This window comes from Astatotilapia calliptera, chromosome 11, assembly GCF_900246225.1.
Source record: "Astatotilapia calliptera chromosome 11, fAstCal1.2, whole genome shotgun sequence".
Classification (NCBI taxonomy): Eukaryota; Metazoa; Chordata; class Actinopteri; order Cichliformes; family Cichlidae; genus Astatotilapia; species Astatotilapia calliptera.
The window spans coordinates 20,532,628-20,584,589 of NC_039312.1; the positions used below are offsets into that span (position 1 = coordinate 20,532,628).

Sequence of the window (51,962 nt, forward strand, 5' to 3'; positions counted from 1 at the left end):
CATCTTTCTGCAGAACATTCTCAAGCGATCAAAGGACAAGTAGTAAAACAATCAGATCCAAAATGATGTTTAATACACAATATTTAGTTCTTTTGTGTTGAAGCAACCTATGTGCATCTGTATGCTTACAGCTCAGTGAACAAGCTGGTTTACAGTGCATAATAACAAACCAGCAACTACAGACGTCACAAAGAGAAGCAACACTGCCTAAGAGTGACACATAGCAGTGTTACAAAAGAACAACAACTTAAAAAAACAAAACAACAGTTGCTGAAATCTGTATGAATCTCCTTTAAGTCTTGGATTAATTTTTAGTTATAGGAAATAAAAAATTATAGTACTTGTGATCTAGTAGTACTTTAAATGATTATTTCTACAACTACTTGTAAGAAGGAAATTTTGTCTGCTTTTCCCACTAAAGTTTCTGTAGAGCTGGTTACTAGTTATTTCTCCGATTACTGTTTCATATACCGGACAAACGTCTAGTTTAAGCATGATCGCGCGTTAATCCAAATCCATGGTTTTTTTTTGAAAACAAAATACTTAAAACAAATTAAAACGAGTGCTAAGATAGTATTGCTTATATGATAAGGTAGAGGTAATTATGATCTGCCAACACTTGAAACACCGTACTGTAGCGTTTTCTACCATATTTTCTTAAACAAAGCAAAAACAATTTTTATATTTACTTTCGTTTCTATAAAGTTATCAGTTTACTACGAGTAGGGCCGGGCTGTTGTTTTCGTGAGCAGCTGGAGAGCGCGTCTCCAGTGGGGCGGGGACTTCACTGGTGACACCACGACGGGGCGGAGCTTCTGCAATACAAAATAGAGTTGCGCTTCTGTGATACAGTCAAGACCTACAACAGCGTGTAGTGAGAAGCGTTACTTTGCACTACTTACTACACACAGCGCGTAAAATCCTCAGTTGGTTTCCGTGCGCGCATTAACATCTTCCATAAGTGAAGTCCTTTAAACGTCAGTTACCGCTTTAAAGGTGTTCATTGTTCCTTTCGGAGAAGAGAAGCTATGGATGTGGTGTGTCTGCTGTGTTTGGTGCTGACCATCGGTTCTTGGTTTGCCTCCGCGGAAAGACACAGCGTCTACTGGAACAGCTCGAACGCAAAGTAAGTGCTGATCTGTGCTTTGGTGTAGTGTTATAGGGGATGTTCAGTGCAGCATGGGAAGCCAAGTGAGTGGTGTACTGGGTCAATCATACTGTCTGGTGTTTCCCAGTTTGTCCAGAGGGGAATGACGGTAACATCCTACTTTCTTAAGTTTGACACATGTAAAGTCTTATCCTACATACTCGCATCCGCGGACTTGCCATGCTTTCTTCATATGTCAATTAAAGATCTCTGTGGCTTTAGAGTGCTACAGCACCCAGCAGCAGATGGATGTAAAAGCAGAAGACTGTGAGCAAGTGCCTGGACAGATTCGTCACTATATTTAACCGCAACGCATAGACACAGACATACTCTAATAGTAAAAAATAGACCGACGAGTATGAACTTGGCCAGTGCTGTCTGCAGGGTTTGCACCTGTGTGCACTGTGCGTGTCATGGAAAGATGACTCTATTAAGCAATAAAAACGAGTTAATTCCCTAATATATTTACAAAGATACGGCATCAGGCAATTTAAAGAGGTTTTTCATTGGAGAGGAGAGATGGTGAGTCACACAGAGAGGGGCGCATATTGCTGATTAGTTTGTTTTGAGGTCAGAAATGTAATGGTATCCGACCACTCAGCGGGATCGATCGGGCCTGACATATCGCAGCGCGATTTATTGAGCTTTTAGCGTGGAGCGGGTGATCCCGACGTTTGAAAGACGGTATTATTTTAAAACCGAGCTGAAACAGAAGGACGCTCTGCGAGGTTCTGCTGCCGAGATAGGTCGATTAAAATCCACCACAGAGAAGAAACAAGGGCAAAAGCCATTATGGCTTTTTAGTCAGATTAGCTTACATTTCTAATTGCCCTTTAACATTGTTAATAGACGCGGGGCTAAAAAGAGCCCTGCAGCATGGAAAACAATTGTCCCGATAATTGGATAAGAAGTCTAATGGAAAAGTCCTGTCGTCACGAGGACTGTTAGTGTCATAAGTTAGTCCGTGTGTGAGTCAACAGACCAGGTTTGACCCACCTGAGTTATACACCTGAGTCACTACAAACCAGGGAGGGAGTCATGTTCAGGTGGGACAGGAGGTAAAGGTAACTTCACAGAAGGAAACTTGTAACCAGAGTCTTCCAGTCAGTTCCACATAAAGGACAGAAACTGGATCTCGGAGGCTTACTTCAAATAAGAAAGGCTGGAGGGGGAAAGGAGGCAGAGAGAGAGAGAGAGCAAGAGAGATTAGGGTGGTCTAATACAAAGTCAGATCTTATGTCTGCTGTTTTTAATCCAACTCTGCACTATTTTTGCTCCAGAAAGGGAGTTGCATAACTAGAAGAAAAATCACAATATAACACTAATCCCAAATGTGCCACATGGCTAAACATAGACTCTGACAAAGACAGACAAACGGGCAGAGATAAGCTTCATAGAACAGTTAATGGATCAGAGACACTTGTGGATATATTCTGCTTCTACTCTGGCACACTTTCGCTTGCTTATTGTCTGTCTCTAAAACACATTTTCACAGGGAGTGGAACTAAACCCCCATTCCACTTATTTTTATTTTTCTCATATTTTACAGTCTGATTTCTATTAGCCCCTCAGTCCATCATCCCCTCGGCTCTACATCACCATCCCCCAATTCACTCTCACTCCTCCTCCTTCTTCTCTTCGCTCTTCCATCGTCTCGCAGTCCTGTGATTTCCTGCCCGACTAAAAGCCCACCTGCCTACTACTGTCCCCAGTGATCTATCAGTCACCTGTTCAGAGGATTAAGTAGACCCATCAGCGACCTTTGGTGGAAGTGGGCCGTGGATAATTGATGCTAATTGATTCTTGGTAGGATTGTGAGCAGCAGTGATCTGTCTTAGGTGGAGGACAGTGACCAGATGGCAGTAGCCTGCCCACTCATATAGAGATATGAAGAAACCGGTAACACCTTAGGTGTGCGTGTTTGCCTCTTAATACAATCTGTATGTGTACTCATGTGTAAGCGTGACTTAATGATTATTGCTTAATCCTTCACTTCAAGTCTTTTTAGGGACTTGATTCAGTGTTTTTGTTTGTGTATCGTTTTCTTACACGACAGGTGGCGAGGCATGTTTTTCACAGTCTGGTCTGGTCTTGTTTTTACGCTACTTGTCTCTACCTGTGTCAGCTTTATTAGTGTGTGTGTGTGTGTGTGTGTGTGTGTGTGTGTGTGTGTGTGTGAGAGAGAGAGAAAGAGGGAGAGATTTAACTTCCTGGCTTTTAACAGGAAGCAATTATGTTTTTGTTGTGAACTGACAGTTCACGGATTGTTTCTGGGTCTTCGGAGTTCACGTGTCTCGGCGTCAGAGCAAAACAGGGAGTGACCGGTTACCATAAGCACCCTCACCGAGACGTGATAAATGTGTGACTCGCACTTCCACACACTGGGGGGCATAAGGGGGACGACTTCGCTGTTAATATTAGCCACAGCCAGCATTCCACCCCGCTGTTACTATACTCAACTCTGTCAGCTGTGCATGAGTGTGTGTCTGTGTGTTTCTCTGCCTTGTACCTGTGTGTTCCTCTTCTCCATCTTTCCACTCCTACTCCTCTCTTTTAACAGTTGGGTCTTCTCCCAGACTGGCCGCTAGCCTCAAGCCCTCCTTTTCTCTCTACTTACTGATTCAAGCACATTCGAGATCGCCTCATTTTTAAATCCAAATATGGATGATAGCGACACACTACTCCGCTGCATCCTTTTAATCTTTCATATCTGAGTTGTTTGGCTGCCTTCATCCATCTCCAGTGGCATGGGTTTGTGTCCCATGCCTCTGCTATCTGTGCAAATATCTTTATCAGGAGTTTGGTGTAATGTTATATTCTGTTTATCTCAGCCTGTGTCTGGCTCAGCCTGCCTTCACTGTTATTGATGCAGCCAGGCCTGCCTGTACATGTACACGTTGCCTGCAGTTTTAGGTGAACGGGGTCAATGTACTCCCACCTCCTTTTAAATCCCAACTATTACACACTTCGCCCCCCTCCTCTCATCACCCTTCTCCCTCTCTTTCGCTCTCTGTCGTGTCTGGTTGTTGGGCTGTAATCTCACCAGAATGGGAACACACACATACGCACACACACTAACATCGAGTACAGACAGCTTGTAATCTGACCATCTGACCCAGAACACCCGACACAAAACCATCATCCTGGAATATTCATTCTATGTATATGCCCCTGGGATCCTGTGATGTAACGCTTCTCTGTTTTTCTGTTTTTGTGTGTGTGTGTGTGTGTGTGTGTGTGTGTGTGTGTGTGTGTGTGTGTGTGTGTGTGTGTGTGTGTGTGGATTAGTGGGTAATTGTTAGAATGTATGTAAATTACTTAAAACCTTTATTTGTCACATTGCATCATTCCCACAATAATCTCCCAGATGGGATCCATCAGAACAATCAATTTCCAGCAATATCTCAGTTTAGCTTTACATGATTCTTGCCCCATCGTTATCAGGAGGCTTTGTGCCTATTCCCTGCTGATATAACTGTCCTCTTACCTAATGTGCTTATAAATGTTCTCGCATATCTTCACACATGATAGCACCGAAGCACCTGGGGTGATTTAGTTACCATAGTTTACAACAACAGTATATATTGTTTCTTAGGTTTGTTTTCGGGCTTTTTTTTTGCATCACGTCTGCAGACTCATCTGTTTTACTCTCTGCTCTTCCTCTCTGCTCCTTATCTGTAGTCCAGATTTCCTTCCCCCCTCCCCTTTCTCTACCAGTCCCCCCTCATCCTCACAGACCTTCCTCTGTTTTTGCCCCAGTAGTTTTCCATCAGAGGAGAACGAAGCACCTATCAGCTCCCGTTCTGCTAACATTAGAGAGGCCTGTTTTCGCCCGGTGTTATCGTCCTAAGCATGGGCAAGCACGCGTATGTGTACACTGCTCATTCATAGAATTTCAGACATACCGTGACCAGTGCTGCCCACTTGAAGCTCACTAGCGCCCCCCCTAAGGCTGACTCACCAGCAGATATACTTCAGCTCATGTTCTTGCAGATGGTTTATTTTGCATCAGTTAAAACTTATTTCATTTTTTTTTTTAATTAAAAAAAGTTAAATATTTGATGTAAATTCTTAGAAGTTAGTGAACTTGTGCCCTCTCTCCCTCAGCTAAACGGGCCAACAGATTAACTCTACATGACCTCCAGCATATTAAACCAAGCATGATACCATTTGGCCTCTTTCTATTCATCACAGACAGAATAGGAGGCTACCAAAAAGGAGGGGACCGGTGAAAAGAGAAAAAGGAGGCGGGAAAGAGGCCTGGGCGCAGGGTGAGAGAAGGGTGAAAGGGATTTGTGTTGAGAAATTAGCCTGGATGAAGAGCTCTGGTATATTATGTCAGCATTAAGAGACAGGACAAATAGAAGATGGAGGGTGGGGGTGGGGGCTAAATTTGCAAGAATAAAAGAGAGGCAGACGGAGGGAGGAGAGGCCGGACAGTGATGGATGAAGGGAGGGAAGAAGTTTAGAAGTGAATAAGTGAGAAAGGCCATTGTTGACAGTTTTAAAGGCTCTCATCCTGCAAAAGGATTGCTTCATATATGAACACACATTTCTTGAAACTGCTTAAAATGTAATCATTTTATCGACATCAGGTTGTATTTGCACATAGTGGGGAAAGAAATCCCCCGTGGTTATTGTTTTTATTGTAATACAATGAGATATAGAAAGAAGGGAGTAGATTACACAGGAAGCTGCAGTAATATAGGAAGACTTTTCATTTTATATTAGATTGGCTCTAATGGAGCTGCCCACTAGTGAGCAGCTAAACCCATTAGAACCACTGACAGCTCCTCACGCCCGTGTGAAAGGAGGTGTGAATCTGTCATACCACAGCAAATTAATCGGGTATTAAGTGTACACCTCAAAGTAAAAGTGTGTAAGAGTGGGGCTGGAAATTTGATGAGCGCGCCTTGTGAGAACACTGTAAACTATCCGAACTGCAGCCCCCACCCCCCCTCGCCCCCTCTGCTGTGACATTCCTGTGTGTGTGTGTGTACACTTACTACTGATTACCTGAGGAGCAAATGGAAGAAGAGGGGGGAGTGGTGCGTGTGTTTGATGTTTCAGACGTGCAGACTCTCTTCGTGACTCTGTTTTTGTGTGTGTGAAACATATATCTTCGGTGCTGACTCGGATGCTAGTGCGGGTGAGAAGTGGCGACCCTGAACTGTAACCTTTTGACCTGGCTGCCAGTTTGCGACTTTCCCCAGACGGACAGTGAAAGACAGACTCCTTGTGTCAGTAGTTTGAGCGAGCCCAGAGCGAGCTCAGGGGGACAAATGGTGGGAAGGGCTGTAGAAGGGAGACAGGAAGGGGGGGGGGAGCCAACAGCAGAGCAAAGACAATTGCAAAACTTCAAAGCTTTAGTGACTAGAAGTGTTGCAAAAGTCACCTGCAGTAAGGAGCAGTAATAACTATTCTGTTTTGTACCTTCACGACACATGCACCGCAATCAGAGTAACTTTGTATTGAGGAATGACCTGCAGAAAAGGAAGACTAGAGCCACCTTCAACCTTTGCTGTTTACCCATACCTCAGTCTCATGCAGGAAAACGCACACACACACAAACACACACACGCACAAGAGGCTCCAACAGACCTTGATAAACAGATGTGCTCATAAGCCCGGGGCATGAGACGCCCTGGATAAGGGGTCTTCAGAGAATCCCTCTCCCTTGAAAACACAGACACACAAAGCAATAGGCGGGAAGAAGAAGATGCAATGTGGAAAGTAGGTTTGCGACAGCTCACACACCTGGCTCTCCGTCTCATAGAGGACATAGTTATCACATTAACGCGACTCTCACTCTCCCGAGAACTGCCAGTCAGAGGCTAGTGTAGACGCGGGGAGATGCTAGAGTGCAGAGCTTTGATGAATGAAGACGTAAAGAGGGTGGTGGAGTTGAAGACGGAGCGAATTCAGTGGGCACGAATAGGTGGAGATTTAAAGAAAAAAAAAAGAAGCATTAATTGAAATTAAAATAATACAGAAGTGTGAGAAGGTTTTATTAAACCACCAAAATCAGCCACTGGGACACACATTAGACACGTAAACAGCAGCCAGGGTAGTGAAAGCTCCATAGGGGTTAAGGTAGAAGGGGTTGAAGGGGCCGTGTAGCCTTCAGGCATTCTGTCTTTGGGGAGGGAAAGGGTATAATTACATCCCATTCATTCCTCCTCCCCTCCTTTTCAGGAGAACACATTGGCCCCAGACCCCTAACAGCTTTTAATTAGCCAGACCAATGGTGGCGAGGAGGAGGGGAAGTGAGGAGGTGAAGAGAAGAATAAAAGGAGAGTTTTCTTAAAAGCATGAGCCGTGAATGAAATTAGCAACAAAATCTATCTGTTTTGTTGGCTTTTGACAAGCCCGTTTTCACATGGAGGTCGGCCAGACCGCTAACAAGGACACACTGTGGGGAAAAAGGTGTATCCTATACAATTTAAAACTACTCGTTACTTCAGAGGGAACCACTAGAGACCTCCAAATGTCTTGTTTTACCCAACCCTGTTATTACTGGTTTGACTGAAGAAAACAGTAGAGAGGAGCAACATGAGAGGCACGGCTTATTTGGCTAATTAGGCTGCTACAGATGTGTCTTTTCATTTCAGTAAAGCACTTGCCCTTGTAGACCCAAGACACACACACAGTCGCAGATAAACACACAAACAAAGGCGTACACACCTGCACAGAAGTGTACACACTTACAAAGGGCCTTTTCAGAGAGAAAGCTCAGGGTAGTGATCAGCTTATTAGCCCTGGAAAACAAGTATAGAGCTGTGCTCAGCTAACAAAGCGTGTTTTGACAGGTAGGTCAGCACTAACCCATACACACACGCACACAATGCACACAAACAGTTACGCACACACAGAGGCAGGAAGAAGGGGTTAGAGGCCCTCATTTTGGAGCCAGGGTGTCTGTGACTTGGTCAGGGGTGTCCTGACGGGAGCCACAACAACGGGAGGGGAAGAAGGGGGAGGGTCTCAGAGGCACCGCGTCTCGCTTTGATGACAGGACACGCACATAAACAGGGGTTGTTTTGTTGTCACTCTCACTCCGCGCAACATGTGAGACGCAAGCGTCCACAAGCAGTTGCTCATAAGAACAGATTGAATTTGCGGATTAGAGCTTTTATCCCTGAGGATGTCATGGAAGTAATGTGCAAATATCAGTCTTTCTTCACCTCCTGGTTGATGGCGAGATTTGTGCACAGGCCAGCTGCACTTCGCACGCATGATGAAACTGAAAGGTTGGAGTTCATTAAAATCTCTTTCCCCTTTGCGCCGATAAATCTGGTCCTAATGGATTAGTAGCTTATTTTTTAACAAATAGTAAGAGTTTTACTACAGTGAAGCTTTTTTTTTTTTTTTTTTTTCCCTATATCCTCGCTGAACATCGTCACCACTTAATGTGCAGTGAGACTTTACAGGAAATATACTTATTTTTCTACCGCCTCTCCATACTTCATTAGGACTCCCGGGGCGAAACAAGCATAGGAAGTGAGCACAAAAAGGAGCCGGGGAGGCTTAAAAGAAGCCACAAAACTAAATGAAGGGTAAAGATGAAAAGGGAAAGAAAAAGAGTGAGATAGTCTGGCTCCCCACCTAGTCTCTCTGTGTCTTTGAGGAAATCAGAGAAAAAGAAGATAGAGATAGAGGCGGCAAATTAGCCAGAAAAGTCACGGCAGGAGCTCCGCCACAGATGGACAAACATTCAGGTGAAGAAATTAATGAGACAGAAACCAGAGAAGAGCTTAAAAACACTTGACAGAAAGACTCAGTGAGCTGTACCGAGAGGAAAGTGGACCGAAAGAGAAAGTGGGAAGAAAAAACTCCCCAAAAGATTGTTGGAGCTGAGCTGTCATGTGTAATTTAGTTTCAAGCAAGTGCATCTCACCCAAAGGGAAGAGAGAGAAAGAGAAGGTGTGCGAGTGTGTGGGATGGTGGGATGGGCTGTGTACGATTCTGGGTGTGTTTTCTCGCCCCAAAACAAATTGAACAAGTCCAGCCTGATCAGCCTCTTTCTAATTCTGTTGCTCAGACAGGTTTGCACAAGCACACAGAAAAACACATCCTCACACGGCATCACCCAGCTTTACCTGTCTGTTTATTTGTGTTATTCATGTCTCTAAGACTCTTTTCAGTTGCCGCACGTGTCTGTGTTTAACTAGTCCTCATCAATATCCAGAACACATCCAGCGTATTATCTGCTCTGCTGGGTGTGTGTCGAAAACAACAGATGAGATCCGCCTCTGTTACTCATTTTGGAAAACTGGGTGAGGACATTTGTCAGTAACCTCGTGTCTCTTTCTGTCTCCCCTGTAGCTTTCAGTGGAATGAGTATACGGTGGAAGTGCGCATCAATGACTATCTGGACATCATCTGCCCTCACTACACCCACGACGAGGTGCCGTCGCATGCAGCTGAGCGTTACGTGCTGTACATGGTGGAGAGAGAGGACTACGAGGTGTGCAAGCCTCACTCCTTCGATCAGCTCCGCTGGGAGTGCTCGCGGCCCTTCGCTCCTCATGCTCCCGAAAAATTCTCGGAGAAGTTTCAACGCTTCACCCCCTTCACCCTGGGAAAGGAGTTCCGTCAGGGAGAGAGCTATTATTATATCTGTAAGTATCTTTAATGATATTTCTGCTCAGTCTTCTGTGGTTAGAGGAAGGTTCCTTGTGTTAAACTTTTCCCTCTGTCTCACTTTGTCAGCAAAGCCAATGCATCACCATGGGAAAGACTGTCTGCGGCTGAGAGTGGATGTAGTTGGACATAAAGGCTCTGGAAAGAATCACTATGACAAATCCAAAGCACGTGAAACAGAAAAAATCTTGGAAGGAGAAAAAGTGAATTTCCTTGCTACAGGAGGAGTTCACAACCCCTCTAACCGTCTCCCAGCAGGTGAGCATTCTTTAAAAAATAGATTCCAGACATAGAAAATAATCACAGCGGTGCTGTGACTAAGACCAGCTCAGCTGGGTGTGTTTACCATCCCTGAGTGATGAAATCCTGTCCTAACGGTCCTTCCCATCTCTTCTCTCAGATGACCCTGCTGCGATGGAGCCAAATGTCCAGAGGAGTGTCGGCAACTCTGCAGCACAGCTGATCTCTCGTTCACTTCTTTTTGCCCTGATCCCAGTCTTATTAGCCCTGATGCTACACTAAAGGCAGTGAAAGCTCCACAACAGAGACATTACTAACCCGATGCTGGTCACCGGGACGTGAACGATCAGAGATTCTTTTTATACAGACTTTTTTTATACGAGCATGGACAGTGTGTGTTGTTCAGCGTGCGCTTGATGTGGTTTTTGTGTGTGTGAATGTGGAGCGTGGATCGCTCCAAAATAAAAAAGAGGACCTCAGAGACTTTTTTTTTTTTACTTTATTTTGAGGATTGAAATTCTCACTTATGACCATTTAAGCTGAACATTTTTGTTTTTTCATTATGAACGAAGTCGCAAACAGAACGATCCAAATGCTTTGTTATAAATCGACGGCAGCAAGATTACATTATCCTCACTGTCACGTGTCAACACATTTTCATAGCACTGGTACAGCTGTGCGTTTCATTAGTGAACTCTCTTTTTCTTCCTCTACATGTAGAGAAACTATTGATATTGTGTATTGTTGTCGGCAGCTGCCACAATATGTAGGATAATGTAGGATATTTGCCATGTTGTGTTGCACTCAACTCCTCGTTATAATGCTCCACATTTCTAAAGTTATCTGACATGTTATCAGTGGTAACGCAACCTGAGAAAACAGATGCTCTAACGGTGCAGCAGTGGTTCTCGCCCCGATTTCTGGCTTTTAGTGATGTCTATTGGTGCTCATGCTGATGAAATCTTTTCATGTAACCACAATTAAAAATGTATTCCAAGAACCTAAAGATATGCATATACTAAAAAAAAAAAGATGCAGTGATATTTATGTTTTTGTTAAGTCCTCATCTGTCAATTACACGGTTTCATGTGATGTTGTGAGCCAATGTTGAGAGCCACTGAACAAAACAAAGACAAACTCAGCATCTTCAGCACTTATTCACTCATTTCTATTGTTTCGACTGTATCATGGTACACTGGCTGATGTTTGCAGATGTTGCCCCACTCGCACTTCCTGAAACCTCAAACTGAAGGTATCTCCCAGAATACATTTTTTTTGTCTTTTTTTTTTTTTGCTTGTGTCATTTTGTAAATGTTTATATGTACATTTGTACATACAGAAAACTATATGAAACTGTTTTAAGATGTGAAAAATCTTTAGTGAAATAAAAATGTGATGTAATCCAAAAAGAAGAAAAAGATCTGTCTGTTTTTTATCATAACTTATTTTGGATCTTGATAACCCGCTGAGATCATCGAGATTTGGATGGATGACACAATATTTTGGCAGAGCCATCTATCCTCTGTCCGTCTCCACATTTCCACCCCCATGTCTTTCCCAGCCTCTCGTCTCTGCCCTCTCCTGCTTTCATCTCCTCTGATACAACATACCCGGGCTTAGATTTCAGACTCAAAACCAAACATGGACTAAGAGGGGGACAAAAAAAACACCCAAGAACCCAGAGAGAGGGAGGCCCACAAGCGAACTGACAGCTGGGTGTGAAAGTGTCACTCTCACCTCCTTGCTCATACTCTTTCACTCTTTTTTTGCCCTGTTTTTGCCCTTTCTTTTTCTTCTCTGAACATCGCCTTTTGAGGAAAAGCTGAACATCCGTCCACACAGCTGTATGTTGGAATGAGGAGAAAACAAACCTCAGAGCTGACTGAAAACTGTCAAAACTCACCGTTCCTTGTAAAACCGCACAACATACACACTCAAAATCAGAACATTAGAACTGAGCTGTTTGCTTTTCCGTGATAACGTCATAGCTTAAATTCAATGCAGATGATCACAGAGTCTCAGGTATCTTGTGCAATGCTGCACCCACAAATGTGTACAGTAGGATAAAGCAGGACATCATTCAACTGTGCCTGATGGGATGGATTAAATATGGTAGTCTCCACCGCTTTGATGTCTCGGTTCAACATTATGTCAGGCATTATGTGAAAAAGTAAATGTATGCTTTATAATACAAAAAATGTTCCTTTAGCTGTGCAAATACCATAAACCAAAAGTGAGCTTTCAGATTAGTTCGAGGACAAGCTTTTAAAAACATGGCATAAAACTGTAGAAACATCATTTTAAGGTTTTATTCCAGTGCAGTAAATCTGAGTATCGCAGTAAAGTCAATGAAAATTCTACTAAAATACAATACTTGAAGTTTAAAATTGTGATTTACTACATATGACAAGAAGTTTTTGAAATATAAATCATTTGGGCACTTAATTACATTTACATGTACAACTACTCATTAACACATTTAGGCAAGGTGACATGCTAAAGTTCAAACTGAGCATCAGGTCTGAGTATTTCACAAACTGCTGATCTACTGGGATTTTCCCACATAAGGTTCACAGACAAAGGTCCAAAAATTAAAAAAAAAAAAAAAACCCATTGAACAGCAGCACAAGAGGTCAGAGAAGAATGGACAGACAGGAAGGCAACAGTAACACAAATAATCACTTGTTACACCCAATATGCAGAAGAGCATCTCTAATTGCACAACACATCAAGTCTTGAAGCAGATGGGCTACAGCAGCAGAAGACCGCACAGGGTGCCACTCCTGTCAGCTAAGAACAGGAAACTGAGGCTAAACTTTGCACATTCTCACCAGAATAGGATGACAAAAGACTGGAAAAATATTGCCGGGGCCGATGTGTCTCAATTTCTGCTACAACATTTGGGTAGTAGAGTCAGAATGTGGCATAAACAAGACGAAAGCATGGATTAATCCCACCTCGTATCACTGATTCAGGGTGCTGGTGGAGGTGTAATGATGTGAGGGGTATTTCTTGGCATATTTTGGGCTCCCTAGAGCTTTCCAGAGTATCACTGCTGATCACATCCATTCCTTTGGGACCACAGTGTGCCCATCTTCTGATGGCTGCTTCCGGCAGAACAATGCACCATGTTAGAAAGCTGAAATGATCTAACACTGGTTTCTTGACCATGACAGTGAGCTCACTGCATTCAAATGGCCTCCACAGTTAAGCCAATAAACGACCTCTGGGATGTGGTGGAACAGGGCATTCACATCATGGATGTGTTGCCAACAAATATGGAGCATTGTGGGATGCTATCATGCCAAAGTGGAGCAAATTTCCAGGATCTTGTTGAATCTATGCCATGAAGAATTTTGCAGCTCTGAATAGAAAAGAGGCAATTTTTTACCAAAGTGACCAGTGAGTGTATTTTACCATCTTTCTTGTCCAAAACTTTAGCTCTTATTTTATGCTTTATCTAATACAAAAGGTCATTAACTTTCACTTAATAAAGGCAGACACGTAAACAGCTTCACTGGCACAACACTCGAAGGAGTCTGAACAGCTCCGATAAAAAACACTGTCACAAAAAGAAAAGGGATTGCAATTTAATAACAAAAAGATCAACCATAAATCAGAAAAAGAAAATTCTTCTAAATCAATATAGCAATGACCTTCAAGTGAAGAAAAATGTGTGAAAAGACTAAATGTCAAACAGATGCAAAGCTAAAACTAAAAGCTAAAGACTAAAGAAGAAGGGTGAAAATTATACACCAGAGACTGCTGAGAAAGGTCAAGTTTTGAAATGTCTAGAGTGACAAAGCAGCTCGGCTCTGACAGCTGTACACAGGAGGGAGCAGTCAGGTGACGATGGGGGAGTGGGCGAGGTGGGGTGGTTGGGCAAGAAGGGTCAAAGAAAAGTTAATGAGCAAACTTTAGATGATTCGTATTAAATTTACCCCGAGAGACGAACAATAAGTGAAAGTTTTAATGCACAACTTTTAAATATGAATCTTAATTCTTGGATGTAATATCCATGAAATGACACCCAGCACGCTGACTAGTTGAAAAATGATGCATATGAGATAAAATTAATCAAATAACACTGGTGCACCCCAGTGGAGTGCATAATTAATTTTTCAGTTTAAACAGTGAAATCATCTCATTTTGAAAGTATAAAATCCAGCATATTTGCCTGGATCCACACACTGACTGTTCTGTGTGATATCAAGCTACAAGCATGTGATATGGGATTGGAACAATGATGTAATGATGAGACGCTTTTTTTCTCCTCCTTCTTCTTATCATAGGCTAATAATTGGGTTTTCTTTTTTGACTGTGCTACTGGAATACAGGGTGAAAAACAAATGTGTGATTCACAGAAAGGAGAAACTGGAAAGAAAGACTGATGCATTATGTGAAGCAGTGGAAAAGCTTGCCTTATTTTCCTATTCTGTGCATCAGCCTAGTGTTATACTTCCACAAGGTGAGATATAACAAAAAATGAAAACATCAAATTGCTCCCAGTGTGATCTTTTCATTTGGAGAACCCGTATCTTCAGCGTCCCTTTAATAACTACTGTACGAATGCTTGATGATTTTTCTGGGATGTTGAAAGCTTGTAAAAGTGGGTGCACGATTTGTACTGTTCCAGTTATAATGTTCTGTTCATGGTGTGAAACCTGACATCTAATACAGCTTTTTAAAGAGTCTTGTCATGGTTTCCAGACCCAAAGAGGACAAACATCTAAGATTTCCTAATCTTGAGTTTAATACTGTCTGATAATAATCTTAGTGTCTGTAATAGGCTCAAATATCTTGGACATCTTATTACAGATCAAATGACGGGTATTGATATTGCACAAGAAAAACCTCCACTTATCAAATTTAAGACTTTAATAAACCACAATTATCAGCTGTCGAGACAATTTTCACATTTTAAAGACTTTTTATTTATTTCTTTTTTTGTGCTTATTTTACTTGATCTTTGTTTTTACTTTGTGACTTTGCGGGTCAACATGCTGGAAGCAGCCATCAGAAGATGGGTTCACTGTAGTCATGAAGGGATGGAGATGCTCAGCAATAATACTCACGTAGCTGCGGTGCTTAAACAAAGCTCAGATGTTAGTAAGGGTGTTCTGGCAAAGAAATGTCTCCACACCATTACACCAGCAGCAGCAGCATGAACCAATGATATAAGGCTGGCAGGATCCATGCTTGCAAGCTGTTGACGCCAGATTCTGACCCTATCCTCTGGAAATTGCAGCAGAAATCAAAACTCATCAGAGCAGACAACATTTTCCAATCGTCTGTTGCCCAATTTTGGTGAACCCATGTGAACTGTACTCTCTGTTGTCTGTTCTTAGGTGTGGCACCTGGTGTAGACTTCTGCTGCTGAAGCTTATACGCTTGAAAGTTTGACGTTTGTGTATTTAGAGATTTAGACCTGCTTTTCTGCTCTCCTATCAGCTTCTCCGTAAACCCTACTGATGGTTGTGTGGTCAAATTCTAGCAGATCAGACAAGTCACCTACAAAAGTTTTATGTTCAAAAACTTGAACATCACACTTAAATCATCCGCCCCTCCCATTCTGATGCTCACTTTGAACTTCCGCAGGTCTTGGCCGTGTCTACATGCATACATGCATTCATCCAAAGCCAATTACAGACCCACAGAAGACATCCATCCCATCCATTCGCTTCCGCTTGTCCTTTTCAGGGTCGCGGGGGGCGCTGGAGCCTATCCCAGCTGTCATAGGGCGAGAGGCGGGGTACACCCTGGACAGGTCGCCAGTCTGTCGCAGGGCTAACACACAGGGACAGACAATCATTCGCACTCACATTCATTCGCACATTCACACCTAGTGACAATTTGGATTATCCAATTAACCTATCCCCACAAGCTGCATGTCTTTGGACGGTGGGAGGAAGCCGGAGTACCCGGAGAGAACCCACGCAAACACGGGGAGAACATGCAAACTCCACACAGAAAGACCCCGGCCTGATGGTGGAATTGAACTCAGGACCTTCTTGCTGTGCGGCAACAGTGCTAACCACCGTGCTGCCCCCACAGAAGACATATAAAGTTAAATGCGTGTGTAAAATCGGAGCCTTCCGGGTCGGGAAATACTGAATGTTTTCATGCTCGCTGACTGCTGAAAAGCTTTGAATAAACTGTACGAGTGCCATGAGCTTTCCCACATCCGTGTCCCTCTGGCAGTCACTCGTAAAATTCTTGCAACGTAATCACGTCCAGCGCTACGTTCCTTATCGTTTCAGCACCCTATTGGACCAGCCCTTTGAGCCTATAGCCAATCAGAGGACAGGAACCAGGAGGGCACTGATTGCAAATACGGAAATACAGTGAGAGCATCCGCGTCGTTATATTTACCTTTCATCTCAGGCAGTTTAAGAGTTTGTGATTAAAAGGAGACTGTGCACAAAGCACGTATTTTTCCCCCGCTCTATGGATTTGTTGTCGCTTCTGTCATGGGCCTGCATCGTGTTCACAGTCGGGATGTTCTCGACTGGACTGTAAGTTTAAATGATCGTTAATTGCATGCATCTATGTTTTATCTTACTTCCTGCTCTAACTTTGTAAGGATGGGAGAAAGTACGAAGAAAGCAAGATCCCACTGAGACAGGATGGAGATTTTCTGAACTGCTTGCACTTGGTAGCATCACAACAACTTTATAGTGAAGGAATGCGAGAAAGTACTAACACTGAACATGGAGTTATTGGTTTAAATTGCTATTAGCATCTCCAGCCTATTCTTTTGTTTTTTATTCTTTCTCTGTGTGTGTGTATGTGCATGCGTGTGTGTGTGTGTTTCTAGGACCGACCTGAAAAAGATGCGAGAATCCAAAAGTACAGACAATATCCAGTTTCTCCCTTTCCTCACCACGTGCCTCAAGTGAGTTTCTCTTTCCGCTTTTGCATAATTCACTGTGATGCATCATCACTAATGTTCCTGTTGTTTCTATAGTAACCTTGGTTGGATGTATTATGGGATTCTGAAGAGAGATCAGACGATTATCCTGGTCAACATCATTGGTGCTCTTCTCCAGATACTTTACATCATCATGTACTTCCGCTACACGAAGCAGAGGGTCAGCATAGTCAGACCTGTCATAAAGCGCTCTCCTTACTTGCAGCTGGATCTTTAATTTATCTGTCTCTGTATTTGTTGGTTTCAGAGGTTAGTGTCCTCCCAGACCCTTGCAGCAGGGATTGTACTGATCTGCGGTTGGCTCTACTTCACCATGTTTCTTACTGATGGAGACATTCGTCTCAGCCAGCTGGGACTCACCTGCAGCGTGGTCACCGTCAGCATGTACCTGTCACCGCTCACCGACCTGGTACAATTCACACCACAGACAAACACAACATACAGGCAGCGTGTAGAACGTCGCCTGTGTTTGTTTTCTCTCACTGAACTGAATAATATTTCAGAACATGATCTGGAAATCAGTTACATTTGGATGATAGTACCTAAAAACTCACCTTAATGAGTTTTATATTGTAAAGGTAAAACTTTTAGTAGTAGAGAGAAAATCCTACTAACAACAGCAAGGGTGTGGAGGAAGAACTGTCTTTTTAACAGGAAGACATCACACAGCAAGCGAGTCGATTTGCACAATACTGCGAATCGCTTCCTATGTTGATGCAGCTTAAGGGCTCCAGCCCTAATTATAATCTTTATCAAAAAGTGAAGTTTATTTTTATTTTTAGCACATTTAAAAACAACAAAAGTGCTTTACGAATAAAGTAATCAAATTGGATAAAACCGAGTTAATGACACAGTTAAAAAAAGGAAACCCGAATTTAAAAGAAACACATTTAAAAGTACTCAGAACTCATTTTGATTTAAAAGCCAAACAATTTCTTTTTTAAAAAAGGAAAGTTTAATCTTAAAGGTAAAGAGGGTGTCTGTCTCCTCAACCCAAACTGTGAGCTGATTCCACAGAAGAGCATCTTAAAAGCTGAGGAATCTGTCTCCCATTCTACTTTTAAATGCTCCAGGAACCCGGCTGGTTTAGCTCAGTGCATTGAGGCAAGGCGAGGCAAGTTTATTTGTATAGCACAATTCAACAACAAGGTGATCCAAAGTGCTTTACAGAGACATTAGAAACAAAAACAAATAAAAAGCATGATTTAAAATTGATTAAAACAAGCAAACAAACAAACTAACTAATTAACAAACAAACAAACAAACAAAACAGTATATAAAATCAAAAGAGATAAAATCAGAACAGTAGATAAAATCATTAGTTAAAATGTAAGTTTTGAAATTTAAGCTTAAGTGTGGATTTGGTGTTTTATTCAAATGCAGCTGAGAACAGGTAGAGCAGGCAACCCATACGGCTGAGAGCGGTCAGCCTGGGTTCAAGTCCGACCCGCGGCCGCATGTCTCTCCTCTTCTCGCTGTCCTTTCTTCACTGCACTGAAGAAGGCCAAAAAAAGTATTTAAAAAATGCCCCAGGAACCACAAGTAAGCTAGCAGTCTGTGAGGAAGATATGATGAGGCTTGATCATTTAGATGGCATTTTAATTAAACTTTGGATTCAACACGGAGCCGCTGAAAAACATATAACATTTTTCATTTTACTCATAGCAATATTGCAAAGACTAAAGAAAGCAATGTTATTTGTTTAACGTACATGGTATTTGTTTAATGTGCACGGTTGAAGGCAATGTCCTGGTAAGAAATGACTCTAAGATTCCTCACAGTGTTACTACAGGCCAAAGTAAAGCCATCCAGAGCTTAGTGTGAAACCTCAGCATTTTTCAAATGAAGTAGAATCAGAAAAATATTTATAAAAACTAGTGTGCATATGGGGATAATTAATAGCATACCAAACGGATACTATTTTTGTTCAGTTAATGAAGTCAGTTTGCAGTTTGCTGCTTCATTTCCAGTAAATGGTGATGGGCTTAGCTGGTAAATGTTTTTTGGTTTTGTTTTCACTTTTGTTTTGTTTTGGTTTTCCATCCTTTCCAGTTTAGCCTGTCCTATATGTTACTACATAATTCTCATATCCATTAATTAAATTTTTCAGGACATAATAAAAACACTAGATTGGGGGGAAATTAATTTTTGCTAAAAGCCATATGAGAAACTGGGACTGCTGTATAGGGCTGCACCAATAAGCTTATAAAGATATACAATTAGTATTGAGTTCAAATTTTGGACCCCTCAAAAACAGTCCCAGTTTCTGTTGGGAAAATTAATTCCCTTCCTCTGCACTATATAAAGTCAGCCACTGGGGGCAAAAGTCATTTTGTAAAGTAATTGTTTTTAATCTCCCCACAAACTCTGAGGTCCTCGAGGAGCCCAGAAATGGGACTGGCTATGAGTCTTAAAAGATTTACATATGCCGATCTTACACATGCACGGCACCTGTGAGCTTTCTTAGAACTTACCCAAAGGAGATTCTTGTGATAATGCAAAACCCAGCAGAGTCTGATCAGGTGTTAAACAGTATTTAATCTGCCAGGATCAAAGTCCACGTAACATCTGTTTTCACTGATATGAGAGTCAGTGTCATGTGCTCTGCCTTCTGCACACTCTACCCAGGCAGTACCCTAAATCAAACTGAATATTTACAACAGTGAAGAAGTGTCTCTGTGGTGTCATTATTAACACATTTGGCTAACACGTGAAAGAGCTAAGCCATCAAAGCCTCAGTGGGGGCATCAGTAAGACTTGTATTATGATACAGCATAGCAGATTACGATGAACACCTATCTAAAAACTGATGCCGTGTCTCCTGATGATACACCCAAGGGGCAGCATTTAAAGGCTAAAGAAGGTTAGTCCCAGGATCGAGCCATGTGGTGTGCCACAGCTATTATAATAATTCTCGTTCAGAGCAACAACAATATCTCTATCCAAACTACTGAAGAACATTTGCACATAAGTCCAGACGTTCCTGTGCTACATGAGAACATCTCAACAATTGGGTGTTACACTAAAAACAGTCATTTGACAGGTGGTTGGATTCAAAAGGACTTTCCTTCAACCAGAGGCATCAGAAAAGTAGATCTTTAATAGCATATATTGTGTGCGCTTTACTGCACACCTCCCCCCTCAACTAAAAGTTAGTAGATGAAAAGTGTCGTAATCAACGAAGTGTTTGATTGGTCGGTCGACCTCCACAGTGAACTCAGAATGATGACACTCGCTCGCACATGGACAGTGTCAGTTTCATGTCTTGTGCCTGCAGTTAATAGATTAGAAATGTCAGGCAGGAAATCTAAAGGGTTGAGAGGGTAAAGAACAGCCCCACGAAGCAAATACTCCTCTACTATGTGCCAACCTCAAACAGCATAGTATACTATTTGAAACTTGAAACTCCACTAGTAGCGGACTCCTTGGTGGTTGTTGCTGCTCATTCAGAATCATTATTGCTTTTTCCATTAACAGGCAGCCCACACAGTGCTTGCCCTTGTACAATTCATATATTATAGGCTTGTTAGTGTGGTCATATTTTTCTGTAATGTAGCACAGCATTAATAGTGTTACATTGTTTCTTATTCTTTGAACTCAAATTATTTGTGAGTCACTTCAAACATTTATTTAAAAGATTCTATTGAACCTAACCTTGCAGCAGCGAGTTAAATAATTAGTTGAACTAATGGCTGCTACTAGGAAGATTTTTGTTTGGGTAAACCTTTTTGCAATATAGACTTACTGGACAATTTATTAGGTACCCCTTGCTACTTTTCCCTTTAGAACTGCCTTAATTCTTCATGGTATAGATTCAACAGGGTGCTGGAAATACTCCTCTGAGATCTTTCTCCATATTGACATGTTAGCATCACACAGTTGCTGCAGATTTGTTGGTTTCACATCTGTGATGTACTATTGGTTTGAGATCTGGTGACTGTGAGTACAGTGAACTCATTGTCATCTTTAAGAAAGCAATTTGAGATGATTTAAACTTTGTGGCATGGGGTGTTATACTGCTGGAAGCAGCCATGGGCACACTGTGATCATAAAGGTGGTCAGCAACAATACTCAGGCAGGCTGTGGCGATTAAATCCTTAATTGATTCCAAGGTGGCCAGAGGGTACAAGAAAGTCCCCTACACTGTTATACCCCCACCAGCTTGAACCTTTGACATAAGGTTCGACATGTTTTACATTTAAAGATATTCTTCTGCGTGCCTTGGTTGTAATGGGTGTTTCCTTCTTATCAGCCCAAATCAGTCTGTCCATTCTCCTGACATCAACAAGGCACTCAGAGAAAATATCCAGTCAGCAGGAATTTTCTTTCTCATACCATTCAAGCCTTAGAGATGGTTGTTTGGGAAAATCCAAGAAGATCAGCAGAGTCTGAAATATTCAGACCACCCTGTCTGGCACCAACAACCATGCCATATTCAAAGTCACTTAAATCACCTTTCTTCCCCACTGTGATGCTCAGTTTGAACTTCAGCAGTCATGTTGATAATGTCTGCGTGGGTAAATACACCAAGTTGCTACGATATGATTGGTTGGTTAGATGTTTGCGTTAATAAGCATTTATATAGATGTATCTAATATAGTGGCAGGTGATTGTGTACATGCATTACAGTTCATAGTACCCTCACTGTATTCATGATAACACTGATTGTGTTTAGTATCTACAATAGGAACCTCATATCTTCTCATTTCCTGAACGTGTTCCTCGTTGAACCCACTGCACCGGCAGCAGCTGCTCACTTTAATTCATCTGCTCACATCATCTCAGTCTGCATGTTCAGCTATGCAGTGAAGGGATAAATCCCCTGTTCTCACTCTTTCCTTTTGTCACTGTATTTGATCTTCTGGTTCCGTCTTCTATCCTGTTCGTCTCCTTCCCTCCATCTGCCTCACAGCACCGAATGACCCCCAGTCAGCTTCCTGCCTTTCTTTCCCTCATCTGTCTTCCTGTTATTCCCAGTTTCTGTCTTGTGTGTTCCCTGGCCCTTTGGTTCCATTATGTTTTCTGCTATATATGCATATATAAAATGATGTAGGCACTGCACAAATTACTTAAAATCCAAAGCTGCCTGCTTAAAGATCATTTTTGTTTTTTTAAATTACAGGTTGGGAATGTGGTGACATTTCTAAGCCAAAATTGAATTAAAAAAAAAACTCCAACAAGCAGCCAGATAATGTATACTTTAAACTAACCCAGAGGACAACTAAATATGTTGTCAAAGTAAAACAAAGCTATAAATGTAAATTTACTGCCTAAGCTCTTAATTTAAAACACTCATAGGTTTCCTTTGCCCTGAGTTATCAACACTTTAGTTAAGTTCTCTTTCGGGTTTCGGTACCTTCAAATAAAATGGAGTACAGTGTGTCATCTGACCACTTTAGAAGTACCCAGTGTTTATATCACTTCCAAATGGCCCCTTTTAAAAGCAGCATGAAGAGTCTGCCAGTCATAAAGTGGCGCAAGACACAATAGTTAAAATGTGGGCAAAGCAGTGCACACTTACTCCTTCCGGCATTGGAAGTGTGTGACAATGTAGCTGTGGGAACGTCTATAGAGAGCACTTCTGAAGAGGCATGCTGGTGTGTTGATATTTGAATAGAGTAATTCTCTCTCTCAGGGGTCATCACTGAAGGCACCTTTCATGTAGCAGTTGGTAATTCGATCCCTTGTAAATATTAAAAACTGTAATAATCCAGCTTTGAAGTGTATGTTAATGGCATCCCTCCTCCTCTCTGCCTTTGCAGGTAGAGATCGTGCGTAGTGGTAACGTGCAGTGCTTGTCCTTCCCTCTGACTGTAGCCACCTTCTTCACTTCAACCTCCTGGGTCTTCTACGGCCTTCAGCTGAGCGACTACTATATTGTGGTAAGACATCATGAATACGCACTTGGATACCTGTAAGCTCAGCTGTCAGTGTTGTGTGAGGATTGAAGCGATAACATGTTTTTTTTTTTTCTTCTTCTTCCTTGTTTTGCTTGTTTTCCAGGTTCCAAACACACCGGGTATTTTCACTAGCCTCATCAGATTTTATCTATTTTGGAAATTTGCGTCAGTCAATCAAGGTTCGCCTTCCTACAAACCCGTGCACATATGATGTTGACAGTTGAAAAATTCATCTTCACGGATGGACGGTTGGCAACAAAGCTTTAGAGTTACATGTTGGAACAAACTCAGCGAGTGACTCGACGTGTAAAGTGTTTTGTTTACTTTTTGGGGGGGAAGAATAATGTGGACTTTTACTCAGCTGAGAGTAAATTTCACGATGTCTTTAATATGATTCAACTGTTACTGTTCTGCGGATAGTTGTTAGACATGTTACTACGTGTCTCTCTCTGTGTCTCTCTCTGTGTCTCTAAGTGCCTTCTTTTAGGTAATGTTTGCCATTAAAGATTTATGTGAATTTTTAGAGGTTAAAAACGTATATATTGTACAGTGGTTAGCACTGTTGCCTCACAGCAGAGAGGTGCTGGTTTGGATGCACTGGCAAGCTGGGGCCTTTCTTGTGGAGTTGATCTTTGGGTGCTCTGGCCTGTTTCCTTCCACAGTCCAGAGATGCACTCATTTGTTTAACTGGGGATTCTAAATTGGCGATAGGTGTGAATGTTTAGTGGGATTTATACCTCTGATTTAAATCTACTCCATAACGTCATAATCACAAATTCTTCTTAAACCCTGCACCCTAACCAATGTGCACCTCCCTAGAAATGTAATGTAAAATGTGATGCCAATTATTGAACCAACTGGAAGAGAATGGATAAGCTCAAAACTAAAAGTTTACTGCCAACTAGTGTCTTGGAGGTGAAATTGCAGACTTCTGCGAGCACACTACACAGAAGTACGAATGCTAACAGCAGCGTTAGCCAATTGCTTAGGCTATGCTGTTTTATGTTTTAGACTCTGAAGTATAAATTAAGCTTTTTCCCTGCGATAGACTGGCGACCTCTTCAGGGTGTACCTCATCTCTCACATATGACAGTCTCCAGCTTCCCTGAAAGCCTGAATGGATATATAACAGCACATGCAGTTTGTTACAGTTATATTTAAAAAAAGGAAAAATATTGTAAAGGAAGAAATTTATGTCCATTTTCTGCTGGACAAACAATGTGTTTTATCATTAAATAATGAAAGGTGCCATATCAATAAATTTTTTTTACCGTAACTGTCACTGTCTGCTGTTTTTTCTCCTTGCTGAGGCTGTACTTGACCCTTTGAAGTAGAGGAATTTGTGCTTTAGTTTGGAGGTTTTGTTTTGGGTTCAGTAACGAGCTTTCATGCATGTGACGAGGTAAGTGTGTATGATTGGAGTGGCAGTGCAGGAGAGACAAAAGCCTGTTTGATGGTGCAGCAGTGCGAATGAGCTTGTTTGTGTGAGCCTGTTGATTTAGTGAGGGCAGCGGTGGGAAAGGCTATGGCAGAGATTCTCATCCTCAGTGTGTGTGTATGTGTGTGTGTGTGTGCATGAATGCTACTTGGACCGCTCTTCCTGAGCTCAAAGAGCTTGCCCCTGACAGAGAACACACATGCACAACAACAAGACAGTATTGTGTTGGAAGCTGAGTGTTATGTAGAGGCAAAGAGAAGACTGGAGGTGGGAGATAAATGAGATATACTTGAAAGAAACGTGGGGGAAATATAAGCAGCAGGTGAAAAAGCAACAAGAAAGGATGTATAAATGAGATGGAGGTAGTAAAGCGTGGGAAAAGAATAAAGGAATTTCACGGATAAATTTAGGTTTGGCTTCTAATAGGTTGTAATTATGTAGCACAGTTCTTTAAGTATTGTTTGCTAGTATTTCATGGAGAGACACAATAAGGACATGTGCATAGAGTGTCTTTACCCCTCCATCAGAGCTCTGATTTCCTTTTTTTAAGTCCAGTTTTGACCTTTATGAATCAATTTGGTCTTTGTATCGTATTGTCTGTCGGATCTCTATCTAGGAATTCAGTTTTTCTTGTTTTCGTTTCCCTAATGCAATCGATACACAACTAAAGATAACAGCACACATTCTCAGACAGTCTCTCCAAAACATTCATGGTGCTGTTATTGATTGTACATGCAAAAGGTGGCAGAATTAGTTTTGTAGAGAATAAGAAAACAGGTTGAAGGTGAAGTTAATAACCTCCCTATTTTCTCACATCTGTACATTTGGCTAAATGCTCAGTAATGTGACTGTTGCAGAAATGACCTGATACATAACGCCCCCTCACTGCTGTGGGACCACTCGCTAAGAAGCTCTTAAATAAATGCTTTATCACGATAAGTAATTTAACCTGTGGTCAGGAACAATTACGTAAATAAAGTAAATACAATTTTATTCAAGATAAAAATAATATTCCAGTGCTTTACAATGAAATGCTAAAACAAAGACAGAAAAAAAGTCTCCTTTCATCCTCAGCCTTGTATTTTGCACAGCCAGCAGGTCCTGATCACATGACCTCAGGGATCTGCTTTGAATGCATTGATGTAAAAGTTCACTGATGTAAACTGATGCTTGTCCATGCTTAGCTCTAGAAGTCAAAAGTGAATCTGGAACCAGGATCTCACAACAGTGTGATTCGAGTGTTCATTACTTTAGGCACAAATCTCTTTAGGAGACAAAAACATTTGACTTATTTGTTTTTATTTATATTAAAATAGCATAATAATCTATGCAAGATTTGTAACTTAGAAACATCTTAGGCCTTTAAAGAAACACATAACGTTCACGTAAACGAGAACGAACATCTTGTAGATTTGGTGGAACTATGCTTTTTTTTTTTTTCATTTCATTGCAGTCCACTAAACTTTAAAAAAGTCTTCTTCAATATGTAGCAATTCCATGAATGTCAATACATGTTAAAATATACAACTTTACAGTATTAAAAAAGTCCTTGTTAGATTTTCTCTCACTTTATAACAGCTCTGAGGTGGTGTAACCACATCAAGTGTGCTAGGCCCCACTATCACTAACTATATTTCTTCATCCTGTCTGTGCTGTTCTTGCCTTTAACAGTCTAAAAACAGTTTGAGCGTCAGTTATGCTGAGTAGAATTTTACATTAGCTGTACATTAAACCCGTAATGTTTTAATGACCAAGCTTAGTGGCATTTGTAGCAGCAGCCTAAACGCCAATAATGAGCCCCTAAAATATGAATGTGAATTAATAAATATACATCTACTGGTTGACGACACGTTGACTCTGTCTGTCTTCTGTGTAGGCAATCAAACAACGAACACTTAAAGCTCAACAAATCTTAAAGTCACTCAAATTCATCTTATGCTGTGAAACCTTTCAGATCTACAGTGGTTTCCAGTCCTGTCCAAGGTGGACAAAGAAAACCTTCAACATGCAGAAGGTATATAAAACAGTTTGTGTGTCCAAAACATGCCAAAGGATAAACCAAGTTCATCCACTGGCAATCTTGAGTGTATGATGATGTATAATTGATCTGTTTAAAGCAATCCATTCGTTGCCATCCCTAAAGTCAAGCTGTTAGAGCTTTTTACTTGTGTGGTAAATTATAAAAACATTATTTTAAAGGAAACCTGTGACAGGATACTGCAGACGAATGACTCAGAGTATAACAATAAGTCGGAGTTTTGTGAGTAGAAATTAGTCATGAAGGTTGAAAGGGAAAAAGGAGTATCTTGAGAAACAGTAAATGATGAGTCGTGGAGAAGACAAGGCAATACTGGAAGCTGGAATCATGCTTCTGTATAAAACAGATAGACATCAATAAGATGAAGAAAACAATGGTTGGAGTCAGACTGGCCAGACACACCCCTAATTAGAAACCGTGGCTGTGTTGTGAAGGGACAACGTGTTAAGTGCGAGGCAGGAAATCAAAACACAGACCTCACGCTGATGAGTACACGTCTTTGGTCGGCAGCCAAGTAGTAAAATGAGCTCTATCTTGTGTACATGAGCGCGTTTGTGTGTGTGGTGTAGTAGCGTTGATGAGGAGGGGGTGAGGAGCTGAACAATGAGTACGACTCACAAACAGGATCCCTCTGTTTCCTGTCACAGAGACTGTCTCCTTAAACAACACACACAAGCTGACTCTTGTACTTTTGCCCATGTCCTTTTAAACATAGGCGTATACGCATTGTATATACAGCAACTACAGCATGTTGTGTCTTACACAGACACTCCCACAGCCTCTCCTTCGCAAACACCATGTGTGCATTCAGATGTCTATTTTTGTCGTTACGGGCAAATTTTGATCCGTGGGTTTTGTTTCCCCCGTAATTACACACAACAAAGTCTTTGCTAACATGCAGTCAGCAACCAAACAGTGTGCACACTCAGCATATAAACACACACACACACACAAGGCATACACACAGCACACTGGGAGGTAGTCAGCAGCTTGTGCACTTTCTGCCATCAGTAAAAGCACACCTGTCCCAGCTGCTGTTTTGAAGGGAAGAAGAGGGAAAAAGGAATGTGCTTCTCTCAGTTTTCCTGTGAGCCCCTCACCCTTCCCAACCATCTCTGTTATCCTCCTCCCTTTACTTGTTTATCCAATTATTCTCATGGTCAGCTGCTGTTCTTCCTTTTCTTCTCAATGCTGGCATCTTTTTTTTCTGTCCTCATCTTCATTGTGTGTTTTCCTCTGTCTTTTGCCTCATTGTTTTTCTTACTCACATCTTTGCATTCTTTTGCAGTTTCCCTCCTGCTTTGCATTACACGCCTCGAAATTGTCTCCGTGGCCCCGTGCTCAGATCATCTGCAGTGAAAGTCAGTTCCATGAATCTGACAGTCAAAGATTTATATAGGTTATATAAGCAGAGCAGAAAGGATAAGACTACAAAGAAAAAAAGATGCTGTTGCATTTTCATGCAACAGATCTCATTGACTGGCAGAAGACAACTATAAAATTCACCCGGTTACCAATTATACTGAAACTGTCAGTTACAGTGTTTTTATTGGCGTGCGTGTATATGCCTGCTTTTCCCTTTCTGTACACTTGTTGGTATAGGTATTTATGATGAGCCATGTGCAGCAAGTGGTTTTCTGTTCCTAATTTTACCAGCGTCTCCACCTTGACTTTATAATCAGCGTTTTCTCCTCAGAGCCTGGAGGCTGCACAGCTGAAGAACCTAAAATGCCCACATTGTAGGTTGCACACAGAGACCACCTTCCTCCTTCTCTCTCTTTATCTCACACACACACACACACACACACACACACACACACACACACACACACACACACACACACACACACACACACACACACACACACACACACACACACACACACACACACACACATGCACACACAGACTAACATGCCAAATGTGACTCCTAAGCTCTTTCACTGTTTCCAGCAGCTGCTGAAAGACATTTGCTCTGTACCTTGAAGATTAACAGGGAGAACCTCCGGTGTGTCTTAAGGGTTTGAGTGTAGTTCGGCGTGTTCTGTCTCCCAGATTGTTTTTCTTCCTCCTTCTTCCTCCTCCTCCTCCTCCTCTCCCTCTTGCTTCTGTCGCCCTTCAAAATTTGAGCCGGGAGTGAAGTGATATGTGACAGCTAGTCATTAAGCTGTCAGAGGAGAGCCCATGGACCAAAACCCTGTCAGCATGGATGAACATACACATTTCACCTTTGAAATAAATCATTTGTCAGGTATCCTCTTGTTTTACTGCCAGAACATATCTGAGACTCCCCAGCTGTGCTTGACAGCAGTGGACCCAACAACAGAGGCATTAGATGTCTTAGGCACAACATTTAATTTAAGTCGTTCCTTTGGTGGTTTTATAACTTATTTACGTGTTTTTATTTCTTTGTAAAACATGACTCATACTGTACACCGGATATGAAGAAACAGGTGAGATTTTCTGAAGAAAAACAAGCCGAGCAGGTGGTATAGAACATTTAATGACTTTTTAAAGAGGTAATGTTTTTTCCGGTCTAAAAATGACACACAGACGTAACTACTTGGAGAACCCGTGGGGCACTGGTCCTGTCTGAGCATGCCATCCCATTCTGGCATCCATCCAGAGTGCAGATGGATCACAGATTTGTGTGTCTGCGTGTGGTTTTGGTTCTGTTTTTGAATGGCAGCTGGAAAGTGGAATTGAATTTGATTACGTGCATGTGGAATTCTGTGCAGGGACACGCAAATGTGTCAAATCTACTGTGCCAGTTGTAATGTTGCCATATTTGGTTAAATTTTTCTGTTTTTTGAGGGGAAAAAAAGTTTCAACCAGTTGGAGCTTGCTGAGGTCCTCTGAGGGAGCTGAGGAAGAGTGTATATCTGCGTGGTTGCACGTACGATGTACGCGTCCACTGCGATGCGCAGAGATGCTGAAAAACGGGAGACACAGCTGTTCAGGGGATTTGGAGCCTGTGCTTTCATTAGCAAACATTTTTGTAGCTTCTTGCACTGTATGCACATTTGAAAGTTTTTCTGCATTTCATTGCATATGAAACTTATTCTGCATGGCAGCATTTTTAACAGTATTCCCAGTAAAACTGTAAACAGAAAATCTCAGGTTTGCATACCAGTTTAAGATTATTCCCTGTTATGAAACAACTATATTTACTTAGCTGATACTTTGTTTCATTATTTTTTTAGTTTGTGATATATCAAATATGTAAAGAAATCAAAATGCCTTTTAACCTGCAAGTGGCCAAGTCTGATCACTTTAAGGTGACCCCTGTCATACACATGTGTTGAGATATTTTTAAATCTAAGAATGTTTCCTACCATAAATTTACTTCTCGGAAAACTCTCCACAGGGCTTTGTTTTTTTAAAATTTAGCAGGAACTGTAAAGGTGTGGCAAAGACAGCGGAAAGTTGTGTGGCTTCATTTATGACCCGGAAATATCTGAATTGTTTTTATTTTTATTGTGAACACTGTAGGCTTGGATTTCTTTGTAATTTACTGGTATTTTTTCCATAATTAGGCACTGATTTTGACGGTTATATTTTCAGATATTTCAGTGTTTAGACTGTTGTAGATTTACACGGAACATATTTGTCTATATTTTGTTCTGATCAGGATCACGAGATGGGCAAGTTAGGATGAAACCCTGCACAATTATAATGACAAAAAATATCATGGAGTCACTAGTTCATCTATATTTTTAATGTCAAAATGACACTACTTCACTGTAATATATAATTCACTCAAGCCTGCTGTGAGTTTCATCACATTTTGTCTATTATTGTCTATAGTTTTGCTGACACCAAATCTAAATACATATATATACAAAACACTTTTTGTCATTACAAAAATATGGAAACCTGTGATTAATTACATTGAAACATTTTAAAATGTCCTTTATAGATAAAGGAAACAGTCTAGCATAGTAATGTATACTTTATTGATCCCCGTGGTGGAATTGCTCTCTCTGCATTTGACCCATTCACTCAGGCAGCCACTAAGCAGGCGCACCGGGGAGCAGTGTGTAGGGATGGTACCTTGCTCAGGGGTACCTCAGAGTAGCCATTCGGTGGATTCGAAACCGACCTTCCGATCATGGGGTGACCACTCTACCTACTGAGCTATCCCTGCCCCTAGTATGATACACAAACAGGAATTTAATAAGAATTTTAGTCACTAACAATAGCTGGGCTAAGATGAGGGTTAGAATTCCTTGTTATCACTTAAGATTTCTTCTAAAAAGAAATCCAAGTTTTTAAGGTATAGGTGCATACTGCAGATGATTCATGATTACGTACTGATTCCACTGAAGTCACAAATCACAACAAATTTCTGTTGAGACACAGTTACGTGTTTACGTGCAGATACAGAGTTTTGTGATGCTGGGTTTTCTCTGGTAAACACGTTTACGCTAAACTCAGCCGTAGCTAAGAAATGGTGAAGCCACAGGACAAACAGAGGCCTGCGGTGAGAAAAAACACCAGGAAACAAAAAGCAAGAACGTGTCTGTATAACGCTTCACTGGAAAACAGTGTGCTGTCAATGTGGATTTTTAGATTTGGGCCCTGTGGGAGGTTTTCTTTCTTTTTCTGTTGTGCCCAAAAAGAAGAAAAAGAAAGACGAGATAGATACGAGCAAGATTAATATTCTTCCAGGTCTAACACCATGAACACCACAAAGATTGGTTCAGATGAACCAAACAGAAGCTGAATGCTCCCATTACCTAACATTATCTGACATGTCATCACAGATTTGTGACCAGACATCTTGGCGTTGACACAGTGTGCACCTGTTGTGAACTTTTTTTTTTCCAAACAAAAAAGAGGACAATTGGACAATGCAATGTTGCCCCCTAATGCTGAATATTCCATACTGCAAGCTCCTGAAGTGGAAGAGCTTCAGCTCTGGTTTGATTGCAACAGCTCCCTGCTGATGTCAAAGGACAACGACAAATTCAGAGAAATTTTGAGATTGCGTAAGATGTATCTAAGTCATCTACCTTTCTGGAAAATATCTTTCTTTGATGACTACGCTGTTAAACAACAACCCACTCACCTTGTCCCGTCTAGTGTTAACATGCTATAATGCAAATGTTGAAATCTTTCTGCTGCTTTAAGTGTCAGATTTCCAAAGGTGTGTCTTGGCTGATTATATTTAAACCCTGTGGCACAAAACATCCACTTTATTCATTTAAGCAGCTCTGGCACACTTGCCCTTACACGCAATGGGGCATCACACGCTGAGAGGCGTTTTTTCCATGACATGCAAACAAATAGGGTTTGTTTTGGTAAGCCCTCTGAGACTACTGTTCTGCTGTCTGCAGTCAGTCAAAGTCTTTATTGTGTGCAGCAATTTAACCACTAGTTGTGTTTATGTTAATGTTGGGTATTGTATGAAAACATGTCAGTTGATGATGAAATGCTTTAATTTAAGGGAGTTCATTTTGGGGGGATTCAAATTTAAAAGACAAAATGTTAAGAAGCACTAAAGAAATTGTCATGCATATCTACTTGTGATTTCTTCAGTACAGAGAAACCTTTGTGTTCACATGTTGTGGTGCTCAAGGGCAGGGAAAAGAGATAATTTACTGATACATATACATATGTAATACTGTGAAAAACTCTTGAGCCACCCTTGATTTCTTCATATTTTGTTGAAGAAATCAAGGGTGGTTTGGGGCAATAGCTCCTCAGGCTGTAGAAAAGTCTTTTAAAGATTTTCTTTGGACATTGGCTGCTTTTCCACTTATTTGCAGTCCAGCCTGTGTACCTGAACAATGTCAGATGATTTATTCTGTTTGTTTGTTTGATCATAAGTTATAGAACTTATGTCTACACACAGCAGACAATATAGAAAGTACCGATTTTAAATTAAGTCTTTGCTACGTAGCTAGTTGCAAAAACACTTCAGTTGTTCCCATTTCTTTAGCTGAATTTCTTTTAAGAAAAGAAAAAGGCAAAGACTCAGTTTTGGCAGGCATAAAATAGTATCTTTGTACCAACAGGGTTAAGTGCGAAGAGATGTTAGCTGAAAACCGTAAATATTTTGTATGCAGTGTGTTTTTTGGACAATTTGGATAAGTATAAGTAAGAAGTGGAAGGCCTAAAAACCATCTAGGTTAGATGAAAAGCATCTGAAAGTCATGTCCTGGGAGATGTATCTGGTCCTTTACTATTTATTGAAGTCTCATCAGAAATGGTTTCAGTGGAAGGGTGGCTGTTAAGAAGCAATTTACAAGGACGGGAAGGAAAGGCTGAGGTGTGCTATATTACACACGAACTGAAACAGGTCTGATGGAGTCATGAATCCAAATATGAAATCTTTGGTTCCAGTTGATGTCAGTATGCACGGATGAGGTCAGGGGAGCGGTGTATACGGTACTCGGTAAAACAAAGTGGAGGCTGTGTCATGGTTTTGGCTTCATTTCAGCCAGTGGCTGTTAGAATTACACAACGTCTGTTTTTACTGTATTCTTTCCATGTACATTTGCAGATGTTTCAATAGACTGTTGCACCCATTTCCCATTTTCCAAGAAAAATAAAAATAAACGAGGGATACCTGAAGACTTTTTCACAGTACTATATTTATTGTTTTCTCTTGACTTGATAGAAACATTCCGCCAGCAAGGCAAAGTCTAAATCAGGAGGACTCTGATTTCTGAGATGCTACAGTCTCGAGTCATTCAAGTGCTGTGCTGGAACATATGTACGGGGTATAGACGAGTTATTCAAGACAGGACAGGACAGGATACACACACATACATACCACAGAAAGGGTGAAAGTTACAGCCAGAGCTCCCACACCCACACATACCCACAAAAAAAATCATATCAAAATACAGTCAGAGCCTGTCATTTTGAAAATACTACAGTGTAAACTCTTTGCATTTAAATGATACATAACAGGAAATAAGTAACTTAGCTAATATTGTAGGTTTCAAAAGGTACAGGGAGGAAAAGTGAACTATAAAGTGTACTTCAGTTTGTCTCCTCAGTAATCCACTTCATTTACCTGATCATTAACACTTATGTGTAAATCACTCAAACACCATAAACACAAGACACAAACAAGCCATGAACATTTCCAACTTTTCAAAATGTGACACATTGAAATGTATTCACATGGTTATGTCAACCAGCATAACGAGAACAGTATTCCTTCAGAAGGTTTCTTTGATTTGTGTTATAATCACACACACAAAAAAATGTAGGCAACTGTGAGCATGTTTACGCAGCCAAAAAGCCACACGATTCTTTTGAAATGCAAAACAGTGACTATATAAAACCAAAACTGAAGCTTTTTATTCAACTACGGAAGAAAATTCACATTCTCTAATTTTGTTTTATATTCACATTGCTGGCGCTACGTAAAAATTTAAGATAAAAAAAATTAGGCATACAGTACATCTGAGTTATTTTCACAAGGTGACAGTCAGTTATCTGCATATACGCAAGTTATGAATCTTAGTTACACCTGCATGCAGCTTATGCTATCCAATTATTCTGGGAAAAAATTAGCCAAAAGTAAAGGGAGAGCAGATTTTTTTTTTTGCGTTGCACACAGATTATTGAGGAGACCCTGTGAACAAAATTCTGCATAGTCTAAAACCACTTTGGCTACAGTGTCCTTAGTTGTAGCATTCCAAAGTAATTTTTTAATAAGAAAAAAAAAGAGCCAAAAGAGAAATGTGATCAATTCAGGCCAAGTGCAACTGTAAAAGAACATCAGATATTTATATTGATCACACTGAAGGGAAAACTAGAACTGTATTTAGCAGTCACAGTTCAGCCAGAGAGCATTTTCTGCCTGGGATCATTTCACAGACTCATCTCTGAGCTGTTTATTTACTTAGATTCGTTGCTCTTGTTTGGATGGTTACTCTCCGAGGTGGTGGCTCCTCAATGCTCCGGTTGGCCACGAGGTCCTGCAGCTGCAGGGCTCCGCCGCCGATGAAGCAAAATGCCGGACACACCGGAGCGGAGCAATCCACGTGTCCCTCCCATAGGATACGCAAAGAGTGGGCATCGTAGAAGGTGACTCGTCCTTTGTCGCAATCCAGACACACTCCTAGCCGAGGTGGCAAAGGAGCAGTGTGAGGGTGAGACATGCTACTGTGGCTGCTACTGTGGGAGTGCATTGCTCCATGGCTCTGGCTGTCACCCTGGCTCTGAGTTTGACTGTGTCCTTGAGGAAGCAGGATTTTGCCCATGCCCATAGTGAGGAAGCAGAATGGAGGGGAGTCCTGGCCATCTTCAGCCCCACTGTCATGGCCGCTGTCTGGGTCGCAGCTGGGAGGAAGAGGAGGTAAGAGCAAAACTTAGAGTAGACCTGATTCAGTTTCTTCTACTTAAAATGCTGTTTCCAGCAGTGGCCAACAGTAGTAATGTTATTCATGTGTTTACAAGCTATTATGTTGCCCCCAAGTGGTTAGAAATATATTTAATTTACTGGCATGGCTCCTATCCATCTGAATAAGAGGCATGTTACTGAATGGCAAATGAACTGGCTCTTATTTAGTGCTTTTAAAGTTACTTGAGTACATGTCTCATTCGCCATTTCATAAAAACAGTCATTTCCATGTCTAAGTTATTTCAGTATGTTGCCCAAGGATACTGTAGCATGCACACTGAGCAGCCAGAGACTGAACCAACAAGTTTCTGATAATAGAAACTAATAGATGGCCGGCTCTACTACCTCAGCCACAACCAGCAAGCAGCTCAAAATATAGGTGACAGGACACTCCTATTTCTATCATGGATCTTAATGTCATGGTAATTTGAGGCTTTTAATGATTTTTCCAGCATTGAATAACTATACATACATGTACATACATGTTTAATGACTTCACATAACAAGAGTTGTGTGCATAAGTTTGAATGGGGAAGACCCAAACTGTCAAACTCAGATGAGAGGATATTGGTTAGCATGTTTGGGAACAACTCAGGAACCACAGAGGCTCGAGTCTGGTATGAACTGGAAACTGCTGGAACAGCAGCATCACTGTCCACGGCAAAAAAATAGTTTTACATCACCATGGAGGGTGCCAACTGAGAAAGACACCCCTGCTCCATAATCAACACCTTTAAACTCAATAGAAATTTGCAGCTGGCCACATTGACAAGCCTCCTGAGGAAAACTGTCAAGCATGGTGGCAGCATCATGCTCTGGGGCTTTTTTGCTAGCAGTGGTACTGGAATAATGCACAAAGTTAATGAGATAATGACGGACAGGGACTACCTCCAAATTCTTCAACTTCACCTCAAATCAACAGCTTTATGGTTTAAATTTGGACACAGCTTTGTGCTCCAACAGCAAAGTAATCCCAAACATACATCTAAACTGGTTGTGGAATTCAAAAAGCAGGCTAATATTAAGCTTTTAGAACGGCCTTCCCAAAGCCCTGACCTCAACACTATGCTTAAAAGCTGGGTACATGCCAGGAAACCAATCAGTTTAAATAAACTCAAACACAACCCTGACAAGGACAAGCAGAAGACGATGTATGTATGGATAGTTGAAAAGGGTAAGGTTTAGTTACCGAGGGCTGGCCATGTCCTGAGGGAGATGGAACCACTCTTGTAGCTTAGCCTCCTGCCCAACTCCTATCTGCAAATGAGAGGAGCAAAAAGAAAGAAGCTTTGGTCACATCCATTGTGAGTCTGCATGTAAAAGATTTTTTAAAAAGCTTCCTTCACAACATGATCGACAACACTTTCTCTTACCTTTACCAGGTAGGAACTAGGCTCTACAGAGCATGCCCAGTAGTGTTTGCCTTGAGTGACAGCCAAGTCTGCCACCAGTAAGTCAGAGGTCAAGTGGCAAGATGTTAGTGTGCGATCGGCAGCCTGCAGAAGGGAGAGGCCTGGCACACTGCGGGCGTAGGTTTGGCCTTTACCCAGTGCCAACCGGTCTGCATGCAAGCCCCAGCGAGAGTCTAGAGAAAAACTCAAGACTGGTAGGAAGGATAAAGAAGGAGAGAGATGACAAGAAAGGAAAGGAATCAGAAAGAAGGAAAGGTTAGATCCTGCAGCTCAGGCATAGAAAATGAAAAAGGGGCTAAGAGGAGCATGAGACAAACACATAAAGAACAAATGAAAAGAAAACTTTGTTTTCAAGATGAATAGTAAGAAACGGCTTTACAACAAAAACATGAAAAACAATAAAGGTAAAGAGTAAAATTTGATTTGTACATATACCTTTTCAAATATGTTTATAATGACAAATACTTTTGAATTTAATATTATTTAGAATAATACCAAAAAGGAACAATGGACAAAATGTACGAACACAAATGATTTTGGAAAGTGCAGAAAAACAGACCTGTGGCATATAAGACAGAAGCAGATTTAGTATGACTGGGATGGCACTGGAATGCAGAGCAAATAAAGGAAGGCTTTTGCAGAAACTAAAACAATGGGAATGGAGGAAATCAAGGGATGGAGAGAAAAGAAACAAAGATTAGTCAATTGGCTGAAAATGAGTACTGGCAATATGAATACTGGGGGGAAAAAACAGCTTTTGTTAATCTTAGAATTTAATTAAAAGAGTGGCGAGATGAAGACTTTTTGTACTGAAACAACTGTGTGTACACATCCTACCAGGTGCCGGTGGAGTGTGGAGGTAAACCTCTTCGCTGTACTCTCCAAAGCCAGCCTTGTTGCACCCTCTCACTCTCAGCACATACACGCTGTCCATCTGCAGTCGAGCGACCACAGCACTAGTACCCTTCACTTCATCGATGCGCAGCCAAGCTGTGGCCGAATTAGGGGATCTGATGCCACCCCACGTGGCCGCAGCTCCTCCTGCTCGCCTCTGGTATTCAACAGAAAAGTGCCATGCTGGAACTGAGTCCTGAGGGAGCCGCCAGCATAAAAAAAGCTGGTCGTAAGCTAACGTCTTCTGAGTGTCAATGACTGGAGCCAGTGGAGCTGTGGAGAAAAATTGCAACGATACGGAGATTAAACTATTCATTTTTAACTCTTTAACATACCATGTATTGCAGGAACAAAGAAGCTGACAACCCACCTTGTATAAAGTCCAAATTGTTTATGATCTTAATCTCTTTGGATGCATCCAGGTGAAAGTGTCTGAAGGAGGGCTCGGCAGCAAGAGAGAAACACTGGAGATTTTCTATAGCCTTCACCAGCCTGGAGAAATAAGATAATAAAAGGAATTTAAGAAAATTCAAATAAAGGTAACAAATCGAACTGAATGAAAACGGCTGAATCTCTTACCTGTTGTGTGTTATTCTCGCAGCCTGCACAAAGCAGGGTGCATCCGTCTCTTTCAGCAGCTCTTGAGTGTAGGCCATTAGACCGGCCTGCTCCAGCAGGCCTTGCTTCTCAAAGACCTGAGAGGACAGGGCCTCCTCCTTTCTGCTGCGGGATCCCTCCAAGGCCAAGGTCAAAGACCCCTGGCGCTCAGCTACAGCCGCTCCCAGCTCATGGATACAGTGAGTCAAGTGCTGTAGAGCCACTGCACTGTTGGCCTGCAGAAAGAGAGAGGATGCAAAAACAGCTGGAAAAAATGAAGATTGGAGATACTGTTGCTATTCAGGGAAAAATCACGATGCTTTTAGAATGGCATTTACACATTGTGTTGCAATTGTAGTTAAAAGAAAGTGGTCAGTTAAACTGAAGTCCATTCATACTTTACTGAAGCATCACAGTTCCTCTAAATTCGGTGAAATAATTACATTTTTTTGCTGAGAAACTCAGGAGAAAGCTGCAGGTAAGATCTGGACAGTATTGATATCCCAATGACATATTTTCTGCTAAAAATGTAAAATGAACCCCCAAAATACTGCATTTGAAGCCCTAGCAAATACTGTTGCACCTGTACAAAGATCAAAAGCTACTTTAACAAAGCAGAGGAGAAGCACACCTCCATGTGTTTGATGGCAGCCTCCAGTTGAGTGATCTGACTCTGTATTGTCTCCTGGTTTGCCAAAATGAAGTTGACTTCCTTGGTAATCTTGTCCTGGAAAACCAAATAGAAAGCTAACACTGCTATGCTGCAATCACCAGGGCTGTAGCACAGTAAAAACATATTACCACCACCCTCAAAATCACCTTGAGTGCCTGGTAGGCTTGTGCTATAGGCAAAACCTTGTGCCCATGATGGATACGGCGTAGCTTACAAAGTGGACACAGCAGCCTCTGGCAGGTACGGCAGTACCACTGCAGTCTCTCCTGCTCATGCTCTGTGCATGTTAAAACCTATAACACAAAGGTGGGTTAATGTACTGGAAGAGATGCAACTTTGTATCATGTGCGGAGATAAAAACAGAGACCAACCTTTGGCCTAAAGTTGTTGGTAGGTAGAATGTGTTCATGCTGAGCTCGAGGCGTTCCCCACGGGTGGTAGAGCTTGAAACACTCGTTGCAAAAGTTGGACTTGCAGTCAGCGCAGCCCTTGGTAGCCTCCAGAGACTGGGGAGGCTTACAGAAACTGCACGTGATGGCTACGCTGCCCAGACTTACTGTGTGCCTGTACCTAAAGGACAGACATGTGTACATGGAGATAAGGGCAAGGCTGTGATAATTCTGCAGCGGCAAAGAAAGAAAGCAACAAAAAAAATAAATGGGAATAATGAGCTCATCTGACTGTGGCCTGCTTTTTTCAGTAGTTAAGAAGGCAACTCTTCAACTGCCTGACCTGGATACATCACCAGCAGCTGCCTTGTTATTGCATCCTGCACAGTAAAACATGCACCGTCACACTTTCCCGACCAATTGCAGTGATTCTAGGGGAGGAAGCAGCGGCACCCAACAAACTGCTGCGTGTGAAAGTGTCTCTCCCTGTCTCACTGCTTCAGAAGCAGCTCCTCTCACTTTGATCTCCTTTGTTTGAGCTGATAAGGGGTGGGGGAATTAAAAAGCCAGAGGAGTGTTTCAGTCCAAATAAAAATTAACAGTTTAACCAATGCTGCACTGCATTTTTACAGCTGCCCCTGCACTTTGCTCTCAGCCTTGGATCAAGAGTAAAGGAAAAAGATCATTATTGCAACTCCTTCCAGCAAATGATTTCCTGTCTCATTTATAAAGCAGCACTGGCCTCACTCTTCATTCGCTGCCTTTACACATTGCCTGCATGACTGGTTAGAGTGCTTTTCCAAAACTATTACAGCTCTTATAATGCGACATTCCCACTGGATAAAATAAAGCCAGGTGACATGCATGGGGGAGCTAAAAGGTGTCTGCTCTTTCTCTGCCTGACCTGAGGTTGTGATGCTGCAGCACTTATATGATATTCATGGGGTTGGTGCATATACATACCTCTCCACAATGCGCTCCAGGGTGAGGTTGCGAAGGCAGTCTGTCAGGCCTTTCTCCCCGAGCTCTATATCCTGCTGACAGGAAGGACAGGGAAACAGCATGGGGGGATGGGTCTCCTTCCGCCGTCGCCCTGGGTATGTCCCACACACTGGGAGAGTGATGCAGGTGTGGGGATAAAAAGGAAAGAAACACAGACACAGAAGAATAAAAAGCAAGGTTTTTAGAGATAGTTTATGAGGAATTTAACAAAGGCGGACTAGTGAGAAAAGGAAGGAAGCAAAACTCTAATTTGCCTCCACATTTGTGCAGATCATCATGAAAAATAAACTTCTCGAGGAAAAACTATTTGCTTACATAGACACCTTGGCGACACACCTGCTCGGCAGATGCTTACTGCCTTTCGTGTCTCCTTGAGGTAAGGACTCTCGGACTCTATCTTCTTGCTCTACACACACTTAAATAAGTCATTAGATGAATCCATAAAGCTCTGGATGTGCGGCAGGATGCTGATGTGTCTGTTAAATCATCTATGACAGTCTGAGAGGACAGTGACATCATGCTACGTCAACATCATCCTTGTTCATTTGAATGCCAAACACACACACACAAACCATTTCCTTTACCTGTTCTAAGGACCCGCTCCAGGCGATCAGGCGTCCTGGGAGCAGGTCTGCGTGTCTGTCGTGGGGATCGGGTGTTGGGTGTGGAGGATGGTGAGTAAGGCTCTGGAGGGAGATCTGGAGGAGGATAGCCTCTTTGTACCAACACCTCAGCTGCACAAAGCAGACACACACTGTGCTGGCAGGGCAGGATGATGGGCTGCTTCACCATCTCATCACACACTGGGCAAAGCAGCTCCTGTTCCATGCTCTTCATGTTGGACTGGAGAGGAGGACGAAAGAGGCTGAAGACTAAATAACAGCTGAATCACTAGAATAAATAAGGAATCGGCTGCTCTATACATTCTGTGTCTTGTGATATAATGTATAGTCAATGTGTAGGAGGCTGGCATTGAATATACAGAGAGCAGAGAAGGCCAACGTGGATGAATAAATAGCTTTCCCCTGAATACTCATCTAGCTTTACCTGTACCCTGTAAAAAAACTTAGATGCACTTTACACAACTCAGAGAAGTACAAAGCAGTGAGATTTTTAAATCTGTAAAATGAAAATGCATTTTTCTGCTCATTTGGACCCTTCGTCCACCAGCATCAGTTTTACTGGTTCTGGAGGCCCCTTTTTATTGCTGCAGCTACTTAAACGCAGCATCCCGTTTCTATGACAACGTGCATCTTCCCATCATGTGCATCACGAGTATTTTAACCTACTACTCGCCAACATATTTAATTGGTTTTAATGCTCAAACACTTATTTGATCTACTAGAACTTTTTGTTTACTTAATTAATGCATTTGTAGTCACAGTGGCCCCGTTTTACGTTTCCAGCCACAGTGCTAGAGCATTGCCATTTCTCGTTGATTCAAGATGCAAAAAAATACCTTCCAAAGGAAGAAATGCCACACATTCCTTCATCATCAGCGCACATATGTGCAATATGGAAAAGATCCACAGGTAAATGCACAGGTGGTAAACAGATCGCTTTTAAAAAGAGCACACATGGTTAAAAAATGGCTAATAAAATGAGCGTCACACTTACACTGATGCGAACCAGCGCGTCCATGATAGATGTAAAGGTTTGTAAGTCCGCTTCTGCCATACTCCTTCGATGCAAATGACTCTGCGATACAATAACGGATCGCCTTTTTTTTCGTCTGGAGAAAGGCTGAGCAGGGTTACCGTACCGAGGTATGGCAAGCCCGGGCCTCGACCTGATGTAGCCGTGCTAGAGGTGTGTTTTTTCCACACACGCCGATTCAGTGCCGTCTGTCTCAAAGCAACGAGTCCACTCCACGTAGCAATCAGATGGGAGGAGGGGGGGGATTTGTACTGGTTTAGGCTACAGCTGCCACAGTCGCATTGCTCAAAGACCGATTAATACAATTAGAATGGAACTTGGCACTTTTTTATTCGAGCTAGATTTATTTTATTTTAATGTATGACAAACCTTCAAATAAAAATGTCCGATTACATATTAACATTTATACAATTACAGCATTTTATAGGGTTTTTCACGCATGGCATTCTGGATGTGTGTCTAAAACAGCTTAAAACAATTTGCAGTTCAGTTTTTCGAAATAAACCTCCAGCTCCTTGAACGTGCAGCTCCTCCGTAGTATTTATATGTTGATACATATGCTGGTGGCAGTTTTTCGTTTTGCCATTAGATGGCAATGTTTTGTTTTTTCAAGCACACACACACATACACGAGTTCTTAAATTGTTGTTCCATGTCCGGAACCTTTGTATGTTGCTTTTTCATGCGGTGGGTCAGTAATACTGGATGCACCCGTTCGCTGGTTGTTGTAGCAACCAGAGCATCCGCCTTTCGTGTAATAATCACAGCAAGGGGAAATCGGATGAATTAGTTCGTATTTTATATGGAATACGAGTTAAATGAGTGACATGGGCGGATGTGTTTATGCTGCAGTTATCTTATTTGTACTTTTTGCTATCTTATAGTAGCTACTAGGCGCATTTGAATTGCCGAAAAGCTGCATTTCCCGTCCAGCACTAATACCGTAGTTTTTCTGAATTGTTGTCTAGCTACACTTTATTCAAGCATGTCGTCGGTCAGTAGCCTTGTCCCCGCACGATTTCTCACCATCATAGCTCACCTCGTCATCGTGATCACAATCTTTTGGTCGAGGGTAAGTAAGCAAGCATGGCAAACATTTTTTTGTATTCTGTGATAACTTGTTGTAAATATCCATGAACACAATAAAGGGTGACGATAATCTGCAGATACTAGCACTGAAGCTCGACAGGAAAATTAAAAAACAAACAACAACAACAAAAACTAAAATAAATTTTAAAATGTCAACATGTGAGAGACCTCAGAGTTTACCACTTAAAAAGAAGAAGACATAATTCATTTCTCCCAATGCGCTAAAGAAGAAAGAAATTGCCAAGGTAGAAAGTAATTCAAATTCAGATTCAAATCTGGACTTACAAGATGTACGAAACAAAAAGAAAAATAAATGAATATGAATAATCTTTGTCAGGTGATGAAGTCAGGAAAAATAAATAAATAAAATAGAAATAAATAAATAAAAAACAAGAACTGGAGCAGCTGCATGGCATCAGGAAGCCAAAGATTTTGATGTCCACCAGAAACAATATGATAGAGTCCAAAAGAGAAACTGTGGTACTTATAACTCAAGGACTAGCATGAGGGTGATGTAGGACATGTATGAGGACAGTGAGACATGAGGTGTGTGTGGTAGGTGTGACAGGTTGAAGGTGAGGGTGTGATTACATTAGAGGTCTGCTCTGAGCCCCTTCTTGTATCCAGTGGTGATAAACAGGCTGGCCGATGAGATCAGGTATGAGTCTTCGTGGATTATGATGTATGCAGACAACATTGTGATATGTAGTTAGAGTAAGGATCAGGTGGAGAAGTGGAGCTATGATCCAGGGAGAAGAGGAACACACGTGTGTGAATAAGAGGTGGGCAGATGTAACAGTGATGCTGCAAGGGTGTAGCAGTCGAGGTGGATAAATTTAAATACCTGGGTTTAGGAATGAGTAGATGAGAGACGACTCAGGATTAGAGGTTTGGAGATAAAGTCAGAGAAGCGAGGCTGACAGGGTTTGGACATGTGCAGAGAAGAAATAGTGGATAAATTGGACAAAGGATGTTGAAAATGGAGCGAGTCAGGAGGAAGTTGTCCATCACAACAGAAGCATTGGAGTTGACACTGCTTCTTTTTCCTCATGTCTTAAGAAGTAATTACACCAATTTGTAACTTTTACTTTACAGGAAAATAATGTGAAAGCTTGTTTGCCTTTGGATTTCACACAGGAGCAGTATGACACTGAGGACAGACAGTAAGTAAATATTTTAAACACATTTGACACATTTGTGTACACATCTTCCAATCTATTATATGTATTCTCTTTTTCAGGTTGGTGGTGGCATTATCAGTGACTCTCGGTCTGTTTGCTATAGAGCTGGCTGGTTTCTTTTCAGGAGTGTCCATGTTCAACTGTAGCCAAAGCCTCCTTTGTATCCTTTTCACTCACATTTTACACTCTTATTTATCGTTTGTGTTTTGATTCCAAATGGTTACATTTATTACTTATTATGCATATATATTCCACATCCTCTGTTAGGACTATTTGTGACTGGCTGTCCAAAAACATGCAAATACACCAAATAAATATAAAGCTTGCAGTTGTAACTGAGATGATATGTAACGCCAAGGCAAACAGATAGATGTATGGTAGTAACTGAGTAACAACTGCAATGATGTTAGTGTAAGAAAAGCAATAATTTCAAAAGTGCTTGTGATCAGTTACACTTCCATGACTATCTTTTACCTGGTATAGCAACAGGAGTCCATGCCAGTGCCTCAGTGGCTCTGCTTTTCTTTCTATTTGAGCAGTGGGAGTGTCACATCTACTGGTGGATCCTTGCCATCTGCAGGTTGGTGTATAAGCTTGCTCAATGTTGTTGTATTTTTCCAAAGTTCTTTTCCCTGACTCACGTTTCAACCAGCACTGGCTGCCCACTGCAGCGGATCAGTGTCTTTGTCTTTTTTTGTGTTTGAAAAGTGGGAATGCTGGACTTACTGGGTTATTTTTGCCACCTGCAGGTTGGTTTGTATGCATGTTGATGTGAATATTAGTATTTATGTCTCTAGTTCAAAGTGACATAGCCTCTTTTAAGCATTAGAAGCAGAAGTATAACCTACATTGGTGTCTCTCTGGCTCTTCCTTTAGTGTTCTACCGGCTTTAGTGGAGATTCTTCTGTTCATAGCCGTTTTTGGACTGAAGAAGAAGCCTTTATGAAGGAAAGTCCGGATGTACGATGGTACAAACCGAGATTGGATGTAGACATCTGTCAGTTTGTTAGCAGATATACTGTAGCTACAGAAAAAGAGTGGATACCAGACATATATCAGTACAAAACACCAACAGTAAGGAATGCATAAAACACACTTTTAAAATGTTTTTTAATCTATTTTTATATCATTTGAATAAAGTTGATGCAGCATACGTTTTTACCTTATGTCTATTTTTTGTATGTTGGAACTGGAGTGTTTTGTTTATATAGTGTGTTTGTAGTGTCAGTTACTCTGTAAAAGTAAATAAAGCTTGTAATTATTTTGTTGCTTTGGTTGTGTGTGTGTTCAAATTATTTCTTGTTCTAGTGCATCTACTGCAAAGTGTTTCTTGGTAAATACATTTAAGTTGTAATTTCTGTTGAAATAAATTGAAATTGAGTTAAATTATTTAATGCTAGCATAATTACACACTTGTTCTGAACTGTACCATGAAGTTCTACTTTTAGAAGTCCACAAAACATATAAACATAATGTATATAACGTACGTGTGTGTGTTTGTGTGTATTTAGACGATAGAAATGTAATTGTAATGCAAACACATAATTGTGTTTTATAAATGTTTCGATTTGAACTTTAGTGGAATCAAACAACCATTATTTGGATTTTTATTCTTTTATTGCTTTTTTTTTCACCCGGAGAGCTCATGTGGCTCCTCCCACCGGTCCCACCTGACTTTAGAGCCGGGTAATCTGTTTTTTAGTTCCTAGAGCCGGGGCAGCTAGCTGGCTCGTCGAAGTTAAATTTAATTTACTGGTGCTTCGTCACGGAGACTATAATTAAGTATTACAGTATGGGTATGTATTGCATAATTATCAATAGACACATCGTCAGCACAGACATAATGTGCAGATATCCTCAGTCTCAGTGTGCAGTATGTCTTATAGTCCTGTGTGGCTAATGTTAAATGTAAACCACGCTAACACAGATTTCTTTCTTACAGTCTAGCAATGCCAGCATTACTGTAAAGTACCAGAAAAGTTTTTATGTGCTGAGCATTTAGGAAATTATATTAGAGGGGTGTTTTGGTGCAGATGTGAGTTGATTAGCACAGAGCTAACAGCTATACGTGGGAAACGTTATGCGTGAACACTGACGTGGCGTTAAGTTCCAAGGCGTATGACTGCCCAATTCAAACGAGATATGACATTTAAAACCATCGTTTACTTTCGGTTGCATTACAGTTCTATACTAGATAACTCTTTAGCCTCAGATAGCCTCAGGTTTTGTCCAGATGACAGTTTATCTCTGTTGTTTGTAGCGGTGAACACCGGAACCTCCCTGGTGCTATCCAGTCTGCTCTCTGTGCTGGTATTCGCGGGGATGCAGATGTTCAGTAAGCAGCTGGCATCCACCGAGTGGCTCACCATCCTGGGAGGTTTTCTGGGCTCAGTCCTCTTCATCTGCTCCCTGACTGTATCCTTTAAGTGACATGTAGAGTTGAATTGCTTTGCCAATGTTGTTAATCAGTAAACTGCACAGTTCTTTTGGAAATCGGTATTTATTGAACAACTTTCAGACTTTTATTATATATTCTCCATAAAAATGTATAGATGTCACTGAGGAGAGTCGCACCTTAACTTTGGCTTCAGGCATTTAATAATCTGGAAAATTTGGTTTTCGGAAAGGGATTCCAGGCCAAGATATTCCCTGAGAGTAAGTGATGATGGCCCATGCAGTGGCCTTTTTCTTGTTCACATGGTGTTTAATATTTCTGCTGAGTTAACTGTTAGCTCAGCTTTACCTGAAACATCAGAATTGTTTATACCAAACTCTAGCCTAAATAATAGGTGGAAATCTTGGTTGAGGTAAAGGTCAGAGGTTAGAGAAGCCAGGTAACCCAGATCGCTGGTTTAAGTCCCTGTTCAGGTGAAGTGATCTTCTCTAAGATGTTTGATTTTGTACACAAACCTTGCAAAAAATAATCAAGAAGCAAAAGCCTGACTAAATTAACAATAATAAAGCTAAATTGTTCCTCTCAATATATAGCCGCTGTATGCTGGTTTCTGCAGGCTGAAGGCCAGCGGTCACTACAGGAATCAACATCTGCAAAGTAATTTAGTGTAACACAGTTTACATGCAGTTTTTGCATGCAGTACAGTGGTTTGCTTCTGATTGCCACAGCAAAACCTGTTCAGGGTTTTTGTGCCTGTTAAAATGCTAATTATAAATACTGTTCCAATCAATGTCAGTAACACAGTTATTACAGTAAAAATAAGCTGAAACATTCACCGAAAATGCAACGTCTTCACTAAATGTCTCACTGTCGAGTTCATGTGCAAATATAAGAATCTCCTCAGAAGAAAATGTAAAGTGCTTATTTGATAAGGAGCATTTTTTAAATGTTGTTAGGTAGTCCTAAAATAAATTAAAACATTAAAAAAATCATTTTAATTATATTAAACATCTTGCTGATGTTAAATCTACCACGTCAGGTAAACCAGAACAACAAAACATTTGAGCTAATGGAGAGAATAAAAGTTAGATAAATGTTGACTCAGACAACGAATTTAGGGTGCTGCTGCTGCTGATGATGATGATGATGATGATTAGTAGTAGTAGCATTTATAAGCGGCAGCTGGTTTCTGTGTGTGCTTTAGTTAGCCAAGGTAAATAAAACACAGCACTGCTACTAGACTTGAGGTAAGCTCCTGCACTACCTCTGTGCAGGAGGGCTCTAGGCTTCACACACACACACACACACACACACACACACACACACACACACACACACACACACACACACACACACACACACACACACACACACACACACACACACACACAAACAAATCTTTTGACTGGTTAGGCAAGATGCTAGTTTCAATGAGCTGAGTCTACCCTCTGGTCCAGATTTGCGTATCATCATGACAGCCAATGCAAATTTAAAATAACATTCTAACATTATTACCTCGATGCACATCTGTAGGCTCATATTAATGCTCATCACTTATATGATTTACTGTGTCATCTTGCAGTTCTGTTGTGTCTGTGCCTTTCACTGTTTGCCTCTGGCCTGGTACACCGTGTCTGTGTCACTACTTGGTAAGTGACTCCTCTGCAGAACACGTTTACCCAAAGCATCTAGAAAGCACTTCTAAATGTATTTGATTATTAAAATACTTCTCTTTCTTTTTTCCTGTTCAGCCTCATCTTTTCCCTCTTTGCCCTGTACTACATCAACAAAGTGTCTGCTGCCCTCTACCAAGCAGCTGTTCCTGTAGTAACACCAGCCAAAGCTGGCAGCAAGAGCAAAAGGAAGAACTAAAGAGCCCACTGGATCACAGTTGTATCACACTTCGACCAGTCATTATTCCCCAGGTGCTGGTGGTCATTGCTACACAGCTGAATGCACAGTTTTGTCACAATGATCCTTTGTTATTAGGCTTTTTTTAGGTATATAAAATTTGGTTTGGGGTTATTATTTTAAGTCATCATTTCATTGAGTACAAGCCTGTAGTAGTTAATCTGGTCCTTTGTTTGTGTATTTTTTATTTTATTTTACAGTTCTCTTAAATTTGAATCACAAAGAAATGGTAGATATAAGGCCAAACGTGTTTTACGTTCCATCCCTTTCTAATCAGTGCTCTTTTTAAAAAGGTTGCAAAGAGATTCTTTCCTCCTGTGTATTCAGTTTTCTTCTGTTTTGTTTTTTCAAATCCATTTTTGTAATTAAACTTTCTGAAAGACTTTCAATGTGTTGTGCTTCCTTCTACCTTTGCTCAGTTTGTAATCTGCAGTCTAGCTGTGTGGGGATGTAATAAAATCATGCAGTGGCATATGTGTAAATATTCCTTGTGCAGCCATTCCCATAGTCAAGAGTGCTGCAGCCCACTTATTTTTCTGTTATATACTGAAATATGCATTTAAAGAGGACAGCAGTGGTGTAAAGGTTAGCAAAAGTACTGGTGGCTCTAGTGGTAACACAAGAGTTTAAAGTTTTATTAGTTTTCACTTTTCTCTCAGCTAAATTTGTGTCTGTGTTTCAATTAGTTGCCAGATTGGGTTTGATGATTTTGTTTGAGTTTACCACTTTTAGGAAACATTTAGTTTTTATTAGCATCAGTAGGAAAGTTAATGGTTTTTTTTATGTTTATATCGATGAGATATATGCTAAGAGAGTAATTTTACAAGTTCAGCACAGAGAATTTAAGGACAACACTTCTTCAAGGTATTTGATGCGGACACGGAGAGAGCCTTGACTGAATAAATCATGCATCAGTTTGTCTTCATGCTTCTTCGACCAATGTAGTAACAGTTTTCTTTCAGCTTTGCAAGTAAACTATATTGTTTAAGATTTCATTTTTCTGTTGATCATTTAAATTTTTTCATTCAGTTTTAAGTTTTACTTCAGTTTTCAGTTAACCATAACAGTCTTCAGGCCGTTCACTCCTCATCTCCTTGGAGAACAGGAGAGAGTGAAATCACAGAGGAGCTGTTGAGCAAGTTTTAAAGGAACTGCCAAGTGACAGTGAAGGGTCAGTTTGAACAGGCTGTTCCTGCAGTGCTGCTGAAAGCGGTATCTGGGAATAAACTCGCAGTGGAGATTGTCCATTGTCCACAGCCTCACACTCCCTTCCCCCGGCTCGCCTTGTTTCGGGAGAGCATCCTGCTGCTGTCATGTATCCAGGTGTGCCGACTGTTACAGGTAAAGAAGATGGCCCAGTGCAGACTTGCTCAGTCTTAGCAGGTCCCATCATGCATGCGTTATTCTGCTTTGTGCCATCTTTTGTTTTACTTGCATGATGAAACACAAACAGTGTAGATTTTTGTGAGGTAGCATCGTCATGTCAATGCCTTCTACGTCTTGCAGTAACTGTGGGAAAAAGGGACAGTGTTCCTTTATTTGCTCTCCCTGCCTCTCTGTATCCCTCCTCCCTCCCATCACTTGGGCGTTGCCTAGATGACTATAAAGTGTTGAATAAACTTTCAGTCAGCCCACGTCTAACTCCACTTAAGCTCTGCCACAGTTTCTGCATCCTCGTGATCCGGTAAGGCTATTAAAACTTATTTAAAAAGTTAGAAAGTTGTTTGTTTGTTTTTTCCTTTTTCCATTGAATGTTACGTTGGGTGGGCTGAGGTGCTGTTGGTGCATTACGTAGGGTTTTCCTCCTTTGCTATGCCAGGAATGGGTGTCTCCAAAAACGTTAGGCCTATTTCTCTCTAGTCTATCTTTACTGTGTGTCTGCGGGCCTAGTTTTTTCTTTTTCTGAAACTGAAAAGTTTATAAAGAGAGGGGAGGTAGAACCCATATACGGATTTTGGGTTTGGGGCCAGAAGGTGATTTGTGCCAGAAGAATTTGCTTTGAGTGCCAGTAAAAACCAACACCCACATCCTCTTCAAACAATGTGCTGTAACCTAATGCTTGGCTGCATTTTTCACTCATTTTTCTCCAGTGTGAATGTAACAAGCCAACAGTAAAAGTAAAAAAAAAAACCCTGTTATATTTATGTCCATTCCTGCCTTTTGTCCTTTCAGCACTCATTTCTGCAACCATGACTGACTTGGAGAAATCCATGGATTCCATGATAACCGTGTTCAACAAGTATGCCCATGATGGCAAACACGGAAAGGCCTTAACCAAGAAAGAACTAAGAAAACTAATTGAGGCTGAGCTTCCCAACTTTCTGAAAGTAAGGATCTTTCTTGCTATCATACCTGATCTCTATCCTCAGTGTGAATCATTGTCCATATTTAAGTTAAAAATGTTATTGCTCATGCGCTTTGCACCCTGAACTTGTCTCTTGTTACATCTGTTTCAGACCCAGAAGAATGCCAACTCCGTGGACCATATCATGAAGGATCTGGACCAGAACAAAGATGATGTCTTGGACTTTGAAGAATTTATGCCATTCATCGCCGGCCTCACAATGGCCTGTGAAAAATATTGCTCCATGTCTGCTAAAAAGAAGTGAAAGAACTGATGTGCAAATACACTGTAAGAGAAAATAATGCTTGTCTTTTTTTTCTTTCTTTTTTTGTAACAGATAAAGTTGATTGTGTTGCACAACTGTGTGCCGGATTTACAAGTAAAAACTGCTTTTGACAAAATTTCCCCGACTGTGTGTCTGGCTACTTTGTTGTAAATTTTATTCAAAAACATTGGGTATGCTAGAGTTTTAGTTACTATCTGATAGCTGACTTCTGCAACACATTTAAAACTAGAAGCTGGATTTGAAAGTAGTGAGAGTATTCATGAATTAATATCTAATGTGCATCATTTCACTTCTCATCGAAAGTTCAACTGAGGCAGCAGTTTCTACACAGCGTGAGGGGGTAACTGCTTCGATACGGGAACGTGTCAGGATCAGATGTTTGTGCTAAAAAGCCTGAAGTGTGGTGCAGCACACATGCCTGTGAGGCGTGAGCTCATGATTTATTTAGGGTGGGTCAAATAAGTAACATTTTTGGAGATGGTGGAGTTTCGCTCACAGAACTCCTCCAGATGAGATCCAAACTGCACTTTTTGAACTTGGTGCAGATCCATCTGGTAAACATTAACTACTTGGCTCATTACAAGTTTGGAATTCCACCTTTAAACTGACTGAACTCCAGTTCAGTAAAAATACAAATATATTGTGCACACAGGCATACACACTAAGTGAACGTTAACATGCTCATTACACTGTGAAGGATCTCTCTTACTGCAAACATATCAGACCACCCTTGGCCTTTGCAGTGTTTTCAGTCTGCCAACTCATCAATATGTTCTGTGTGCTTCACAGTGTAATACAGTAATGCCCTTTTGAGAGTTCATTTTAAAATTATTTTATTTGTTTTGAAGTCCTTAAACAGTCTCGCCCTGCCCTATCTCTCTGGGCTGCTGCACTCGGACTCCCCTTCCCGCTTGTTCACTTGAGCTTACCAGCTGCTCCTGGATGTGCCGAGGACACAGAAAAGGCTGTACATCACTAAATCAACTCTTAAGATCCACCTTTTCTGCTCAGCTTGTGACCCAGGTTGACTTTATTATTCTAATATTATTCTTATCTTATTGTTTTTACTCAGATTTGCCTTTCTGTTATGCATATTTATTCATGCTTTTAATTTGCTTGTATTTTATTTAATATATATTTAATACTCAAGTTGACTTGATACTGACTGTATGACATGGCCAGCCAACTTTGCTGAAGCCAGCATGTAGTGCATGCAGCACAGAGGTGCAGATTCCCCAAGGACACACAGAGTTCAATTTTTAAGGCACAGGGTTACAGAGTTAAGGTGCACAACAGTTGTTTTTCCCCACACAGGTCAATGTAGCATAAGTGAACTTTAAATAATCTTGAGGAGATTGAGGTAAATAAAGTTAACTGAGAAATGTTAACTCCAGTGTATAACTCAGATTTATGCTCGTTCTTTTTTTCAGAA

At 41.2% G+C, this 51,962-nt stretch overlaps 6 protein-coding genes across 9 annotated transcripts; 5 read left to right on the forward strand and 1 right to left on the reverse strand.

Moving 5' to 3' along the window:
* The first annotated feature begins 836 nt into the window (after positions 1–836).
* efna1b (ephrin-A1b) lies at positions 837–11,406 on the forward strand. Its single transcript, XM_026184695.1, has 4 exons — positions 837–1,126; positions 9,473–9,768; positions 9,860–10,048; positions 10,191–11,406. The coding sequence occupies exons 1-4, from the start codon at positions 1,029–1,031 to the stop codon at positions 10,310–10,312; spliced, it is 705 nt and encodes a 234-aa protein (XP_026040480.1). The 5' UTR covers positions 837–1,028; the 3' UTR covers positions 10,313–11,406.
* Positions 11,407–16,327: 4,921 nt separating this feature from the next.
* On the forward strand, positions 16,328–24,137 carry slc50a1 (solute carrier family 50 member 1). The gene is made up of 6 exons (XM_026184696.1): positions 16,328–16,545; positions 16,848–16,925; positions 16,998–17,121; positions 17,209–17,370; positions 22,724–22,843; positions 22,965–24,137. The coding sequence occupies exons 1-6, from the start codon at positions 16,478–16,480 to the stop codon at positions 23,070–23,072; spliced, it is 660 nt and encodes a 219-aa protein (XP_026040481.1). The 5' UTR covers positions 16,328–16,477; the 3' UTR covers positions 23,073–24,137.
* An 8,779-nt stretch (positions 24,138–32,916) lies between these two features.
* On the reverse strand, positions 32,917–41,844 carry trim46a (tripartite motif containing 46a). 3 transcript variants are annotated; one of them, XM_026185497.1, is made up of 12 exons: positions 41,287–41,843; positions 40,253–40,512; positions 39,631–39,804; positions 38,650–38,848; positions 38,425–38,571; positions 38,237–38,332; positions 37,588–37,841; positions 37,379–37,500; positions 36,952–37,281; positions 36,076–36,305; positions 35,892–35,959; positions 32,917–34,641 (listed from the first exon to the last, which is right to left on the reverse strand). In XM_026185497.1, the coding sequence occupies exons 1-12, from the start codon at positions 41,344–41,346 to the stop codon at positions 34,194–34,196; spliced, it is 2,388 nt and encodes a 795-aa protein (XP_026041282.1). In that variant the 5' UTR covers positions 41,347–41,843; the 3' UTR covers positions 32,917–34,193. The 3 variants fall into 3 exon arrangements, with proteins under 3 accessions (XP_026041282.1, XP_026041279.1, XP_026041280.1); XM_026185494.1 differs by having other exon boundaries at positions 39,631–39,778; positions 40,254–40,512; positions 41,287–41,842; XM_026185495.1 differs by lacking the exons at positions 32,917–34,641; positions 35,892–35,959; positions 36,076–36,305 and adding an exon at positions 36,631–36,758 and having other exon boundaries at positions 39,631–39,778; positions 40,254–40,512; positions 41,287–41,844.
* A 155-nt stretch (positions 41,845–41,999) lies between these two features.
* On the forward strand, positions 42,000–44,864 carry tmem107l (transmembrane protein 107 like). Of its 2 annotated transcripts, none has more exons than XM_026185499.1 (5): positions 42,000–42,396; positions 43,509–43,576; positions 43,654–43,754; positions 44,247–44,343; positions 44,471–44,864. In XM_026185499.1, exons 1-5 carry the CDS (start codon positions 42,310–42,312, stop codon positions 44,538–44,540), a joined length of 423 nt encoding a protein of 140 aa, XP_026041284.1. In that variant the 5' UTR covers positions 42,000–42,309; the 3' UTR covers positions 44,541–44,864. The 2 variants fall into 2 exon arrangements, with proteins under 2 accessions (XP_026041284.1, XP_026041283.1); XM_026185498.1 differs by lacking the exon at positions 44,247–44,343 and adding an exon at positions 44,078–44,174 and having other exon boundaries at positions 42,001–42,396.
* Positions 44,865–45,261: 397 nt separating this feature from the next.
* On the forward strand, positions 45,262–48,289 carry krtcap2 (keratinocyte associated protein 2). The gene is made up of 5 exons (XM_026184571.1): positions 45,262–45,390; positions 45,855–46,009; positions 46,186–46,249; positions 47,572–47,638; positions 47,741–48,289. The coding sequence occupies exons 1-5, from the start codon at positions 45,387–45,389 to the stop codon at positions 47,859–47,861; spliced, it is 411 nt and encodes a 136-aa protein (XP_026040356.1). The 5' UTR covers positions 45,262–45,386; the 3' UTR covers positions 47,862–48,289.
* Positions 48,290–49,500: 1,211 nt separating this feature from the next.
* s100a10b (S100 calcium binding protein A10b) lies at positions 49,501–50,648 on the forward strand. Its single transcript, XM_026184894.1, has 3 exons — positions 49,501–49,584; positions 50,073–50,227; positions 50,357–50,648. Exons 2-3 carry the CDS (start codon positions 50,090–50,092, stop codon positions 50,507–50,509), a joined length of 291 nt encoding a protein of 96 aa, XP_026040679.1. The 5' UTR covers positions 49,501–49,584; positions 50,073–50,089; the 3' UTR covers positions 50,510–50,648.
* Positions 50,649–51,962: the final 1,314 nt, after the last annotated feature.

What these genes read in the sequence shown, in the direction of transcription:
- krtcap2 (XM_026184571.1), top strand. An exon ending in TCTTCATCTGCTCCCTGACT is followed by an intron (nt 46,010 to 46,185) that starts GTATCCTTTAAG and finishes CTTTGGCTTCAG; the next exon opens with GCATTTAATAATCTGGAAAA. An exon ending in CGTGTCTGTGTCACTACTTG is followed by an intron (nt 47,639 to 47,740) that starts GTAAGTGACTCC and finishes TTTCCTGTTCAG; the next exon opens with CCTCATCTTTTCCCTCTTTG.
- efna1b (XM_026184695.1), top strand. Translation starts at nt 1,029, where the DNA reads ATGGATGTGGTGTGTCTGCTGTGTTTGGTGCTGACCATCGGTTCTTGG. An exon ending in AGAGAGCTATTATTATATCT is followed by an intron (nt 9,769 to 9,859) that starts GTAAGTATCTTT and finishes TCACTTTGTCAG; the next exon opens with CAAAGCCAATGCATCACCAT. An exon ending in CTCTAACCGTCTCCCAGCAG is followed by an intron (nt 10,049 to 10,190) that starts GTGAGCATTCTT and finishes CTCTTCTCTCAG; the next exon opens with ATGACCCTGCTGCGATGGAG.
- tmem107l (XM_026185499.1), top strand. Translation starts at nt 42,310, where the DNA reads ATGTCGTCGGTCAGTAGCCTTGTCCCCGCACGATTTCTCACCATCATA. An exon ending in TCACAATCTTTTGGTCGAGG is followed by an intron (nt 42,397 to 43,508) that starts GTAAGTAAGCAA and finishes TTTACTTTACAG; the next exon opens with GAAAATAATGTGAAAGCTTG. An exon ending in GTTATTTTTGCCACCTGCAG is followed by an intron (nt 44,344 to 44,470) that starts GTTGGTTTGTAT and finishes CTCTTCCTTTAG; the next exon opens with TGTTCTACCGGCTTTAGTGG.
- s100a10b (XM_026184894.1), top strand. Translation starts at nt 50,090, where the DNA reads ATGACTGACTTGGAGAAATCCATGGATTCCATGATAACCGTGTTCAAC. An exon ending in AGCTTCCCAACTTTCTGAAA is followed by an intron (nt 50,228 to 50,356) that starts GTAAGGATCTTT and finishes CATCTGTTTCAG; the next exon opens with ACCCAGAAGAATGCCAACTC.
- trim46a (XM_026185497.1), bottom strand. Translation starts at nt 41,346, where the DNA reads ATGGCAGAAGCGGACTTACAAACCTTTACATCTATCATGGACGCGCTG. An exon ending in CCAACAACTTTAGGCCAAAG is followed by an intron (nt 38,572 to 38,649) that starts GTTGGTCTCTGT and finishes TTTGTGTTATAG; the next exon opens with GTTTTAACATGCACAGAGCA. An exon ending in CAGGACATGGCCAGCCCTCG is followed by an intron (nt 34,642 to 35,891) that starts GTAACTAAACCT and finishes TCTTCCTCCCAG; the next exon opens with CTGCGACCCAGACAGCGGCC.
- slc50a1 (XM_026184696.1), top strand. Translation starts at nt 16,478, where the DNA reads ATGGATTTGTTGTCGCTTCTGTCATGGGCCTGCATCGTGTTCACAGTC. An exon ending in TCCGCTACACGAAGCAGAGG is followed by an intron (nt 17,122 to 17,208) that starts GTCAGCATAGTC and finishes TGTTGGTTTCAG; the next exon opens with AGGTTAGTGTCCTCCCAGAC. An exon ending in TGTCACCGCTCACCGACCTG is followed by an intron (nt 17,371 to 22,723) that starts GTACAATTCACA and finishes CTGCCTTTGCAG; the next exon opens with GTAGAGATCGTGCGTAGTGG.